This window comes from Gorilla gorilla, chromosome 5 (assembly GCF_029281585.2).
Source record: "Gorilla gorilla gorilla isolate KB3781 chromosome 5, NHGRI_mGorGor1-v2.1_pri, whole genome shotgun sequence".
Lineage (NCBI taxonomy): Eukaryota > Metazoa > Chordata > Mammalia > Primates > Hominidae > Gorilla > Gorilla gorilla.
In genome coordinates, this window is record NC_073229.2 from 115814123 (window position 1) to 115886211 (window position 72089).

Below are 72089 nucleotides of genomic sequence, written 5' to 3' on the forward strand. Positions count from 1 at the left end.
TTTTGTTAATTTCATTTTATAAACCAAGAAACTGAAATTTATGGTGATGAGGTAGTCTGCCCAAGGTTACAGAGATAGTAACCTGCAGAACCAAGATTCAACCTCAGATCCGGCTCACTGCAAAGTCCTAACTCAACCAAAGTATTAACTCTACCAAATTAACTCCACCAACTTTGTCCATCTGTATATGTTAATGTAATTGCTGGAGTCTTGGTCAGTTTCATCTTTATATTCACAGTTTTCAGCACAATCCTCACTATGAACTCTGATAAATTAGCAAATTTATATTGTGGCAGAAGGATTGAGAATCAAAATGCAAATTATACACTTACCGTCACAAATCTGATGCTGATTTGTTGGATCAATTTATAAAATATGGACCAAATTTGATTTGTTTTTTGATATGCCTGTAATCAAAAATATTTCTGTAAAGATATTTCTGTAATCAAACAAACCTGGTTCTATTCTCTAACAGACTGAGATCCTTGCTGTGTGGACACAATTCAGACCTGCCTAATAGTACCTTGGGTCAACAGAGGGAAGTCTGCAATGGTACTGACAAGTGTGTGTGTGTGAAGCAGAATGTGTTTTGCAGTGCAGAGCTGTCAGACTAGAAATAATGCATCAAGATGCACGTTCTGGGCAACTTTAATGATGCTCCCATGGGTATTCTTAGTGCTATGTTAAGCATGGCACTTATAAAAACCTCACATTGGCGCTTAGAGCTTCTGGAAAATAGTTCAATGTTTTGTTGTGTAGCTAGGCTTGCAGATCTTGGTTATGGCTTGAAGGTAAATAAGAGATTAAAACCTCCACTTCTAATTACTCAATTTTGACATTAAATTTCAATATTTATAGAAAAGCTAGAATTTCATAAATATCAGATTATGCCAATATCATCAATGAACTGTTTTCTTGGAATTACTTAGATCAAGCAACCAGTTCTGAAGGTTACTTTCACTATTTTAATTAGTAAAAATGCTTCTTACTTATTGAAAACTTGAAGCTCAAGCAATAATCTATTTATTGGTAATAGAGAAGCACTGCTGAATAATGTTCTGTGTCTTACAAACATATCTTATTGTTTTGAGCCATTAAATGCTGATATAGTAGTTGCCTGCAGCATGCTTAAGCAATAAGCCATGATGAGATACTGTACCACTACTTGATGCCTGGGGTACATCGTCCAGAAGAGTTTTCTAATCACGCAAAAAGGAGCAACTCCCAAATATATTACGCTAACTAACCGTTCCTTTCCTACATGATAATCGTCTAGGTTGTTTATTATATATCTGTTTAAAGAATTACTATGTATCTTAAGTCAAGCAAAACCACATCAAATATTTGCAGCCCTAAACAATTAGAAGAAAGAACAAGAATTCTGATGCACATATCCTGCTTTGGGTATTTCAAGTTTTGTTTCATTATTTCATGCCCTCAGCTCCCTCCGTCCAGGGATTTTGTCCCTCCTGTATCAAGGCTTCTTTCACCTCTGTCTGCAGTAACACTTTCTTCTTTTATTTTAGATTTTTAAAAAGCTATCTCAGGAATTTTGGTGTAGCTCCTGATTCAGCTGTATTGATGGTAATTGAGAGGGGAATACAAACTGAACTCAAGTGCAGCTCCACTTAAATTTACTTCCCCTGAGAGAAGAATTTCCAAAGCTGCCAGTCCAAGGGTTTCTATAAAATTTGTGTTTGTAAGAGCAGCACTTCATTATATTTTGTTCTTTTTGAAATCATCTAGAGTACTATGAAAATTATCACAGCTTCCAAAGGAGGTTGGTAAAGTTTGTCTGTCTTTAAGAGAAAACTAATGGGTCTTGAGAGCTTTCTCTTTTGTTTAAAAATAAACACTGATATTTCTGAATAAAATGTCGTGACTGCACTGTCATTCTGTTTATAGACCTCTCCACAGGGACATTCTTCTGCACTGAGAAAATCTGTGAAGATCATTGCTTTTGGATTTAAACATGATGGGTAGCCCCTGTCCCTTTTATATCTTTATTTCTGTATCTGTAGATATAGATGTACATATTACAGAGCTAGAGATAGTGATATTCACACTGATAGATGTAGATATAGATATGAATGAATTCAACAAAATGTCTGAGAGATGACTAGTGGCCCCTCACAAGGACGTCTGACTTTTGTATGGTATGTACTCTTTTGAATGAGATATGGTCACAATGACACTTAAAACAGATATCATTCTGAGTGACAAACTGTGCCATCCTTACCATTTTCTTATTCTGCAGTAGTCCATTGGCATTAAAGCTGCCTGCAAAGTTGTAGGCTTGGTGATCTGAATGAGAAGAACTAGGGAATAGATTTCTATACAAACCTGACTGCATAATTTAATCGGGCACACATTCAGGGTATATGAAATCAGAGCAGAGATAAGTAAGAGTGTCACTGCATTTGCATGTTGCGATTAGATAGAACAGCATAAAGAAAAAGATTTCTTATCAGAGAAGACTTCACGATGGAAGTTACATTTCAATAGTAATTTGAATGAAAGGAGAATTGATGAGTTGAAAATTGGTAGGATACCACATTATGTGATTTAAATAAAAGGCTAAATTTTAAAATGTTATCTGGAAATTTTGGAAGACTATGCTTTTTTAAAGTATTACATTTTTACTTAAAGTATTAGGATTGTACTTAATCACACTCCTGCGTTCCCTGACTGTGAGTTGCATTAATGTGAAATCATGTAAACCAGACGAGAAATGGGAACAGTCTTTAGGGTGAATGTTACCCATGATTTTTGCTTAGCCCTAGGGGTGACAGAAATTACTCTATCTGTCTTGTTGATCAGTCCAGGGTCTTCTTTTCTATTCTCTCTGTCTTCCAGAAATATTCTATCAAAATAAGCTAACATTTTCTTGAACACCTTTTTTCCCCATTAGAGCTTCCTTTCTTCACTTTGGTATAATTCTAACCTCCTGGTTGTTAGCTGATTTGACCACTTTTTCTCAGCACTTAGCTATTCTCTCACTTACTAAGTGACTTAGATTTTTGACTTACTCCTGTGCTTTGTATTTTAGCTTCTCCTACTCCACAGGGGTGTTTGGTTCCCTGTTCAAATTCTCTCTCTCTCTCTCTCTCTCTCTGTCTTTTCTTTTGTTTCTATCTTCATATTGGAGGAGGCAGAGATTATTATTTAAGAAGTACTATCTTTCTCTTCACTACCGTTTTTTCTCATACATCTTTTTGTAAGTGCTATAAGCAGTTTGGGCTGATGTTGAGCAGGAAAAGGAGACTCTACTCTTCTTTTGATGAGTGGTGTCCCTTCAGGATTCATGATATTTATAAGCAGAGGGAGAGGGAGAGGTGGGGAAATGCAGACCATTAGGCTAGCACTGGAGAAATCAAGGGAAAAACTGAGATTCAGTCAAGACCAAACCAGGAGGTACACGCAGGTAAAAGAAGGGACCTCATATTAGGAATAGTCCAAACCTGGGACTGAATCGAAGGTGATGGCTGTGATGTTCTGCCTCTGTTCCCATTCAGGACTTTGGTGCTTATTCTTCAAATTCCTGAGTTTGCTGCTAACAGTTCATAACGAAGTCTCTCTTTAGAAATTGTTCTTGGCTAGAAGAAGCTTCCTTGCCCAATATTATGCCCCCTTTATAGGAGCAGCTTATATCCAAATGACAGCTGATGCAAACTTCAGTGTCTCAGAATCTGGGGAACTTGGGCTCTGGCATGTATGATCCAAGATTAAGACAAGATAATGTGTTGTCCATATATGCAACAACATGTGGTACATCATTTCCACATAGTTTATGAAATAGAATTTAGAGAGTGTACATATGTAATGACTTAGCCTCCAACATATTGGGCAGGAATTCATAAAGCAGCGATGTCCCATATTTGGGTGGGTGAAGGGGAAAGAATAATAGTGCCAACACAGAGTGCTACCATCCCATACTGTTCAAATAAAGTAAAGGGATCTCTGTTTGAAATTCTTTCCCTAAGCAATAAGTGACTCTTCCATTGAAAACAGTTTAAATCCTCTCAAACAGCATGCAGATCTCATTGAGAGCTGACACAAATCATATGCTTTTTAACACAGAACACTTGGTCTAGAGTCAATGAACCATGGCTTCAGAGCCACTCAACACAGGGAAGGGCATATGGGAGGAAGGGAAGTCTTCCATGGAGACCGATGAGTAATTACTTCACAAAGACTGCAATTTGATCAAGGACACATTTGGAAAATCAAAATATTATAACACAAAATGACCTAAGAAAACTTAGTTATGCACACAACTCTTAGGGTATTTTTGGTGAGAGTGTAGCTGCTGATTCCCATACTTCCCAACCAGATAATAATAAAAGCATGGATCAAATTCTGCCACCTACACTGACATATATTAAACAGTCACTTATTAGCAAAAAGGCACAAAACATTTTAAACAATACCTAGTATTTGAGATGAACAAAACCCCAGTCTCTTATCTTTGTAGGTGCTACTATTATGCTTTGCACAAAAGAGGTACTTGAAGCCCCAGACATGACAATATTCCAGAGACCAATACTGGACACAAGACCCTTGATCAAACCTCAGTCACCATCCCTGAGGGTATGCCCTAAGGGGTTTGCTAGAGGTTCATAGGCTTCTCGTGAGAGAATAGAGATTGTCTTGGAAATAATTAAGCCAGTCCACATATCTGAATAGCACTACTTTTAACTGAGAAAGCTGATTTCTAAAATATATTAACATCTGCATCAAATCACCAATTTTACCAATGAAAGCACATTTTAAAAATATATTAACCTAAATAGCAAAGCTCTATGCTGATCAAAGTTATGAATTGCTGAAGTTATTACATTCATTTAACCATAGGAAATTGATAATATTCAACCATGTTTGATCAACAAAAATGGCATCTGGGAGTGTATTATTTTTTAATTAGATATTTGCTGACTTTTGGAGTGAATTTGTAATTGGGCAACTGACTACCTCTAAAGTGGCTGTCATCTACATGGCCTACAGTGAGATATATTTTAATGAATTCTAACTATAGTATGAAATGGTAATAAGGGAACTGAAAGACAGAGCAGATATTCTTAATAGTCCATTTCTTGTGGGAGAAAAAGAAAGTGGGAGAACAGAAGAGGGTAATACTGAACCACAGCCATTTGCCTTGCTGGCCATGCCACAGATGACTATCACCAATTTGTTAGCAAGAAGGCATGGCTCTCAGGAGAGCATGTGGGATAAATAAACTTCAGTGAATCCTTTGATTATTCCCATAAAATTCTGGGTAAAAAGAGCCCATCTAGGTACTACTCCATGTAGATAAGTGGACCTCTCTGACTACTACAATCAAAACCCTCCTCTGCAGCCCTTGTATTTCAGAGAAAGCTGTCTTATTGAAGCATATTTATTTATTTAGATGTGAAATAGGTTGAACTATAGAGTAATAGGAGCAAGGAAACAGTCAAGGCCCCTATAGGTTAAGAGAATTTAAGAGTTAATACTTTTTTAAAGATCATCAAATTGTACTTTTGAACTGTAATTACAGATATAATAAAAACTCAATCAATAAAACAGACATAACAAGACTCACAAGACTACCATTCATTGATTTTGTAAGCATTCCACTAGTACATTTGATGTGCATGGTGTCTCCAAGTATTACTGATTTAAGAATCTGTTGCAGGTTGAAGAAATGCTAAATCAATCTTGAGAATGGTGACATTTGTGCAGAGTGATTGGCCTTTGAACATCATTTATATCTCAGAGAGAAAACACATTTTAGTACTAATAGCTAAGAATCATGTACGTATGTATCTCTATAAAAACAATTCTCACAAAAAGTAATCTAAGGGAACATCAGAATCCTCTTAAATTTTGGAAGGAAGTAACTTCCAAAGGAATAGCACTGCTTTCAAATATCTTTTATCTTTAGTGTTTATTTTTGGTATTTCATAGGCCCAGTAAGAAATATGAGAACATTATAATAATCAAAGTACCTGGCTTTTCAACATTTTTTTCTCAAGCTCTATGAGTAATAATCTCTGAATAAAGATCATGTGAATCATAATTATTCTTATCTTTTGTTCTATAATTGCTTTTGGGGGATATAATTTTCTCTGAAAAATGTTGAAACTAAGACTAAGAGGTGTTAAATGAGTTGGTGAAGGACACATGGTTCCTTAGTGGTTTCTTTTTTTTTCAACATACTTCATTTAATAAGCAGGCTTTCATGGCTAAACTCTCTTTTGCTACAAGAAACTACTTAAAGAAGAAGAAAAAATAAAACAAATATATATTGAGCACCATCTATATGTTATACACAGTTTCATATGTTATAAACGACCTATTCTCCTTTTGTAAACATGAGATTTTGCAAATTAGCGTAATTAAATTAACCTGGCTAAGGTCACAGCATAGCTCAAAAGTCCTCATTGAAATCTAGTAGTCTGAATCCAAAGCCCATGCCTTTTCAGTTGACTAAAAGTTTCCCTTGTCAAAATGAAGACACCTGTCGTCAATCATCTAAAAATGTTAATAAGTCATTCCTGTTTTCCCTCTGCTGAGGCTGCCACCATCACCTAGCAAAATAATTATCTGCTATGAGTGCTATGAGACATTTGACTTTGCTGCTCTGATTCTTCAATAATGAAATATTTAAAAAATGGAAGCTAGGAGTAGCTTTAGATAGATGGCAAATAGCCAGGGAGTGTTTGTAGGACTATTGCCTTGTTTAAAGGCTGGTTCTAGAACTTCAATTACGCTGCACACTCTTTTTTTTTTTTTTTTTTTTTTTTTTTTGAGACAGAGTTTTGCTCTTGTTGCCCAGGCTGGAGGGCAATGGCACAATCTTGGCTCACTGCAACCTCCGCCTCCTGGGTTCGAGCGATTTTCCTGCCTCAGCCTCCCGAGTAGCTGGGATTATAGGCATGAGCCACCACAGCTGACTAATTTGGTAATTTTAGTAGAGACAGGGTTTCTCCATTTTGGTCAGGCTGGTCTCGAACACCCGACCTCAGGTGATCCGCCTGCCTCGGCCTCCCAAAGTGCTGGGATTACAGGTGTGAACCACCGTGTCCGGCCTGCTGCACACTCTTTAGGTGCCCAATGACACTGGAGGTGATGGAAGCCCCATCGGCACCTATGACCAGAGCATGCAGCCTTCATTCCCACCTTGTCAGGGATGTTCTCAAGACCAGAAGCACCATGACCAGTTTTGAAACACTTTAGAACATAAGCTGGCCTTTAGCTTCCACCCTAAGGGACTTCATTTTTGTTCCTGTTGTACATAAGCTCTATTTGGAAGCCATTCCAGGTGACTACACTGACAAGGCAGCCTAAGTTCAGGGAGGGAAGCATGACACTCATCTACTTTAAAGGCATTTTCTTGCCACCTGGTGCTGTCCATCCAGGGAGAACCAAATTAGACCAAACCACTTATTGATCTCCTTTTTCTTGTTATTAACGTTTTATTTTAATGTCAGGGAGATGTCTTTTCAATTCTCTTATTAATTTTTTTCTATACTTCTTATAATTGTATTTATTTGCTTATTTTTTGGACATGAAAATTTTAGGGATACATTTTTGTTTATTTAAGTGCTATAGAAACTAAGGGGAGAAATAAAAAGTGTCAAATTATTGAGTTTTGCAAACAAAACTATAACAAAAATCCAAATAAAACCTTCTTTGTTTGGGAAAAGTAATAAAAAGAAAATGGATTTTAAAATCAGGCAAGACTGAAGTTTGAATGCTGGCTTCACCACTTGAGATTCAACATCTGTTCAGACCCATAAAGTTTATCATTTTGAAAGTGGGAGAAACTATCTACATTGCAGAGTTGATAAGAGCACTAATGATGATAATGTATCTGATATGGCTTGGCTGTGTCCTCACCTAAATTGCGTCTTAAATTGTAACTCCCATAATTCCCACTTGTTGTGCGAGGAACCTGGTGGGAGATAATAGAATCATGGGGATTGTTTCTCCCATACTGCTCTCCTGGTAGTGAATAAGTCTCATGAGATCTGATGTTTTTATAAGTGGTTTTCCCTTTTGCTTGGCTCTCATTGTCTCTTGCCTGCCGCCATGTAAGATGTGCCTTTTGCCTTTCATCGTGATTGTGAGGCCTCCCCAGCCACATGGAACTGTGAGTACTTTAAACCTCTTTTTCTTTATAAATTACCCAGTTTTTAGTATGCCTTTACTAGCAGCATGAGAACAGACTAATACAGTGTCCATCACAAATACCTAGCCTGTGGGCAGCATTTAGTTAATTGTGGCTATTATTATTTACCTGTATTACTGGTATTGTTATTTTCTTCACTGGTCCATTGAGAAAGTTACTGGATCAGAGATTCATGAAACCTCAAGCAATAAGCCATGGTACATGGCTGAGGTGGAGCAGGCTGTCATGTCTATTACACTCCAGGAGCCTCCAAGGTGCAAAGCACATTCTGCAGGGTATATCAGAACTGTTCTCCCTTGGTTCCTCTCTCTCTTTCAGGTTCAAAGTCCCCAGTGAGTCACTTGGGTAGGTGAATGCTCTTGGACTTATGTCAGTCTCCTGGCCATAAATAGTCGTGATCAGGCAGGAATAAATAGAGAAGTACAGAGATCAGAGAGTGGTGTTTTTACTACCTTTCCAGATCTACCACATCGTCTACATTGTGGCTACTGTGAAATATTTAGAAAGTTTTTCATGTCACTTCCTGCTTAAATCTATCTGTACTTGGTATAAAATCTAAATTCTTCATCAGAGCCTAAAAGCCTTTATGTGACCTGAAACTCCCTGTGTCTCTAAGAACCTCCTATATGAGACCACTTGTTCATCCTAGTCTAGGCACCTCTTGCCTCATCTTAGATTCTTTCCTTTCTGTTTCCCCTATGTGAATCAACCTGTCCTTGGTGCTTCAAACGGCCGGCTCCTTCTCAAACTGCATATCTTGACTCAGATATCTCTCATTTGCAGAGACCTTACAAACTCCTTCTCTCTGAATGAATACTACCCAAGCCCCCTATTATGATTATTTCCTTTTGTTCTTTTTTTTTGGTCTCACTCTGTCACCCAGACTGGAGTGCAGTGGCACCATCTCTGCTCACTGCAACGTCTACCTCCCAGATTCAAGTGATTCTCGTGCTTCAGCCTCCCAAGTAGCTGGGACTACAAGCGCCCACCACCACACCTGCTAATTTTTGTATTTCTTTAGTAGAGACAGAGTTTTGCCATGTTGGCCAGGTTGATTCAAACTCATGACCTTAGATGATCTGCCCACCTTGGCCTCCCACAGTGCTGGAATTACAGGCATGAGCCACTGCACCTGGACCCTACTGATTATTTGTATTATATTGCCATTTATTTTTGCTGTGTAGCTTTCTTGAAAAGATACAATTATAATTTACTATCTTTTCTATGCTTTCTAGAAGAAATGAATTTGAGGACAAGAACCACCATATACTCAGCCTAGTACATAATAGGCATTCAATAAAGCAGTTGTTGAATAATTTTATGTTCCTGGAATGCAGGTGTGTAAGGTGAGAATGGCAAGAGGTGAGATGAGAGAGACACACCTAGGAGCTACAACATAACAGCTCTTATACTCCATACCAGGCTAAATATTTTTTTCCTTTTTATTTTCTTTTCCAAAAGGAATGGAAGTTTAAGGACTATGAACAGATAATAGCATAGTCAGGTTTATATAATATCTCAGGTATAATATAATTTGTATATGGACTGAACAGTGGTAGGTAGATAAAGCAGAGGTGAAGAAACCAAGACATTTTAAAAATATAGACCTGATAGGAGCTGGTGATTTATTTGAATAAGGGAAGAAGAATATTAGAAAATAATTTTTGATCATGAATTGTTGATTATTCACAGAATCTTATTTATTCCTGTAACTGATTTTACAATTAAGGTATAGTGACTGATAATCTCTGTAAAAAGAGTCATGGTTCTTCACCTATACAGACATAAACTTTTCCTATCTTATTGAATGTCAACTTTAGGGCTGATTTTAAGAATACATAGTAATTCACGTATGTATTTTCAGCTGGTATAATATAATATCATTTCAACAACCCCACAAACTCAGCTTGATCCATAGTTCAGATTCATATCTTTGTATTGATTAATAGTCTATTATTTTGTTTCCTTGAACTATTTTAATAAGTCATTAGTAAATCCTGTGGCCAATGGTACTCTTCAGAGATCTCTATGTACAATGGAACTTACTATGACAGAAATATTTTACAAATTGTCTGCTGCCTATTGCTTACATTTCAGTTTTTTATCTGGTTATTTCCTGAAAATTATAAGAAAACACTTCAGAAAAACAACGAAACACACACAATTATAAATGAGCTTATGAAAGAAAATTTCAGTTGGAAGAACTGCACCATCCCAATTGCCTTGATATTCTCGTTGACTCTTTTTCTTTTTCTGAATTTCCCCTCTCACAGGTTTTCTCCTAGAGGTGATTGTGGGCCAGATGAGTCTAGTAGGCAGTGTACTGTAATTCTATGGCATCGTGGAGTTCTTCTCCAGTAAAAAAGATTTTTAGACCCAAGCCCAGGGGCTTTGTTTGAGTTAACCTATCCATCAGTTACACGGATGCTCTTTGTAAAACTTGACCCTGAACAGGGACCAGTTTTATTTGAATATTGTTGAGCTTATTAGCATGACTCCTTTGAAATGCTGTCTTTTATGTTACATGTTTTCTCTTCTTTTGTTTCCATTCTTTCCATAGACTTTAAAAAAATCTGTTTCAGTGAATAGAAAACTCATTTTTTTTTTCTTAAATCAAAAGCTCTTGCTCCTAAAGAATATCCAGTGCATTCATATTTTGCGATTTAGGGCAGTGCTTGGTGTTACCTTTATAAATCAGATAAGTTTGGCCTACCTAGAGATGAGTGACATTCAGTGTGTTACTAACTCCTGCCAGTTTCCCAGTTAACCCCTAATGATCAAGCCAATCTCGTCACCCTCATATCCTCTATAAGGGGAAAGTCTAGATAGAAAATGGCTTTCAATTTAGGGTCATAATTTCACTTAATAAGAACGTTATAGTGACCTTGTTTTACAATGATTTATTTTTCTCCCTATTCTAAGTCTTACTTAAAACACATATGCACCAAGAAAATATTTTTCTTTGTATATTTTAAAATAAGATTTCTCATATTATAATAAAGGTGATAATAGATCTTTAAACTGACATATTTAGAAAATACAGGGAACAAAGAAATCACCCTATATGTCTTTCTGGCTTAACATCCTTCACTCATATAGCAAAACTGAACTTCTCATCAAGTCTTGTGACAGTCCTTTATATAACCTGCTGCCTCATTGGCCCACCTTTTGCAGTTTTCCAGGAATTGGGGCTTCTTTTCTGCTTTGAGTGCTCTTTCCTCAGAACTGCACATGCCTGGCTAATTCTCAAATTTCAAGTTTTAATTATAAAATAATTTCAACAGCAGGACGTTTCCACCTAACCCATTCGACTACCCTGAAGTTTTGTCAAATTTCTCAATCTTCTAGCAAAAGCCAGAAATTCGGATTTTTAGGTGAATATCTCCAAATTTTGAATGTTATCTAATTTAATTTAAAAACAAATACTATGCAAGCCAAACAAAACTGGCCATCTGCTAATCATATTTGACCTGTTGATGACCAGTTGGGAACTTCTGGCTTACCACAGTCAATGCCTAGTGTGCTTATTTGCTGTTTCTTTAAAAGTTACCTTCTATTGGAAAATAAGCTCCAGGAGAGCAGGAGCCTTATTTGTCTTCTCGGTGCTATTTCCTCAGCACCTGGCTCACAGCAGGAATTCAATTAATATTGGTTGTACAAAAGAATCTCAAAACCCGAAAACAACATTTTAGTATCTATGTATTACCTTTTCCTCCAAACAAACATTAGCAAGAACAACAACAATAAATAAGAAATTTTTACAGTATGCATTTTCTGGTAACTTGATCTCACAGTTTTTCAACTGCAATTCCATTATTACTGTATATTCTCCCACAGTGTGGATAGTAAAATATTAGATTTTAGCTGCTCTATAGAATTGCCAGAGGACTTTGTTGATTGCTTTCTACCCTCATTATTCTACACATTCTCAGCATTTATATGCACCATGAATATTGTCATTTGGTTAATGTTTAAATTGTAGCTCTTTTTGAATATTTTCCATGTGCACCTGCTTTTCTATTAGGTAAAGAATTCTTCAGGAGGCCAGAGACATAGTCTCAAAATATGTATTGTCCAGATAGGGTAAGTTAAAGTATAGTTTTAGTCTGGTTAGACACATTATACTGTGAATTACAAAACAAAATACAGCTGGTCCATTTTTGGAAGCCTGAGTTCAGGTTGTTGACCGAGAGACCTGGGTTCTTATTCCAGCTTCACTACTAATTATGCAGCCGAAGAATTTCTGTCCCAATATTTTTTCATGTGCAAAATAAAGAAGCTAAAGTTAATTGTATCTAAGTCATCTCACTCTAGAATGGCTACTACCAAAAAAGAAAAAAATAATAAACCCAGAAAATAACAAGTGGTGGCAAGAATGTAGAGAAATTGGAGCCCTTGTGCACTGCTGATGAAAGTGTAAAATGGTGAAGCCACTGTGGAAAACAGTTCCTCAAAAGTTAAAGAAAAGAATTACCATAAAACCCAGCAATTACGTTTCTAGGTAAGTACCTCAAATAAGTGAAATCAGGATCTCCAAAAGGTATTTGTACACCCATGGTCATAGCAGCATTATACACATTAGACAAAATGTGGAAGCAAATCAAGAGTTCATTGACAGGTGAAGAGATAGACTATATATGATATACACATACGATGAAATATTGGTCAACCTTTATAGAAAGGAAATTCCGACATATGCTACAACATGGATGAACCTTTAGGACATTATGCTAGGTGAAATAAGCCAGTCACAAAAAGGAAAATACCATATGATTCCACTTACGTAAGGTCGTCAGATTCATAGAGACAGAAAGTAGAATGGTGACTGCCAAGGGCTGAGGGAGGGAGATGGGGAGTTATTGTCTAACAGGTATTGAAGTTTCAGTTTTGCAAGGTAAAAAGCATCCTGAAGATGGATAGTAGGTTGTCATTATTGCACAAAAATGTGAGTGGACTTACTACTGTTGCACTGTATACTTAAAAATGGATAAGATAATTAATTTGAATTACGGGTATTTTACAAGTAAAAATAATTAAAAGTGTACCTGAGGACACTTCTTGGTAGAATGTTTTACAATTCTAGAAGTTCTCATGGAGACCATGCAAAGAGCAGCTTTCAGGCTCTTCCTCAGCCTGGTAATGTATTCCCTAAAGGGGAGTCAGGCTTTTGGCAGGTCCTCAACCTCCGTCATCTGTCCCCCTGTTCTGTGTCCCAGAAGACAGAATAGACACCTGATTCTCTCCACCCTGATTACACGTTTCCATGAAAACAAGCAAGTTCTTGTAAATGATCTTTTCTTCTATGTTTAAACTGAAGGTTTATTCTTCCTTTTCTACTTTGACTAACACATTTCCTGGCCCTTAGCCTAGTCAACCTCCAAGCAGAGTCATGGCTTTTTTTCATAGGCATTTTATCCTTGCGTCTCAAACAATCAATCCACCCTCTTCTTTCTGCTCCTCCTGCACATTCAGTTCCCCTGAGCTGTGTTCAGCTGTCAGCCTCTGCAATGAGCGGCACCGATTCCCCGAGTTATTAGGGAGCACTTGGAGCGTCTCTGCAGCACTGATACTGACAGTTGAACACACAGGAGCAGCTGGCTCAGTGGGGAAAGAGAGGGGAGGGAGTGAGAGCTATTCATTGCAGTGTATTTATAACTTGGCCCGGAAAGCAGGGATGGCGGTATTCAAATGGGAAAGGGTGAAAAGACATTTTATCCTAATTAAAAAGGTAATTAAGTAACACACCGAAGAATTTAAATCAGTGCTCTTGGTTTTTATGACAGGTCTGATGGTATAACTACCCAGAAATCTTTTTGGAACAACAAATGCTGCTTCTTAAGCTCTGCTGCTTGCTGAGTGGCCACCTATGGATGACAAATTACAGTAGGAATCCTAGGCAAGAGTGTCTGAGATAAGTAAAGATTTCTCTCAAAGGAAAACATTGTATACAGGCATGAAATCTCCAGCTCGCCCAGATTAAAACTCTGTGCCCACGTCATCACCACTGTCTCCTCTCTCCCTACCCACACTTCCCATCCAAACTGACCTGATCAATTTAATGATTACCTAGAAGATCTTCTAGTTTTCCCATACTCACTTCTTTTTCTTCAGCCTATTCTAATTTATGGCATTTCCTGTTACGGTCTTCAGTGGGTTTTTGTTTCCAAATATTTACAAATTAAATGTAGTTTTATGTATATATATGTGTTTCTTACCATTTGATGCTGCATCTGCTACTGAGGTATTTCTTAGAGAGTGAGGAAGTAGGCCATTGATTTCGATATCAAGTTCAAATGCGTGAAAATTCCTAAACAATTGCTAGTCAGCCTTTGAAAATTTCAGGAGTTTCTTTGCAACTAACAGTCCTGAAACAATAATTTAATTATCTCTTACAAATATTATTTTAACCAGGTGCTCTTATAAATTGCTGATTGTTTTGAAGTACCATAAGTTCATTATTTTTCATCCATTCAGTTTCTTACTTTGTGAGTACTAGTTTATTGTTTTCTTTGGATTACACCCGTAACAAGTTTATAATTATCTTCAAATTTATCTGAGTTTATTGTCCTACATATAAAATAGTCACGTGTGTGTATTTATATATAATAGTGTTTTGTTTCTACAGATGAAAATATAAGACATAAATGTAAGGCTACACACATGTACATACAGTGTGAGATTTAATATATATAACAAATATTTTATGCTATTTAACATGAGAAATATGGACTATCTCTTAGTAGGTCAAAATGATATGACAATTACCTTTTTCTTTTCTTTCTTTTTTTTTTTCTTTTGAGACAGAGTCTCACTTTATCACCCAGACTGGAGTGCAGCGGTGTGATCAGTGCTCACTGCAGCCTCGACCTCCCAGGTTTGAGCAATCCTTCCACCCCAGCCTCCTAAGTAGCTGGGACAACAGGTATGCACCACCATGCCTGGCCAATTTTTCTATTTTTCCTAGAGATGGGGTTTTGCCCTGTTTCCCAGGCTGGTCTTGAACTCCTAGGCTCAAGTGGACAATCACATCTTAATGTGACTTACCAAAACAAAATACAATAAAAAATATTTGGATGTGAGTTATCCCTATGAAATGATAGTCCTCATTAGTTTGCATATACATTCTTTGGACTACTCAGGTTATTAAAGAAAAGTGGAAAAGTTGTTTATAATACTGCATTTGTTTCCTGTATGAAATGCACCATATCATAGCAAACAGTCTTTGGGTTACGAAGAATATTGAATTTGCGCTTTGCCAAAGTAAAGAGCAATGTCAACAGTTTCAGTCTCACTTGAAAGGATTTATCAGAAAAAAATATATATATATACAGCACATTCATATTATTCATCGTAGTTATGTCCTGTAAAGTCTCTGCAAACACTGAATTAGTGAATACTGAACCATTGCTCCTAGAGGAAACACAGGGTTAAGTTCCTGGCAGCCTCTGGTCGCAATTTTATCAACTGTTCAATACATAACTTTCTTCTATGTGTGTTTTTTTGTTTAAAGACACCTTATTTAATATGTATTGTTGATACATTAGCTTTGAACTCACAGCCAAAATGCTATAGCTCATAAATGAGCAAAGCTTATCTAACACATGTATTTTCTCCATAAGTCATATCACAGTCTACTTTTGCCTAAGAACACTAGAGAGTGCTTCAGGATTATGCATGGGGACCATTTTAAATACTAAAATTATCAACAAAAGGTAAAAAAAAAAAAAGAAGAAGCATAAGACATGGCACTAAATAGACTGAAAAAAGGATACTTGTTTCCAGTATGAAAACTGAAATAGGAAGGCAGAGAATCGTCTTGTTCAACTAGGAATGTGAGCATTGAGTGACTCAAATTTTTCACTGTTGTGTACATAAACACAAATTACCACAAAAGTAACATGAATATTAATTCTGAGGATATGAGTGCATTTTAGAATTTGCAAATATAAAATCTGTAATGAGGACCAACTGTATCTTTAAGTTTTAGAAAACTATTAAATTATCATAAAAACAACTATTTTGTTAATATAGTAATTGTATCCACCCATTTACATTTATTTTGATTTTCTTATAAATGCCCACATTAAAAATGGAAGAAGATAAATAATTTTTGACAAATGAAGATTATTGATTCTAGTAAGAATCAAAGTTCTCTTGGATGTAGGTCTGCACCCTGAATTGGTTCCAACTTCTTTGTCAGTAACCACATTGTTTTTCCATTTTCATGGTAGTTAGAAATTCTTCTGGGGAATATAAACGGATTCCTATTTTTACAGCCTGCACCAAATGTCTGAATAACCTCAGTGGACACACTATTGGAATGTGTGGGTTTTGGGGGATTCAGGCGGTTGAATCTTCCTATATCCTTAAAATGAGCAACCTTACTGCATTTACATGTTTTAGGAACTTTTTATGATTTCAAAGAGAAATGTCCAATATTTTGTCAAGTGCTAGAAGAAATTAACATAAAAGAATTTAAAATGATAAAATATGGATAACTACAATGTTAAAGTTATTATTTGATAATTGGGTTTAAAATCTCTTAATTTCCGGGTAAAGACTATACAAAATATGATTATATATCCTACATCTACAAAATGACCTATATATTCAAATATTTTTGATCTGCAATTTGCTGGAAAGCTTATTTAATTTGAAGTGCCAAAGTTGTATACAATTGAAATCAGGTTAGTTTTAGGAACTTTGCTTTAATTCAGTTCTATTGAAAATTTTTATGGGCTGTATGGTGCATGGCTCATCTCTAAATGTGGGTCCATGGCTCCTGCTTTACAGACCACCATAAAGAAAGCGTCATTTTGGGGAAAATAATACTTATATTTTTACCGATTTTTCTCAATAATATTTGTTCCCTAAAAGATGTTCCTAATTCAAATCCAAGGAACTGATCAGAAGTTTTTTTTTATTCCTACCTTGTTTTTTCTTTTCTCTGAACTTAACACTGATATTTTCCAAAGGCAAACTATAGGAACTTCCACACAGCATTCTTTTCTCTCTCATCTACCAATCTCCATACCAAAAAACAAAATGACAAAAAAAGACATTAGACTCTAAATTCTAACTTACAAATATTGGCAGTTTTCAGTATTTTTTTTTTCTCTGCATCTCAAGCCTAATGAGGGTGAACAGTAGTGAGTTCATGAGCTTCTCCAAGTGAGCCTAGAGGGCCCAGCTTATCCCTGATGAGCTGTTCTCTGAAGCTCTGGTGTTTACCAAATGTGTCAGATGGATAATGTTCATTAATGAACCTGAATATCTTGAAGCAGAGTGATTCCTCCAAATATCATGATGCTTTAATGACACTTGTAATAAGACCGCTAAGGACTACCAGCAGCTAACAAATACACATTTCCAAATGTAACATTAGTAAATGTTTGAATGCAGCAAAACCTTAAAACTGGTATATGAAAGTCTGCTTATTCTGCCTCCTGAGGACCTCATAAATGAATAAGCGATGAGTGAGCCGGTGTCATAAGCAGAACTGGGGCTTCGGGGAAATGGGCAGCAATGGCATTTACAGCAATTTGTATTGAATATGTGGAAAGGGGAGAAAAACCAAACAGACATTTAAGTGTAGAAGGGAGCAGACACTAAAAAGGGTTATGAAATATAGCAAACTAAATGACTTCCTGTATATTCTCACAAGAATCACTGTGAGAATGTGACTGACGTGCCATTGTCTGGTCCAGCTTTCTATTGACCTCCTTATACCAAAGCATTGTCCTGGGACTGCCTGTCTGCTTGTGACATTGCTTTCTTCTTCCTACCCTACTCCAGGGTTCTGCTAAGCAACGAGTCTTAAGTCAGTCTCTTCCCAGCTTCGTGGAGAGAAAACAAGCGCATTCAACTTTTCAGTGCATCTCTGTGGAATTCTATAGGCAGCTTTCACATCCTTGAGCTTGTGTTTTCATACATGAGTTGAATACGGTGGTTGCTTTTACTATTAAGTAGTCAACAGGATATTATTTGGAATCTATGTCTGTTCTTATTTTTTTCTCCACAGCAATTCTTACTGAAAAAATACTGAAAACTAATAAATCTAATTTCTACTTCCCCACAGAAAGGTTAGTGAAATGTTTTCTGAAGGGTAAGAAAGGGCATGACTATTAATAAAGTGTCAGGTGGAGTTCACAGTCTTGCACTATTTTATATATCCTCTTTGAAATAAAACCTATATTTACCTATAATTCATTCATTCAATAAATATGTATCAAGTGCCTATTTGACATAGAGTGATACGTGGATGATTAGTAAATTATTTATAGGAAATATTTATTACATGATACAAAAGGCCATAAAAGAACATGGGACATTCAAAAATTTATCTTCTTTTGGAAAATCAAATTGCTATCCACCAAACTTAGTGCAGCTTTTACATATTTGTGTGCAAATATTGTGTAAAATGTGACAAACCTTATGTTTATTAGGAATGTAATGTCTTTCTTACCTCCTTCTCTGTCTCTTTCTTCTTTCTTTGTAATCTTTAATAATATTTCTTACTTGCAGATAACAGAAAATATTTATAAAAATGTTTCTCCTTTCTCCTTATGTCATGTAGATTTGAGTTCTAATTTTTGTTCCTACATACGTGTAGGTAGTTACTGATTGAAATACAATCATTGTATTTATACTGTGTATATATTCTGTGAGTATAAGTTGTATACTCACAGAATATAGTACACTCAGACTCTTCAAACTTTTCGACTCATTATTCTACTCCCACCAAACTTTATACGTATCGAGGACAGCCCCTCTGAGCCTTCTTCGTGCTATCACTAAAAGCTATAATTATACGTGTAAAGTTTACAGAAACAAAGATTAATTAGTCAAATACTTTATTATACTGCTTCAGACACTTATAGTCTTAAGGGTGACTAAAAATAAGTAATACAGCTGCTTTTATTATGCCTTTAGTAAATAAAAATAAGTTTATATTTTCCTGTCACCATTTTGTCATAACTAATCAGATTCAGTAAACACTATCTTAGCAAAGAATACTAACTAAGGTTATGATTTGGGAGTAGATTTAAAGACAAAAACATTGCTTATGGGTTTATATCTTGTTTTTCCTTGTTATCTTTCTCTTTTTTTTTTGGAGGTAGAGTCTCACTCTATCCCCCAGGCTGGAGTGCAGTGGCGTGATCTCGGCTCACTGCAACCTCTGTCTCCCGGGTTCAAGCGATTCTCCTTCCTCAGCCTCCCGACTAGCTGGGATTACAGACGTGATCCACAACGCCCGGCTAATTTTTGTATTTTTAGTAGAGACAGGGGTTTCATCATGTTGGCCTGGCTGGTCTTGAACTCCCGACCTCAAGTGATCAGCCTGCCTCATCCTCCCAATGTGCTGGGATTACAGGTGAGAGCCACCATGCCTGGCCATCTTCTTCTCTTAAGGCAATGCCATGCCTATTAGTAAGTTTCATTTTGTGAGTTCTTAGAGAAACGAGTTAAGACATGGTCTATTACATCTAACTTAAAATGTTTATCCTGCACTTACTGTTTTATTCACTACCTTCGTCAACAGAAATATGAAATGAGTCCTAAATTTCATTGTCATAGATTTTAAATTTCATTTCCAAATTCTGTTTTCAGTAATATGGCAAAAAAAAAAAATTGACCCTAACAAGCCTTCATTCCTCACAGCTATCTCCATTAGAGTATATTCTTTTAAACTCAAATATCCAAATGTGGGGTTGACTTTTTTCTTGCTCCCCACTGCCATATTTGTGGTAGCAGTCTCTCCTGGTGGATTCATTCTTTTATCACCATTAGGATTCTTCCATGTTTACATTTATGCCTCTCAGCATTCTGCCATTTCAAGTTTGTGGTGTTATCTCTTTCAGTGATTTCTGTCTCCACCTAGTTACTGACTGACAAAACCACATCTCATAATGACTATCAATAAAGATGACACATCTCATAATGACTATCAATAAAAATGACTTTCCAATATTTCTTCTTAAAATTACTTTTCTGTGGATGTGATGGTTAATTTTATTTGTCAACTCATACGAACTAAGGAATACCCAGATTGCTGGGAAAACATTGTTTCTGGGTTCACTGCGAGGGGGTTCCCAGGAGAAATTAGTATTTGAATTGGTAAACTGATAAAGTATATGGTCCTCCCTGATGTGGATAGGCGTAATCCACAGCTATCCACCAGCTTGAATAGCACAAAAGGAAAGGAAAGTTGAATTCACTCACTCTGCTAGAGCTGAGATGTCTATCTTCTCCTGCCTGTCCGCAGATATCAGTGTTCTGGGTTCTCAGGCTTTTGGATTCAGACTGGGATATATAACATCGGCCTCCCAATTCTCAGTCTCCTTCAGACTCAAACTGAGTTACACCATCAGCTGTCCTGGTTTTCCCTCTTTCAGACAACAAATAGTGGAACTTCATAGCCTCCATAACCACATTGAGCCAATTTCTGTAATAAATATCTTCTATATATATTAATATATGGAGAAGTCTGACTAACACAGGTTTTGGTAACAAGAGTGGGATGCTGCTAAAATAAATATCTAAAAATGTAGAAGTGACTTTGAAACTGGGGAATGAGTGGAGGGTGGAAGAGTTTAGAGGCACATGCTAAAAAAAGACGACATTGCTATGAATGAATTATTAAGGATGATTCTGGTGAGGGGCTACTTCTCAGTCATATTAATTATTTACTTGTGATCAATAGGGACCAAGTCCCTCACTGACAACACAACATTGTCATTCTGCCATTCATACCCAGACAACACAGTATTGAATGTTCCCCACTGTTTACTTCCTTTTTCTCCCTGATACTCACTTCCCAAGGTGTGTAATTAAATTTTGTATTCTACTTTATTTGTACTATTATACACTCAGATTTCAACTCCTGGTCTGCTATTCATGGAATTTCTCTTGTCTTCTCACTTTTAAAGAACTCTTAGTTTCCTATTTCAAGGAGTCCTATTTAGAGGGTTAATTAGAGGCGATCCAGCAGAGTTTTCTAGTTTTACAATATTTTAACCATAAATGGAAGCACTAACTGGCTCTTCACTAGAATTAATTTTCTTTTTTTTTCAGGTCACAACTAGGATCTATTTCCTGCCTTTTCTTACAGTTAGTTGTATCCTTGCTATTGAGTTCTAACCAATGGAATGTGAGTGAAAGTGATATGTGCTATTTCTGTTTCAAAGCTTTTAAGAAGCAGGCATGCAATATGCACCATCCCCTTCCCCTTTTGTAAAATAGATCCAGATGATGAGGTCTTAAGGGATGGTGGATCCATAAGATGAAAAATATCTTCATCTTGCATTCAGAGATCTTTGAATCTCTATATGCAGTATATTGACCTGCTTTGATTTCTTATGTAAATGAGAAATCATCTTCTATTATGCTTGTGTCATACTTTTCTGCCTATTCTCTGACTATTGGCAAGACCCTAAACAATACCTCATTTATTAACAAGACAATGAAAGGGGGATAAATGATGCCTCAGATTTTTTTGAGGTTTTAATTTTGTACTTTAGTCATCTGTGACTTGTAAAATTTTCTCGTACTGGATTTTAAGTTTCTAGAGAATAAGAATATCCATTTTATCCTAAATAAATGATGATATGTGTATAGTAGTCAAGTAGAAGGAAATAACATTATGTCTATAAAACTTGTATGTAAGTTCCTTAATATAAATGTTAAGCACTGGCATATAAAAACACTTGTTTTAAACATTCAATAATAAAGTGTGATAAATTATTTTAGTATAATGAAGTATTAACAAAAAGCATAAGACCAAGAAGTGTACACATAGAAAGTGCTGTATTGTGTCATTTATTATTTGCCACCCATTCTAATTATCATAGCTCTTATAGTTACCTACCATTCTTAAAAATCCTTAGAGAAAATGAATGTATAATCTGCTTTTGTTGAGTTCTTAATTATCCATAGCATCTATTCACTTCGAAATTATGAAAAACTCCAGCAGGCTGTTTCACTTCACAGAACTCCTGCAGCAAGGCACCTGGGTTTCTGGTTTATAAATAACCTTGCTCTGTACTTTATTTTTTTGGTAAATGAATTCACTTGAGCTATATATCATTAAGGATTTTGTTTATGAGAGGTTCAGAAAGAAATAGCCAACATAAAGTAGCAGTGGCAGATAATGAAGCAAGTCATGAAGCATATGACAACACAGGTTTGAGAATCAGCTTATGGATGATCTGCTGTCTGTGAACCCTCTCATCTAATATTTGTAAGCACACAGCTGGCAAAGCTTCCTGTATTTTTCAGAGCCTTTATTGATTTATGTAGGAATAACAAATAGACCCACAGATATTCTACTAAAATGGTGTTGATATCATAAGGGAATAAAAAGTATCTCTTGTTTTGTCTGATTTGGGGCACAATCCCCTTAGTGTGTGAAGCATTAAGTGCCTCTAAAACAAGCCTCTTATTGACCACACCAGAAACAGGAGGAAGCCTCCTGGTAACAAAATCATTCTGGAAAATTTGAGATTTAACAGCCCATTAACCTGCTATTAAAGACCACTGATGGGAATTTCTTAGAGAAATGAACTTGCATTGTGTGGGAAGTTAGCAATGACACCACAAAGGGAACTTGGCAATTGGAGGGGGAGGGAAAGGAAGATTCTTATCAAAACCCATGCTATTAAAGAAATGAAATTGGAGCTGCATAGAGCTGAAGACACAGATTATGGGTAATGGTGCAGAACCGGGTTACATCAGCATTGAGTTTCACGCAGTTCCCATTCTATTTTACCTGCACTGGCAGAAAGTTGAGCCAGTGTCAACTTCCACTTAGAATGCAGTTGATCACAGTGCTATGGAAAGCCAAATTGACAGTTAAGAGGAAGCAAGAGGTTTAGGGTCATGTCTCAGCTGGGTTTTAATTCATTCTCGTTAGGCACACTAATACAGCAGAGCATACAGGGGGTGGTGGATCTTTTTTTTCTTCTCCTTCTTCATTTTTCTTTCTTTCTTTGTTTTGTAGACCATGAATCATGAATAGTAATGCAATTCTATTAAGGTTGCCACGGAGTGTCCAGGATGCTGGTGGAGGGGGCCGTAGGCTGCCACATTATCATGTTACTGGATTTGTTTAAAGAAAGGTTCCTGACACGATTTTCCAAATGCAGCCTGGTGAGCAGTCCCGCTCTCTTTGTGTTACATAATGTCCCATCTGTGCTCACGGAGTGTGGCTTGATGAGGATGCCATCAGGTGATGTATCTGACTTAATGGTATTCTTTCAGAGCTGGAGCAATAAACATTAAGGGACCTTAATTGTATTCTTTGCAGTGGGAGCAATAAACATTAGGGGCCCTATTGTACCCTGTCCCAAAATGTCCCCCAAGCCCAATTTGGGAAGTGTCTTGAGAGCCAGCTCTAATTTCAAATCCTCTCTCCCATTCCATGTATTTTGAAATTGGGAGACTGAACAAAAACAATGAAACAAAATTAATAGGCATACTGCCACATAGCAGCCCCTCATATTATTTACCTGACACATCAGGGCCCTAATAGTGGGGGGTAAAAAGATGCTGAGTGATCTGACTTATTTTTCTATGATGACAACTTTTGATAAACTGCAGCTACTAGCCACAGAGTCGCAGGGGTAAAATTGTTCACCTGGTACATAGAGAAGATCCATGGGACAAAGGATTAAGTTGCCTTGAAGACTGAGAAGATCCTGGGATTTTAAGTTGAATCAAACATGAGGTGATAATTCATGATCATCTCTGACTCTATTTCATCTACATATTTCTGTTTTTGCTTTTTTTTTGGTGAAACTGTATGCTAAAATAACAAATTTCCCATGAAATTACAGGAGTCCCATTTTACCATTTGTAACATCAAATGTTCAACATGCTATCAAGGAAGAAAGACAGTTTTAAAATTATTTTCTTAAGATCTCCACTGGTCACATTCATTTCAGCGAGTCGTTAGACTGTATTGATTTTGCCTGAATTAATGGTACACTTGTTTTACTCATTTTGTTATTCTAATTTTGCTCTCCTCTCTTTTTCACAATTCTGTGAGTCTCAGGTATTGGCCTGTGAACTGGTGTATGATAGTATATCATTTAAACTGATAACCCCATCATTTCTTCCATAGCATATTTTGTCATAATTCCCAATACATGAGATATTTAGCTAAGGTAAAGTGCACATGGAAAATTTAGAGAGGAATTGTCATCAGGGTGAAATGCTGTGTACTATGCAGAAGGCTTCTGGTTTGGGGTTCTGAACAATCAAAATTAAATAGACATAAATGCAATTAATGATATTACGTGAAGAGTTTGATACTATGTCCGCTTAACTTCTAGCCTTTATTCTAGCTTGGGAAGTTTTGTTTCCTTTTATTTTAACATAATTTTAACTTCCTACCACAATAGGGAATGAGCCTGTGAGTAGATTTAGCAAAGAAAGTAGAAATAAATTCCTGTTGATTATTTTATTTAACACTGTGGTTTCTCTCACAAAGACATTTAATTTCAAAGTGTTTTGACTTGGCCACAGCCATAATTGTGCATAATATCCATTATCTTTTAATTGGAATTATCTTTTATCTTTGGCTACATTTATCTGAGGATCCCTTCAGAAAGCCCACCAGAAGCTCAAATTCCAATTTGTTCTCTCAGCTTGACTAATGAGGAAAAGTATCAAAAACGACTATTATGTGTTTATAAATCACCTCTTCTATTCTGATGCAGTTCTGGGATTTTATGCTGTTAAGTACCATTTCTCTGTGGAATGTAAATGCAAAAACAACAACAACAAATTCAGCATAAACAATGGCGCAAAATGAGAAAGAACAAAAAGTCTTTAAAGGAAGCATCACAAAAGCAAAGTTTGAACAGAGAACAGCAGAAAATATTGATGAGAAAATATATTTCCCACAGATTAAAAAAAAGTATGAGTCAAAAATAGTCCCCATTTGCTTAGCATCTAACAGTTCTATTTGGAAAAGCATAGAATCTGTGGCACAAAAGCAAATATATCTTAATTGGGCTCACTTGCATCCACCTGCTACAGTTCCTTTTTAGTCACATTGAATTTGTCTAACAACACTTGTTTACATTCCCTTGCTAGCACATTAGCATTTATTTCATTTCATAAAATAAGAAATATGGCCAGTTTAAAATGTTGAAGATACAGTGGCCAAGAAACTTAAGGTCAGCTTGTGGAACACAGCAATCAACTTGGACTTCTCATTGTGAAATATTACTCTTAGATCATCACATGCTACCAAACGTCCTCGATTAATTGAATCATTCATCCAATAATTATTTATTGAACAGCTGCTGTGTGCCAGACAATCTGCTAGGAACTCAGATGAAAAGTGCACCAGGCATTGTGGCAGCTCCCTTTACCGCAGCTTTTGTCTGTTTCAGCTCCTCACCACTACCTCCACTGACCCACCCCCCACCGCCCCATCCAGGTCTGCGCAAAACAGTTGCAAGTCCTCTTGACTGAGCTCTGAATCTACACAAGCAAAGATGATATGCCACCCCCACATGCCATCAATATTACGTCCCCCGCAGCCTCTAAGGCATGAACTTAGTGGCTCATTGATGTTCGTGGAGCTTCTGCATTGTTTCCTCTATCCCTTTTATTATCAAATGGACCCCATATCTACTGCTGCCAGTAAAGTATACAGGCACTTGCGAAACTGCTGTGACTTTTAGGGCAGTAACTGGGCTGAGCCTCCGGATCTCATAGAGAGCACTTGGATGGGACTATGAGGCTTGACATAGTTTTGCCTTATTGTGAGAATAGACATAACTTCCTCTGTTGCCAAGAGATGGACTCAGGTCCAGGATTGCTGTCTTTCTTTCAGTCTCTTCACTTCCTGACAGCCAGACACCTTCTGATGTATTCAGACATGATCAAAGAAGGCCCCATTACCCCATCCAGCCACATTTTTGAATACTGTGTCTATCATCCCCAGCACAGTATTGTACTACAAAGTCCATTTCCTAATCATAGCCCAGGTAAATGATATCTCCTCACTCATCTTGCGTATTGATCTTTATCCCTCATTCTTCAAAATGTGAGTGAACATCCCAGCATAACTGACCTTTCTCATAATATACCTATAATTTTCTGCTCATCTGTCCTATCACATTTCAAAGGAAGACATTTAACAACTTGCGTTGTCCCCAAATCAGAATTCATCCTTCTGTATTACCAAATTGACTGAGTATCTAAGCCTCACTTCCAACCCAGAGGTTTTACCTGTTTATCTAATCCCAGCGACCCCAGTATAGACTGCAAGACTGCCCGGAGCTCTGGTTGGATAATTGAGGACTTGCTTCTTGTGATCTGAGGTCTCAGATGGTAAGCATCTGCCTGCTTCCCCATGCAACTAAGTGTCACCTGCATATGAGAATATCTTAATATCTTCCTGTATCTTGGTACCTCATTATCTCACCTTGGCAGCCATGGTGCTTTACATGATCTCAAGTTTGGCAGACTAATGTCCTCTCTTGACACCGTGATTTTCTGCTCAGCTCTATCTCCCCATACGGATTCACTAACTGATCAGTCCACTTAGTCTTTTTTTGACATAACAAATAGGTTTTGTTTTCTTCCCAACTACTTCCTTTTTTCTACATGGTCTGCAGCAGATTACTTCACTATGTTTAAGTTCTAAGACATAAATTTTTGAGCTGCAAAATGTTTTTCACCTCCTTCACTTAGTTAGATCAGTTAAGGTACTTTTATAGCCAAACAACAAACCTTGACTCAGATGGCTTAAATAAGAAAAAATTATTATTTCACATTAATGATTCTGGAGGTAGGGTAATTCCAAGTTTGGTTATTTCAACAGTTCAGGGATGTCAAGAAACTGCATCCTTTCCATCTTCCTGTTCTGCTCTCTAAGCATGTGGACTTGCCCTCAGGGGTGTGTTCCTTATGGTTAGGAGTTGTCTGTCTCAGTTTCAGGTACCACAATGACATCCAAGACAGAAAAATAAGAATGTTACTTTCACTGCATATATTTCCTCCATGAGGAAAACCTTTCCCAGCAGTCCCTCAGAAGATATCTGTTACAGAATCAATTGATTATATTTTCTCCTTATGCCCTTGCCAAAATCAATTATTGGTAAAGGGAATGGGATTATAGTAATTGGCTTTAATTAATCATAATCCAGTCAGTAGGTCTAGGGAGGGAACTAGCTCTCCATAAAGCACATGGAGGTCCAATGCAGAACTAAACTTCTGTTATCAAGAAACAAGGAAAGTCATGCCTGTTGGTTAGTCAGCCAAGCACACCTGCCACATTAATTATCCACATACATGCTGTGGAGCAGAAACGAAAGGTCTGCCTGCCCACTTTTCAATGGCACAGGACTCTCAGTCCCTCCGGGGTTTGCTCACACAGTTGTTGGTTACACCCCATGCCACATGAAGAGTTCTTCCTTTTCAACCCTCTCTCAAAGCCTGAGGAGTAAGGCACATGCTGTAATTCTTGATGGAAGCAGCGAGTGTTACCCGTTTTCTTATCATTTTATTGTTAGATGCAGCAAAGGAAATTTTCCATTTATTTTATTTTATTTTATTTTATTTTATTTTATTTTATTTTAAGACAAACTCTTACTGTGTTTCCCAGGCTGGAGAGCAGTGGTATGATCTCAGCTTACCGCAACCTTTTCCTCCCAGGTTCAAGTGATTCTCCTGCGTGCCCAGGCCTCCAGAGTAGCTGGGATTACAGGGGCTGAGTCACCACACCAGGCTAATTTTTGTATTTTTAGCAGAGACATGGTTTCACCATGTTGGCTAGGCTGGTCTTGAACTCTTGACCTCAATTGATCTGCCCACCTTGGCCTCCCAAAGCTTCTGTTTCTTATTTTATTTCCATAACAGTAATAAAGGAAGGTGGTTACATAAAATTACGCTGGAGAGATATGTTACTTGAGCAGGTCAATGAATAGTCTGGAAAGAGGAGTAGAGAAGGAGGAGAAGGATGAGACAATAATCAATAAATAACTCAATATTTCAGTTTGATATCAGGCTCTTAATACCACGCCTGAGACATAGTACATGCTCAATAAATGCTTGGAGCAGAAAGGAAGAAAGGGGGAGTGTTTCACCAGAATTCCACAATAAGTTTTCAAATATAATCAATTTCATTAGGTAATCCAGATTTGATTGGGTTGTAAGGATTAAAGTGATCCAAAAGCACAACTAGTCTTATAAATAAAGTTTGTTGATTTCCAATAGGGGCACACTCCTTCTGAGTGATGTAGACAACTGTCTTAAATTCATAGCCATTGTTTTTCGTTTGGAAAAGAACCTAGAAATAGGGGTATTTTGAGGTAAGTATGAAATCAAATCATTCTGGAAGATTATTTGCTTCAATATACTATAGGAAATATTAATTAACTGTCCTATCAACATCCCAGAAGAAGGCAAAAGTAAGTGGATATATCTCAGCACAGAGAACAATGCCAACAGCAGAGTAAGGAGGAAAGTTAGAGACAGTGGAACTGGGATACTTAACAACATGGCTGTAGATTCAAGGCCAACACCTCACAGAATGTTATGCAGTTCCTTCATTATTTTTGCTTTGAAATAAGAATGGCATTATTTGTTTATTTAGCAATGTTTTTGAAATTAACATTCACTTACCTGTATATGTATACATATATGTGTGTGTGTATATCTATGTATATATAATACTTGTTTCTAAACATGTTTTATAAACATCTTCAAACAAAAGCAAAGCTGACAAAATGTTGCAACAAATACCTGTACATTCTCCATCTAGGTTCATCAGTAGTTAACATTTTGGAAAATATAAATGCATACTCATACACACACACACACACACACACACATGCACACATACTCTACATAAGTATGTTAAGACTTATACTACTCCTTGTCTTAGTCTGTTTCTGTTGCTACAGCAAAATGCATTCGACTGGGTAATGTATAAATAACACTAACTTATTTCTCACAATTTTGGAGGCTGGAAGTCCAAAATCCAAGTGCCACCAAGCTCAGTGTCTGGGGACGGCCTGGTCTCTGCTTGCAAGGTGAGGACATCGTGTGTTCTCCGGAGAAGATGAACGCTTTCATCTCGCCCAGCAGAAGAGCTAGAAGAACAAATAGGGCATAGCTACTTCCCTCAAGCCCTTTTTTATAAGGGTACTAATTCATTCATGAGGAGTAAAACCCTCCTGATTTAATCATTCTAAAGGCCACCTCTTTTAATACTGTAACTTGAGTCTCAAATTCTAGCCATGGCACTTTTGAATACTCCAGCATGCATCTCCAAAAAATACATTTTTCTAGAAAACCAAAATGCCATTATCCAATTTAGAAAAACTAACAGTGACTCCTTAATGTCCTTTATTATCCAAACCCATTTAGCCTACATATGTCACCCTAAACTTGGATAAGTTCACACACTGCATTAGATTGTCTTGTTCTTTAAATGTCTTTAAATTTCTCCTGCACAATCATCTTTTTATTTTTCTCATAATATTGTCCCTTGGACAGCCTAAAACTTTTTGTTTTGTGGAATGTGCTATGTTTTGGTTTTATCTGATTATTTTCTCATCGTGCTGTTTAATTTGTTTCTTTATCCCCTATATATCTTGTTAACCAGAAGTTAAGTCTGAGTGCTTAATTAGATTCAGATTAAACATCATTGTGTATACATTATATTGCATTGCTTTATGAGTTGCATAATTTCAAGTTGTCCCACTATTAGTTATGCTAACTTTGAACTTTTGGCTAAGGTCTGATTTTCAAATTTTCCTATTGCAAAAAAAATTTAAAAAATTATTTTATACAGAATATATATTGAATAATTTTGAACAGTTATTTTTTATTAGGCTTACTTTTTCAAAAAATTTACCCCTTTCAATTTATAATTCTTTATCATGAAGATTTTTTATATTTATAGGAAGAGTACATGATATTCACCATGAATATGGCTATTTTAAAAATGGTTTTAAATGTGGCTTGTATTTTTATTCTCTAACATATTTAGTGTGGTAATTTTATCTTTTGAAATAGGTCTCTTGCATTACGGAGATTGATTTTCTTGTTTGGGAGAAGACATTAGTAGTTTTAGCAGTTTCTCATTGACTCGTGGCTATTATTCTGCTAAAAAAGTGAACTGGCAAAGTGAGTGGTTGGTGTACTACCCGGCTCTTTCAGCAGGATCCTCATTTCAGCAGGAGGGCTGCATTGAGCAGTTACCACACCAATTGCTCAACCTGCCAAAATATAAATTATAAGGGGAAAAAGTAGAAAAGTGAGTCAGTATTTTAGTTGTGAAAATATAGGTAATTTGAATTCTGAGGGAAAATAATTTTAATCAAGAGAAAAATATAAATCTAAATTTCTGTATAAGGAGGTTGAAACCAAGACAATTGTGGGGTTCTTCCTGTGAGATTTCTCCATAATATGAACAATGTATACACTTCCATAGGAAAATGCTAACCAAATAAATAAATGCTCAAACATTTTTACTTATATAGATATTCACAATTTAGTTTAAATAATAGGATTGTATCTTTTATTATTATTATCTTACCATTTGGCAGTGTTTAGTTTTCTTCTTTGGAAAATGTATTACAAGTAATATAACTACAAAGTTTATTCAAAAACACAAAATTATGATGCTGATATCAAATATTCTTGATGTGCCTGGTAGACTTGATTTGAGGATGAAAATATCTTACTCAAAGATACCTGCTTCTTTTAACTTCCTGGCCTCATGATTCAGCCTTTAAATTAAGTTTTTATCAGCTGTGTTTGTCATCTCTAAGGGTGAACACTGTGTAAAATATAAAGTAAGAAAGTATGGGTGGGAATTCCTCTTCACACCTTTGTCTCTACATAGCTTTTTAACTTTTACTATTTTGAAGTGGTTGTTAAATTTGCTGAAGTCAAATTCTTCCTCTAGAAGTGGTTTATGTTTTGAGAAACAGTTCTAAAAGATCTTATCAAACTATATTATGCTAAGAACACAGATATGCTTCCAAGAGAAAACCACAAATTACTGGTCCTTCATATTCAGAAGATAGTGTTAAACATATTTACTATAGAGAAAGTATGTAAATAAAAGTAAGTTTATTTACATAAACTTACATAACTTTATTTTATTTATTTAAATAAACTTACATAAAAGTAAGTTTATTTGCATAAACATTATTATGAAGTTCTTAATGTAATTTATATTGTCAGATATGTGCAAAACATTATCACAAATGGATTTCAACTTCAGCAGCATAGTTGCTTAACACATCTGTATGTATAAATCATGTACACCTATATGTATAAATATACAAATAACATGTATTTATACATCAATATGTATGAAACACAACTATATTTATAAATCACATCTATAAGTACTGTTAGAAACAATCCCACTCATTTTGGTCTTAAGTTTTTAACAAATCCAATACCCTCCATCTGTGTACAATAATGAGGAAGACTGGCAGAGGCCTGGATTATATTGCTATGTTTGGTCCAACGTCATGATTAGATTAACGGTGTAAATTTCTTTATTGTTATAGTTCTAGTAACAGACTTCCCTCTACTTCCGATGCCAATACTGACTGACTTACTGTATAAGTGAAGCAGTACACTTTATTATTTTCTTTGTAATGGGATTTGCAATAATACCAATTTGTATCACTTGAGTATTGTTGAGATTCATAAAATAACTATTGAAAAACATTTTAATATACTTCATTGAAAAGAATAATAATTAGAATAACTGCTATGTGAATTCACACGTAATCTTTTTATATATTTTAGAAAATAAAATATGTTTATAAAAATTTTTAAATAATGTTACAAGTGTTAAAAAAGATTATTTTACAAACACTAAAGTTCTAAGCAATTGCAGCATTATTTTTGGGGGAGGTCACAATAATAAAGGGCAAAAAAACATGACGTGAAGCTTTAAAATTGAGATATTTCTATATCTTAGTCTGCAAGACAGGATAGTTAGAAAAGTAGATGATGTCCTGGCAATCAAGTAAAAGCATTGTGGCATGTTTTAAGCTATAACATCATCCACCAACTTGTGCTAATTAGGGAGACTGATGGCAAATAGGCAAACTGATGTAATTATATGTTATGTGACAAGTCCAGAGAAATAGATTGGATTCAGGCAGTGTTCTGTGTGAAACCTTACTTCTTAGATCTGCTAGTGTGAGCTTCAGAATTTTGACTGCAAATGCAATTTTGGTCCGCTTGGTTCACATTCATATGCTTAATAGTCCCTGAAGCTTTCCTCCTTCCCTCTCTTCATACCTCCTTCCTTCCTTCCTCTCTTCCTTCCTCCCTCTCTTTCTTCCTTCCTTCCTTCCTTCCTTCCTTCCTTCCTTCCTTCCCTCCCTCCCTCTCTTCCTTCCTTTCTTGCTTTCTTCCTTCCATCCATCCTTCCTTTGCTTTCTAACTTCTTCCCTTCCCCCTCCTTTCTTTCTACTTATGACTTTATGAATGCAAAAGTATTTGTAGAAGAACTAAACATTTATTACAGGATAAATAATATGCAGCTAACTAAAATAAACCCAAACATATAATGATACATTTAAAATAATATGCAGGCCTAATGGCAAGTTATATTTAATAGAACCAACCATTATATAACATGTAAATATTATCTATATAAGATCCATCAATATCTTGGGATGAGTATTTCAGCCTATTTTAATATATATTTTTCTTTGTAAAAAAGAAAAAAATAAGTGTTTGAAATTAAAAAGCCATCTATTAGTGTAACTGAGGACATAAATGTTGATCTACAATGAAGAAAGCCTTTTATCAATAGTTAAAAAAATATACTCAGTCTTGCAAAATTGCGGAGATTCATTTGGGAGTGGAAAGGTCAGAAGCCTATTTCTGTACACCTTGCCTAACATGGTCCCTAACAACATTTTTATGTAGGCAAATTAAGAATCAAACTGTATGCAAATATTTCAGGTTACATAGATTAGGTACCACTAAATTATATAAATCATAATTCTACTTAACATGAAAAAAATGTTTCTCTATCATTTTTCCTCTGCTCATTCTGACACACCCATCTTGCTAATTAAGTTCCTTAACCTTGAAGATAATGATATTGCAGATTTTTTTAGGAAGGAATAAATTTGAGGATAAATTTACATCATATTAAATGAAAACTGTACTTCTGAGAATAACCTTGAAAAGGACCATAATATTTGCTACTGCAGATGAATAAGGTTATTTGAAGAAAGAGTTGAGTGTAGTGGCAGGAAATAAAGTAAAAATATGATATGTGTCACTGTCCTTGGATTTTTGTCTAAGCCCCTAATTATAGATATAAAACCTGATAAAGATCATGTTTTAATGTTTTAAGGTTTTCCTGTGAGAAACAATATACAACTTTATTCTTACATAATAGAATATATCTATAATTTTGTAGAATACTGCCCTTATCTGAAGATTAAATAAGCTTTTTTGAAAACAAAACAAAGCAAACCTTATAACTTATAGAAGAGTCTGCTTTATTTCTCACGTAGATAAATATTCCGACTCAAGTACAGCAGTCTGCATTAAGGAGAAATTTTAAAATCTACACAAATTGTAGGACTCTGGGTTATTATCATATTAAATCAACAAAAAACATGCTGTATTTGGCTATTCTTATTACTAGATGTTCATTGCTAGACATGCAAGTTTTAACTTAAAATGACTTGATGTTGAGGTATAATGAGTGAATGAAATGTCACAAATACAAAATAAGTATTTCGGTATAAAAAATTATACATTTGAAATGCATCTGTTCCCTTTAACATCTATCATTGTTTCTCCAATGTTTAATAAAATAATAATCTTTAGGTCTCTGTCTCACATTTACACAGGACTTTGCAATGATCTTAATCTTCTCAGTAGTAACAGATCAACTATCAGCCCCTAATATTTACACCCCTCTGGAGACCCACCAGCAATGACAGAAGGCAGACTAATGCTATGCAGCCAGGAGCACAACATAAGCAAACAAAATAATTAGATCTGTGAAATATAAAGTTGATCCTAGAAAACGATTGTAAAAGTGCCCCTTCTAGCTTGGAGCAAAGGGCAACTGTGTCACTGCCTCTTATCTTCCCAGCCTGCCCACATTTCCATCTTCCACCTTTCACCAAAATCCACATTCTGGTGTTTTTGGAGATCCTGAGACTTACCAAGGCTTGATGATTTCTGCAATTAAGGATTTCTTCAAATCAGTTGCAGCCTTATCTGATTACGTGTCCTGGAGGATTATGAAGGCTTAATAATTTGGACTGGATTAACCGAGAACACTCAGCAGACACCACAGAACTTTTTCATGCCTCTTCAGGTGGCAGCTTATCAGAAGTATGATGAGTGATTTCATGGCCGCTAATCAATAAAAATTCTCCCCCAAAACGTTGAGCACTTGTTTTCAAAATGGCTTTGAAGACAGTTTTAAAAATCATAGAGTACATGGACAATTCTTTAGAAACAAAAAAACCAGAAGTGTAAATATCCTATGTCTAAATAGTGACAATTTATAAATCAGAGTGCTTTATCTTTCTACTTTGACAAATATATCTTCATAATGACAATATCAGAAGAATTTGATTTAGCTGTAGTATTTACATAACGTTGTCAGCAAATTTTCTTGTCTTTATCTCAGCAAAATAATAATCTTGATATAATAAAGGCTTTAGTAAATTAGCGTTCTATTGGTACTAATGGTCTAAGAAATTAACAAGAAAATATAATTTTATTCCAAATGCATACATTTTGAATATATTTATCAATAATGTAAATTAAAGTAAATGTAATAAATCAAAAACTATTTTCAATAAGTTTTCTTTTAAATATTCAGAATTTATCTATGCAAAATATAAATTATAATTATTGAATACCAAATTTGTGGGGGCTCATGCCTGTAATCCCAACACTTTGGGAGGTCGAGGCGGGCAGATCACGAGGTCAGGAGTTCGAGACCAGCCTGGCCAATATGGTGAAACCTTGTCTCTACTAAAAATACAAAAAAACGTGGTGGTGGCAGGTGCTTGTAATCCCAGCTCCTAGAGAGGCTGAGGCAGGAGAATGGCTTGAACCCAGGAGGCAGAGGTTGCAGTGAGCCAAGATTGTGCCACTGCACTCCAGCCTGGGCGACAGAGCGAGACTCTGTCTCAAAAAAAAAAAAAAAAGAAAAAGAAAAAGAAAAACTTTAATTTTTATTAAATTAATTAAATTGATATAATATATTCATAAAACATAAAACTATTCACAGTTGTAGCACATTCCACTAGTTGACATTGTAAGAAAGTGGTCTCACAATTCATGCTTGTTAAATCGACACCAACATGCATACAAATTCAAGACTCATAAGAATTGTTTAACATTGCAAAATGTTTCTCAGCTGCCATGTGCATGATGTGCTAATTGTTTAGTGTTCTGGAACCATGAATTGGAATGTGAACAGAAGCAAGAAAATGGACACTCAGCACCACTGGGAAACAATACCTTGTCATGATAAAATCTCTTGCATTCCTGCTATCTGAGAGAAGGATTTGACAAGTTAATTTGAATTTCCTTAGGTAAGCACATCTGCAGCTCCAATTCTCCCTGCCATTTGAAATATTGTCCATCTCTAAATTGGGCAGCAATAGAAGCCACGAGCCTTCATGACATTCCGACATCGTCACCTTTTGTTTGAAAGAAATAGGGCAAAAGAAGTACGACAGTGTATCCTTGGATTCGGAAAGCCCTTAGTCATGAGTCACAGGTTATGCTGTTGCCAGTGCCGACTGTTTGATCCTGAGTAGTAGGGGCATCTGTAGTCTTTAATACATTTATTTCCTATAGATATGGGACACTTGAAACCCTATAAAACAGGATTTGACAAGGGCTTCCCTTGCCGGTGTCTATAGTGGTCCTGCTTCAGTACAAATCTCCGTGATAATTTAAATGGCTTCCTAAGGCACGTACAGAAGAACAGTGTCATGTATATGAATATGGATCTATATGAAGCTATATGTATATACATGAACACATATATCTGTACATATGAAATGTATTTATACCTACTACGAAATGGGTTTTTCATTGTTTTAGGAGTAAGAGAAAATACTACTTGGAGAATCAGAAAGTGTTGAACATCTTTCCTAGGAATTAAGAGTAAGAATAGGGAAGGGGAAAGGGAATAAGAGAAGAATATGCTTCTGGTTGAGTTTTTGTTTTAGCACAAAGATACAATAATAGAGAATTTGAGTCATGAGTTTAGAGACAATATAATCAATGACACTAAAGTTATATCCGTTTACCTTCTTGAGATTTGTACAGGTATAACTGTCTAATTATACAATTGCTACACAAGAAGTCACTATGATTGGAAAGATGGGAAAGACGATCAGAAGCATTTCTCTTTGAAATCTATATAATAGAAAAACAGAGGTCTCAGTCTCTAATGCTTATGGTACTTATCACATTTATACCAACTGTGTATGTGTGTGTATAGGAAATACTTGAAGAGAAAGGCTCAAGAATGTTTCAGCTCCCGACTCAGCAGGACCATGGTGGTCATTTATTACTATTGCCGGTCCTGGTCACAGCAGACAGAGGGTGGCATTCTTGTGGGGGTTTTGCTGGACCGTTGTATTTTAGCAGAAAAATTAGATGCACAGGTCCTGCTGTGGAAGAAACCAAATGGCAGCAGGCCGTATAAGGGAATGTACAGATGGGGGTCATGAAAAATTGGAGAGTGTTTCTCAGAACCTGCTGCTGCAGCTTTGGTTGGGAAAAGGATGTGAAAGAAATTATGAGATGGAAGTTGAAGGTAGATGGCAGGGTAGCTGGTATAAATGAGTGAATGAATTTAAAGTAGAATGAACCTTTTAAAAAATTATCCAATCCAAGCTGCATTTTTTACCTCTAGGTTTATTAAATCTGAAAACATCCCAAGATCTTTGGGGGATGGCATTTTTGCCAATATTTGCATGTTCATGAAACATCGCAAGTAAAAGCCAATAGTTTAATATTATATTGGGGAGGCTAAGCATTCAAATAGGTGAACAGGGATTAGCTACCTTCTGATTATAAAGGGGGCTCTTACAGCTTAATCCCCAAGAGCTATTTGCTCCAGTGTTTTTAATGGCCCTTAATAGCTCAAGCCTGAATAGAACACATATGCATGTATTTATATTTGTATTGATACATATTTCATGTATCAATTTCTATTCCCTAGCTGGAATTTGTACTGTGAATTACTATAATACTCTTTTGTCTAAAATGTAATTATCTAATTATGTGTTGTGGGAGATGGCATAGCTAGACTCATAGAGCACCAATTCACAAGCATTTAATTTTTGTTTTTAATAGGAGACTATGAGAAAAAGGATCTCTCTCCCTCTGGAAGAGGGACGCAGTACTCACGCGTAAGTGGTACTTTCAGAATTGGAATATTTTTGCCAGCTCCTTTGGGCACCTCATTAAGTATTTCTAGTACTACAGGGTAGTTTTGCCCTCCAATATGACCCTTAAATATATCCTATTAGTAAATCACAGGCTAAGAAGTCATGCAATTTGAACCTAAAGTGACTATGCAACGTTAAATAATGCCACCAAGACGCAGTCTTAATTTTTGCAAAGACGTTGAAAACCTCTGTGAAGTATCCTCTTTTTTTTTTTTTTTTTTTTTTGATGGAGTCTGGCTCTGTCGCCCAGGCTGGAGTGTAGTGGCGCTATCTCAGCTCACTGCAAACTCCACCTCCTGGGTTCACGCCGTTCTCCTGCCTCAGCCTCCCGAGTAGCTGGGACTACAGGAGCCCGCCACCACGCCTGGCTACTTTTTTTGTATTTTTAGTAGAGACGAAGTTTCACCGTGTTAGCCAGGATGGTCTCTATCTCCTGACCTCGTGATCCACCTGCCTCGGCCTCCCAAAGTGCTGGGATTACAGGCGTGAGCCACTACGCCTGGCCAGAAGTATCCTCTCTTTAAGATTCACTAAATTAGTAATATTATGAGCCAACCATGAGTCTTTCAAATAATTCGATTGAATCAAAGGAGCATGTGGAAGCTTATAGTGATTGACCAATAATCATAAAAAACGGGTTAGATGGAAGCAAGTCAGCTCCCCACCCACATGCACAGGCTGTGGAAGTTTCGAACTACATAGTCATCAGTACTTAGCTAAATGTTATACGCTTCCTTTGATAATGGAGGTTCAGTTAAAACTATGTTTTGGCATACTGGTAGATGAATTTAAAAAGTTGGTATATCCAGTACTAAATGTCACATTTTACTGGTTGGCACGCATTTATCACTTCATTTTCCAGTACAGTAAACAACTTGTAACTCACCAGTTTATTTGATTGACAGCAGCCTTGGGCATTTCTTAGCACTCACGCACTGTATTGCATGGAGTCAAACTTCCATGGTAATTGGCTTCAACAGCAACAATAATAATAGAAATAATAATTCCAGAGTTAATTTAAAGGAGCAAAAAGAAGTAAGTCAAATATAAGAACAATAAATTATGGGAATCCCTCATTTGAGTAAGTAACAGGTTTAATAGCTTTTCCTAAGTACTGAGATCATTCAATTGAACATCTGCTTTCCAGCTGTGCATATTGATATATTACTAGGTTTTTATTCCCTTCTACTCTAAATGTATCCATAAGTTTTTAGGAGTTTCACTACCTGACTTTTTGACAATGCCTTGATTGTGAAAGATATAAAAATGTCAAAAATTCTGTAGGCCATATTATGCCCAGGATATTATTTTTCAATAGACTCCAAAGACAGATGTCTATGAACAATTAAACCATGCTTCAACCACACCTTGTTCCAGCTGGGATCAGAGAATTAAAAGGAAATAAGCCCTCATAATTTACTTATTGCTGAAGTTCCTATAGTTTCCTGACTGTTAATGGATTCTTATTAAATAATTCTATCAATGAAAAACATTTCATTATATTGTATGTATACTATACATTGTTTGAAATTCTGAATTTGGCTCTTTGATATTAAATTGAGTATTTCTTCTCTTATATATGCTGAACAACTATATTCAGAAAGATCCCATTTGATGGAGATTGGGTTACTTCAAGCTGGTGAAATCCCAAGTCAAGTTTTAGAGAGTTTAGTCATAAAGTACGATACTGAAACAATCTGTACTGAAAAGAAAAGTGAGACCTGCTAATCAACATGGATGTAACCCAATATTTTGTCTAATAGGAAAGCGTGGAATGTACTCTCTCCTTTCAACTGAAAATGTCCCAAATAAGATGTTATCTTCTTCCAATCAGCTTTCATCGTTACTGTCACCATAGCAACTAAATATCTCTGAGATGCAACCTAAACAAGGGACCAAATAAGATGAGCTGATGAGCCACTGCATTATCAGTGTTCATAAGACAGTAATTCAAAAATGCTCATCATACCCACAAAGGAAAAGCATTTATTCTCTCTTTTCCTAACGAAAAGTATGGTTAATAAAAGTATTTCACCATATTCTAGGCTTTATGGATTAAATAGCTTAAGAAGTGGGATGATGTAATCTGAAGGGACCATGTACTCAGCACAGTCCCAGGACTCACTTCACAACGGCAATCTGCTGGCTTGCAAAGTAATATGCAACTGAAGATGAGACTTATTGATTGATTGGTTTAATTTTATTAAATGACACTAAAGAAATGTGGGTTGCTTTTCTGTTGTTCACAACATATGTAATTAGGAGAATACCATATATGAAAGTGTAAAGTAGGACAGATTTGGAGTACTCAGGAAAATGAGTTCTATAAATAATAAACCCTTGAGCCACTGAAGATTTTCACATTCTTTAAAGAACACCATATTCAGTAAGATGTTTTCAAAATTTTCTAATTTATTCTTATTTAGAGAGCAGTACTGTTCTGGGTATCTATATACTTTAGGTGTATATCTAAGGAGAAAGATCAGTAATAAGAACAAAATTAAGTTAATAGGCCTTTCACACCTTATAATGTGTGACTTTACATGTACTATGCCATTTAATTCATACTACAGTTATCTCCAGTTTAGAGATGAGCAGGTCAATTCATTGAGACGATAAGTAACTTTCCCAGTTTAGAAAGGGGCAGAGCTAGGATTTGAACATCGGCACTCTTAACTCTGAAGCCTGCTCTCAACCAATAAGTACTATGCAAACATTTTTTGTGCCAGGCTCAGAAGACCCAATAGCATGGCCAAAAATACACATTAATGTACAGTCGTCTACTGCATAAGGACATTTCAGTCAATGACAGGTGACATATACAACTGTGATCCCCATTAGATTGTAATGGAGCTGAAGATTTCCTATTGTCCAGTGTTGTCACAGCAGTCCTAATGTCGTAGTACAATGCATCATTCACATGATTGTGGTGATGCTCTTGTAAACAAACCTACTGCACTGCCAGTCATATAATAGTATAGCACATACAATTATATATAGTGCATACTATTTGATATTAATAATGAATGACTGTTATTAGTTTATCTGTCTACTATATTATACTTTTAGTATTATTTTAGAATATACTCCATCTACTCATTACAAATAAGTTAACTGTAAAACATCCTCAGGCAGATTCTTCGGGAGGTGTTCCAGAAGAGGTCATTGTTATCATAGGAGATGACAGCTCCATGCATGTTACTGCCCTTGAAAACTTTCCAGTGGGACAAGACGTGGAGGTTGTAAACAGAGATATTGATGATTCTGATTCTGGTAGGCTTGGAATAATGTGTATGTTTGTGTGTTAGTTTTTAACAAAAAAGTTTAAAAAGTGAAAGGATATTTTTAAAAAATTAAATAGTAAAAAGCTTATAGAATAAGGACATAAAGAAAATACTTTTGTACAGTTGTGCAATGTATTTGTGTTTTAATTTAAATGTTATTACAAAAGAGTCAAAAAGTTTATAAAATGAAAGTTTATAAAGTGAAAAAGTTAAATTAACATAAGTTTAATATATTATTAAAGAAAGATTTTTAAAATAAATTCACTGTAGTTTAAGTGTATGATGTTTATAAAGTCTGCAGTAGTGTACAGTAATGTCCTAGGCCTTCACATTTACTCACTACTCACTCAGTCATGCAGAGCAACTTCCAGTCCTACAAGCTCCATTCATTGTAAGTGCTCTATACAGGTGTTCCATTTTTGAATGTTTTAATTATATTTCTGCTGTGCTTTTTCAAAGTTTAATGTGTTTAGATACACAAATACTTACTACTGTGTTACAGTTGCCTACAGTATTTATTGCAGTCACATGCTGTACAGATTTGTAGCGTAGAAGCAATAGGCTATACTATATGGCCTAGGTGTATAGGCTATACCATCTAGGTTTAAGTACACTCTAAGGTGTTTGCACAATGACAGATTACCTAATGACTCATTTCTCAGAATGTATCATTGTCTTTAAGCAATGCATGACTATTTCTCGATGTCCTTTCATCACTATATTGAGTGTTCTGTCTTTTCAATTATGACTGCACCTGCTTCATGTCAAACATATACAGATATACCTCAAAGATATTGTGAATTCAGTTCCAAACTACCACAATAAAGTGAATATTGCAATAAAGTGAGTCACATTTTTTGGTTTCCCAATGTATAGAAAAGTTATGTTTACACTATCCTGTAGTCTATTCCATGTGCAATAGCATTATGTCTAAAAAATGTAAATACCTTAATTAAAAATGCTTTATTGCTACGAAATGCTAACAATCATCTGAACCTTCAGCAAGTCATAATCTTTTTGCTGATGAAGGGTCTTACTTTGATATTGATGACTGCTGACTGATCAAGGCGGTGGTTGTTAAATGTTGGTGTGGCTGTGATAATTTCTTAAAATAAGACAACAATAGAGTTTGCTGCATTGATTGACTTCCTTTCAAGAAAGATTTATTTGTAGCATGTAATGCTGTTTGATATAGCATTTTACCCACAGTAGAACATTTTCAAAATTGGAGTCAATCCTTTGAAACCCTGCCACTGCTTTATCAAATAAATGTATGCAATATTCTAAATTGTTTCATGTCATTTCAACAATATTCACAATATCTCCTCCAGGAGAGTAGATTTCATCTCAAGAAACCACTTTGTCCATCCATTAGAAGCAACTCCTCATGCAATAAAGTTTGATAATATGATTATGGCAATTCAGTCACATCTTCAGGCTCCATTTTTAATTCTAGTTCTTTTGCTATTTCCACCACATATGCAGTTAATTTCTCCACTGACATCTTGAAAACCACAAAGTCATCCATGACAGTTGAAATCAACTTCTTCCAAACTTCTGTTACTGTTGATATTTTCACCTCCTTCTATGAATTATGCACGTTCTTAATGGCATCTAGAATGGTTAATTCTTTTCAGAAGTTTTCAATGTACTTTGTCCAGATTCTTTAGAGGAATCACTGTCTATGGCAGCTATGGCCTAACAAGATGTATTTCTTAAACAATAACAATTGAAAATCAAAATTACTCCTTGATCTCTGGGATGCAGAATAGATATTGCGTTAGCAGGCACTAAAATGATATAAATCTCTTGGTACATCTTTATCAGAGTTCTAGAATGAGCAGGTCCGTTGTCACTGAGAAATAATATTTTGAAAGACTTCTATTTTTCCTGAGCAGTAGGGCCCAACAGTGGGCTTCAAACATTTGGTAAACCATACTGTAAACATACGCTGCCATCCAGGCTTTGTCATTGCCTTTATAGAACAAGGCAGAATAAATTTAGCATAGTTCTTAAAGACTGCAGGATTTTCTGGATGTTAATGAGCATTGGCTTCAACTTCAAGTCACCAGCTGCATTAACCCCTAGTCGGGGAATCAGCCTGTCCTTTGAAGCCTTGAAGCCAGCCATTGACTTCTCCTTTTGATTATGAAAGTTCTAAATGGCATCTTCTTTCAGTATTAGGCTATTTTGCTACCTTGAAAATTTGTTGCTTAGTCTAGCCACCTTCATCAATTACATCAGCTAGGTCCACTGAGTAACTTGTTACAACTTCTCCATCAGCAGGTGCTGCATCACCTTACACTTTTATGTTACGGAGTTGACTTCTTTTCTTAAAAGTCATGAACCAAGCTCTGTTAGCTTCCAACTTTTCTTCTACAGGTTCTTCATCTCGCTCAGCCTTAAAGTATTGAAGAGAGTTAGGACCTTGGATCAGGCTTTTGCTTAAGGAAGGACACATCTGGTTTGATTTTTTATCTAGGCCACTCAAACTTTCTCCATATCAGTAGTAAGACTGTTTCACTTTCTATCATTTTTTTCTGTTCACTGGAGGGGCACTTTTAATTTCCTTCAACAAATTTTGTTTACATTCACAACTTAGCTAACATGTGCAAGAGGCCTAGTCTTCAGCCTGTCTCAGCTTTTTACATGCCTTCCTCACTAAGCTTAATCATTTCTAGCTTTTGACTTAAAGTGAGACATATGTGACTCTTCCTTTCACTTGAACCCTTAGAGGTCATTAAAGGGTTTTAAACTCACTTAATTTTAATATTATTTTGTCTCATGTACTAGGGAAGCCTGAGGAGGGTGGAGGGAATGGTTGGGTGGTGGAATGGTTAGAATGCACACAATATTTATCAATTAAGTTTATCATCTTATATAAGCACAGTTGGTGGTTTCCCAAAACAATTACAATAGTAACATCAGTGATTACTGATCACAGACCAATATAACACATATAATAATAACAATAAATATTGATATATTATTAAAAAGTACCAAAATATGACAGAGACCTGAAGTGAGCATACACTGTTGCAAAAATGTCACTGACAGAATTGCTTGATGCATCATTGCCATAAGCTTTCAATTTGTAAAAAATGCAATATCTGTGAAGTGCAGTAAAGTGAAGCTCAATAAAGCGAGGTATGCCAGTATTTAATTTAAGTTCTGTGTCTTTATATCAACCCTGGAAAGATTAATTTTGGTCACTTTTTATAAACTTACATTTTTAAAGTGGTAGACTTTGAACTCCTCTAGATTATATTGTCTACACCATATATTCAATATTTAACATATGCAATCTTATATCATACCTTAGATCTTTAAAGACAGCCAAGGTTTCTCTCTCCCTCTGCCTCTCGGAAAACCTACTGATGGAGCGAAGATTGCAGGCTGGATCATTTCGAAGTGCCTTGGTCAAAGGACTTGCCCAGGAGGCAACTTAAAGCCACTGAATTTTGGTGATGAGCACCAGCCATAAATCAAAGAAGTAGATCCCCAGGGTAAGTCTTAGGATGAGTGGCAGAGAAGCAAACAGGCTGACAGCAGCTTCATGCCAGCTTTGCACACCGTGTGGCAAGAAGAAAAAACCTTCAGAGTCAGGGATCTGTCACAGGGCCATCTCCAACAGGCAGATAACAAGTCATTCGCTGTGGATGACTGGGGACAAGTGGTATTAGAAGCACTACAGACCCTATAAAAACAAGAGATTCCAAGTCTGGTGGAAAATTAGAGAAATAGAAATGGTGATTCTAGTTATATGTTGTATTTATGTTACTATGAAATTATAAAGGGAAATTATGTAGAAAGTTGAATTGCTTCTCTACAAAATTACACAAAATTCGAAACACACTCCCTAGCACTTAACAACCAACACTTTTTTCTCTCTTTACAATCAACCAGCATGCATTTTTTTAAATAATAAATTATATGACGAAAGTTTTTGTGTTTTTTACCTGAATAGACTGACGAAATAATTATGGGGACATGCTAAGGTATTCTACTCAAGGTAATACTAATTCTACTATTGAGTAATTCTACTCAAGGTAATAATAATTTTTAAGACCTAAGAGGGTTATTGTAGGGAAAGAGGATCAGCCATTTCCAGGATCAACATCAGCAGCTTAGATACAGATAGATGGTGAGAATTTACAGTTTATGAGTCCTGAAGATTTTGCAACTTAAATAAGAAATGACGTATGAACAGTCCATATAATTACAACACAGGTACAGTGTGTTAAAAATATAAGTGCAGGAAGCATAGATAATCCATGTTTTAAATAGAATGGAGGGAGGAGGTCTAAGAAGGCAGAAGGCAAAGTATATCGGTAACGGCTTCTTCGTGAATGTGACATCTCAGTCGAGCTTTGAATAATGAGGAAAAATTTGCCAGGAATGGGCTGGGTGGAAGAGATAGTATTCTGCACAAAAAGTCCAGCATGGCTTTTTCAAGGATCCTTATAGTTAAACATGGTTGGATGATAAAAGTCCATTAGTCAGAAAAGTGAAACCTGCAGACTTTTCGTAGATACCAGATTATGAGCAGATTTGGCTATGCTTTGGAGTTTGAACTTTATCCTGGAGGTATTGATGAGCCATGAAGGGGTTGTAAACAATAGAATAATAACTCTTCAGGTTTTTCAGAGGTTTTACTTAAAAAATATATTTTTTTAAGATGAGGTCTTGCTCTGTTGTCCAGGCTAGAGTGCAGTAGAACTATCATGTCTCACTGCAACCTTGAGCTTCTGGGATCAAGCAATCCTACCACCTTAGCCTCCTGCATAGCTAGGACTACAGGTATGTGCCACCATACCTGGCTGATTATTTCTTTTTTTGTAGAGATAGGGTCTTGCTAGGTTGGTCATGAACTGGCCTCAAGCAATCCCCTCATCTCAGCCTCCTGAAGTGTTAGGATTAGAGGCATGAACCACTGTGCCCTGCCTTGAAATTTCTTTCATCTTTCAGCAAATAAAATATAGAAAGAATCAGAGGCCAAGCCAGGCAAAGACCTAGAAGATCAGTCACAACAATTCAGATGAGAAATGATGCAGCTGACGGAAGAGAGAGGCTGTGGGAGCCAACAGGCAGGTATGAAGACGAGCATGATAAAAAGTCAAAATTGATGGGACTTGGTCACCACTGAGTCAGGAGAGAGGAAATAAAAGCAGCAGCGTGAGGTATAGCAGCAGTGCGAGTCCCATTCATCCTGGGACACAATGTGTTTCCAGATCCTCAAGTCCTGAACTGTTAACCTATTGTACAAAGTGTCTAGAAGTGGAAAAATCTAGCTGTGGCCAAATTAAGGCACTGGTGCTAGCAATGGCTGGTGTATTCTAAGGAATTCTATGTTGGTAGGCCAGGAGGAGTAGCAGTTTCTTGGAAAAAAAAAAAAAAAAGAAGAGAAAGATGACATTTCTTGACATCGTTTTACCTTTTGAGTCAGAAAGAAGAAATAGAAAAGGCTGAGCTAACAGTCAGTTTTCAAATAGAAGCTTATACCCTGCATTAGTCCTGGCCTTGTGGCTTTCCAAAAATAAATATTATAATTTTAAACATCTTTTCTTCTCAGCTTGATTTTTCAAGGTTTGAATTGTGACATATACCATAATAGTTCTAGAAGTGAGTAAAAAAATTATGTTGTGAGGTTAATTTACAGATAATCTTCTCTAAAGCTTGTGCACTCAGCATACAGTAATGTTAATGCAGCATTTCTAAGTTGTCATTATTCACAGAACGGGATTTATTGAAAATCTACAATGTGCTCACTGTTCAAGGGGCTGATGATATAGGAATGAACAAAATAGATACAAACCTCCGCCTTCATGGAGCTTACATTTCAGGGAAAGGACAGGTAATAGATAAGATAAATGAGTAAAATGTATAGAATGTTAGATCATGGTAAGTAAGTGCTGAAGGAAGAAAAAATAAAGGAGGGAAAGGGAATAGGAAGTTTCCAGAGGTGGACACGATTTTAGAGAAAGTAGTCAAACCTGGTCACACTAAAAAGGTGATTATTTGAATAAAGATACAAAAGAAGCTAAGGAGCAAGGCATAAAGATACCCAGAGAGAAAAATTAAAAGTTTCCAAGCAGAGAGAGAAAAGATGCAAAGGCCAAGAGATTTAAGGGACAGTGGCGACAGAAGAAGACTAGACAGAGAGAATTAGAGGAGGAAAAGTTGGGTATGAGATCAGAGAGATAATGAATGATCACGTCTGGTAGATATAAGCCCTGCTAAAGTAAGGGCTGGCTGCTGTTCTCAGTGGGATTGGAGCCATTGGTGGCTCCTTAGCTGAGAAAGTGTCTTAGTATATTTTGTTCTGCTATAAAAGAATGGGTATTCTGTTAATACCTATTAACACACTGGGTAATTTCTAACAAATAGAAATTTATTGGCTCACAGTTCTGGAGGCTGGAAGTTTAAGATCAAGGCATCTACATCAGGTGAGGGTCTCCTTGCTGCTTCATTCATCATATGGTGGAAGGTAAGACAGCGTGAGAGAGAAAGAGGGAGTTGAACTCATCTTTTTGACACAAATCTCACCATGAAGTTGGAGCCTTCATGGCCTAATCACCTTGTAAAGGTCCCACCTCTTAATGCAGTTACAACAGCAATGAAATTCCAACATAAGTTTTGGATGATACAAAAATTCAAACCATAGCAGGAATGACATTATCTGACTCATGTTTTAATAGGATCATTCTGGCTACTGTGTTTAGAATAGACTGTAGTTAGGGATGAAATGGGACAAAGCAAGAAAGAATTAGGAATATTGTGCAATTATACATGAAAGAGATGATGACACCCCCAAAAATTGCACCAAGATAGTCCAATGTAGAAGATTAGAAGTGATCAGTTTCTAAATATACCATATACCATTAAACTTCCCATATTAAGGGATGGAAAGCCAATTGAGAGAACAGCATGTGGTGACTGGGTTTGAAACTGCTTTAGTCACCTAAATCAGGAGTATTAGCCAATATATATATGGAACCAAAAATGAGCCCAAATAGCCAAAGCAATCCTAAGCAAAAAGAACATAGCCAGAGGCATCACACCACCTGACTTCACTACATTATAAGGCTACAGTAACCAAAACATCATGGTACTTGTACAAAAACAGACACATAGGCCAATGGAACAGAACACAGAACACATAAATAAAGCCACAAATCTATGACCATCTGGTCTTCCACAAGGTTGACAAAAATAAGCAATGGGAAAAGAACTCCCTCTTCAATAAGTAGTGCTGTGATAGCTGGCTAGCCGTATACAGAAGAATTAAACTGGACCTCTAACTTTCACTATATACAAAAACTAACTCAAGATGGATTAAAGATTAAATGTAATAATTCAAACTATAAAAATCCTAAAAGAAAACTTAGCAAACACCATTCTGGACATTGGCCTTGGCAAATAATTTATAACTGAGTCCTCAAATTGCAACAACAACAACAACAACAAAAAATCGACAAGTGGGACCTAATTAAAGTAAGGAGTTTCTGCACAGCAAAAAAAAAAAAAATCAACAGAGTAAACAGATAACCTACATAGTGGGAAAAATATTTGCAAACTATGCATCCGTCACAGTTCTAATATCCAGAACTATAAGGAAGTTAAAGAATTAATCTAGCAAAAAACAAATAACCCCATTAAATATTGGGCAAATGACATAAACAGACTTTTTTCAAAAGAAGGCATACAAGTGTCCAACAAACATAGAAGAAATACTCAACATCACTAGTCATCAGGGAAATGCAAATCAAAACCACAATGACATACCATCTGATACCAATCAGATGGCTGTTTTTAAAAAGTCAAAAAAACAATAAATGCTGGTGAAGCTGAAGAAAAAAGCAAATGTTTTAACACTTTTGATGGGAATGTAAATTAGTTCAGCTATTGTGGAAAGTAGTTTGGAGATTTCTCAAAGAACTTAAAACAGAACTATCACTTAACCCAGCAATCCCATTACTGGGTATACATCAAAAAGGAAATATATTCTTTTACCAAAATGACAGATGCACTCTTACGTTCATTGTAGCACTATTCATCATAGCGAAGACATGAAGTCAACCTAACTACCCATCAGTGGCAGACTGGATAATGAAAATGTTGTATGTATACACCACAGAATAATACACAGCCATATACAAGAATGAAAGTATGTCCTTTCAGCAACATGGATGCAGTTGGAGGCCATTATCCTAAGCAAGTTAATGCAGGAAGCAAAAACCAAATATCACATGTTGTCACTTATAAATTGGAGCTACACACTGGGTACTCATGGACATAAAGATAGAACCATTAGGCACTGGGGATTACTAGAGGTGGGAGGGAGAAAAGCAAGTGTTGAAAAACTATTGCACACTATGCTCATTACCTGGGTTATGGAATCAGTCATAGCCTAAACCTCAGCATCACCCTAAATACCCACGTAACAAACCTGCACATGTACCACCTGAATCTAAAATAAAAGTTGAAATTATAAAAAATTAACTAAAGCCAGGAGGCTTAAGACTTAAGGACAGTCAGTGTTCGAGTCTGATCCAAAGGCCAAAAAAGACCAATATCCCAGCAATTGGGGAGGAGGAGTTCCCTCTTACTCAGTCTTTTTGTTCTATTCAAGTTGTAATTGATCATGAGATCCACTCACAGTAGAGAGGGTAACCTGCTTTACTTAGTCTACAGATTCACATGTTAGTCTCAACCAGAGACACTCTCGTAGACACACACAAAACAATATTTGGCCGAATGCCTGGACATCAAATTGTCAGATGAAATTAGCCATCATACCAGGCTTTTTTCTAGCCTAGCCTCAAGAACAGATGTGCTTCTAAATCAAGCCTGTCTTACCAGTGCTAATATTTAGTAGTGGTCAAGTTTGTTGGAGAGCTCATCTGTAACTTGAGCCAACCATTTATTACCTTAAGGCCACAGTATGGACTAGATTAATAAATTAGAGAGAGGATCTCGACATTTGGTATATCCTGTTCTGTAACCACAACCCCAGATGGGACAGGATGAAGGAAGTAGGAGATCAAGAAGATGCTGTAAGCTTGCTCTATGGAAGGCAATAGTAATGAACTGTTTAATATATTACCTAGTAGAGAAAACTAATTTCTTTTTAGATTTGATACTAAGTACAATATGCAAAGGTCAGCTAAAAAAAAAAAAACCCTTGATTTTATCACAGGAAGTATGTCTAAGTGTGACCCCTCATAATGGTTCTTGAGGTTCTTGAAAATATGGTACTACAACCTTTGAGATGCTGACCTTGATGTTACATTGACTGCCTTATTGGCACCAACCTCCGTTTGATAATCTACCAACAGATGGTCAGGGTATCTTGATATGCTTTCTAGTCCCTTCCCTATTCGTGCATCATTTGACAGGATACTTCTGAGACAGCAAAATTTAGCTGAAGATGTTCTGGTTCATTGTTTCCAGCAATGGTTTCGGCTTTATCTAGAATTCCTTGATTCAAATTTATATGTGACTCCAATCTTATTCAACCTTACTGTGACGTAACAAAGATGTGACAGTTCTGTAGAGTTTCATGATCTATTGTCGTCTTCTATAGTGTGCATTTCCAGGGTGCTGTCTTGCTGTCACTTGTAAACAGAAATATGTTAAGAGTCGATTTTAAAATGTTTTAAAGTTTAGCTACCTTTTGAATTGAACGTATACAATTAAATAGTTCTTTAATACTAGAACAATGAATTTCTGGCTGATATAAAGTTATTACCAAGTTCCCCACTATTTATTTATAGATAAATGTTGGCATATGGATTTTTATTACACTTTTAATGGTAGTAAATTATTCTCCTCATACTTGGAGTAGTTCCACAGTAACATGTAAGAATAATGGAGAGTTCAAAGCCAAAAACCATTTGGCGTTAACATTTATAATGAACCATTTGGCAGAATTCTGTATGTACATGATTTCAGAGCCCTTGTAAAAATATCAAAAAAATAATTTGACAATACAGATTATAAGGGATGGAATTTCACATCATTTGTTCTGAGAATTCTATTATTTTTTACCTTGATGAAATATCAGAAATTTGAACTCAATTATTTGTACAGAGATGATTGCCACAAAAGTATATCTAAAGACTGAAGTGGAAATTATTTTGATTATGGAGCATTTAAATAAACGATGACATAATAACATGATGAATATTATGTCAGATATATAATGTTCCTAAGATATTAATAAATAAAATAGTATGTATAAATTCAAGTATGTATATGTGATTGTATGTGTGGGAAAATATAACAAATTGTCAACAATGTGTCTTTGATTAGAGAATACAGGTGACTTTTTGTTGTTGTTATTGTTGTTAGATTTTTGCCGGTTTTCTACAGTGACGTATAAAATGTAATGAGAAAAAAAAATTCATGGGGTTTTAGAAAATAAAGCATAAAAATATTTTAGTTGGCTATTCTGCACTATTAATAGTGTGGTAAATACAAGATTTTGAGTCTAAATGATAGTTAGATTGATGTACCTAGAAAAATCTTGAGTTTTACTTGCTTATCGACAAGCTTTATTATGATATTCTGAAAACCCAGAAAGACATCTTCACTTATGTGATATTTAGGAATTTAAAAATTGAAAGAGTAAATATTTCTTGTTTTTGAAGATCCCATAAGAATTAGGCAATACTCCCAGTGATTGAATCAACCTATTATCTCTATATCTTCTGAATTTGAATGGCACCTGTGCCAGAATAACAAAAATGAAATTAAACAAACATACAACATTGACTAAATCAATAAAAGCCACACAGAGGAAATTACTATTTCCCATTAAGTATTAGATATGATAACAACAGCAGGCATGATAGCAACTTATATAAAGATTTACATTTTGTAAAACATCTACAAACAGAGGACAGTTGAATGACAAATTTATTCTAATCACATTTGCTTCAAAGAGGATTTTGCTCCATGTAAGATACTGATGCATGCTGAGAAATGTTTATTAACATTATGTTTCTTTATTTTACAGGTCAGGCAATCATTTCATTTCTATATTTTTGTATAAGGTATGGAAGTACTTCATTTTTATTATTTAATTGTTTACTAAGATCTATTGTGTCCATGTCTTGTTTTAACCTCTTTATTGCTTTGTCCGATTTTCACTTCAGCGAATTCCTCAGTGAAACCCAAAAGCTTAAGTAACACTAGGGAAGAATAATTTATAACTCTGATGGCGGATAAGTCTTAAGTCTTTGTTCCTTATGAAATTATTTTTAAAAACTAAGAAAAAAATAAGCCAAAGTGTCAACGTCATTTCTGTTTTTAGGTATTTTCAATACTAAACCTTAGTACTTAAGTTGTTAAAGAAAAAAAATCCTAGAAGTTTTTAAAAGTAAAATAAATAAATTGTGTTGCACTTGAAAGTTTGACCTAAAATAATTTTTCTAGTTAAAAACTAATTTTGTAACTGAACACTATTTGCAGTTTATACTTTGGGGGCCTGCCATGGCGGCTCACCACCTGTAATTCCAAAGCTTTGGGAGGCTGTGGTGAGAGGATTACTTGAAGCCAGAAGTCTAAGACCAGCCTGGGTAACATGGCAAGACCACATCTCTACAAAACAAAAACAAAAACAAAAACAAAAAAAATTAGCCAGGCATGGTAGTATACCTGTAGTTCCAGCTACTCTGGAGGATCTCTTGAGGCCAGGTGGTGAAGGCTACAGTGAGTCATGATCATGCCACTGTACTCCAGCCTGGGTGACAGAGCAAGATTCCATCTCATAAATAAACAAAAACAAAAAACAAGAACCAAACACTGTACTTGTACTTGTACAAAACAAAACACAATAATTTAGGGTTTACTCTGATTCATTAGTCAATAGAATTTCAATGTCATTGACACCATCAAAGAGGTTTATGACACAATAATGATTCACCCAAAAATCCAATAACAGAAACACTTTTTCTCTGATGAAGTATTTTTTTCTATTATAGATTTCTGAAGTTATTTCTTTCTAAGTTATACAATTGTAGCAATTTATAGCCTAAACCAATTAAATTTAATAAAAATAAAGCCAACAAGTTAATTAAAAGATTTTTATCAGTGGAAGTGATACAGTGGTAAAAGCATTCATATACTGAAGCCCTAACCTCCTATGACTGTGTTTGGAAGTGGAAGGTCTGTGAGGAGGTGATAAAGGTTAAATGAGATTATGAGGATGGGGCCTAATTTAGTAGGTCTGGGACACTTATAAAAGAGGAAGAGACACCCCCCTCTCTATGTCATGTGTGGACGCAGCAAGAAAGTGACCATCTGTAAGCCAGGAAGACAGTCCACATTAGAAATTGCATCAGCAAGAACCTTGATCTTGGACTTACAGAGTTCAGAATTGTGAGAAAATAAATGTCTGTTGTTTAAGCCACCCAGTCTATGGTGTTTTGCTATGGTCGTTTGTGTAAACTAAAACCTCCATTTTCCAAATCTATACATGTGGTGAATAGAATACGGTAGTTTTGATCTAAGTGGGGGAAATGATACATGCTTTATGTTTTTTTAATTTTTCTTATGTGAGGAATTTACAGGCTACTCCAGAATTGTCTTACTCTCACTGTCACTGTCTAGTTCATTGTAGTGGATTTATCCCTTGCTGTCTTTTCTCGATTTGCCTATTTTTAAAAATGTTTTTAGGACCAACTTTAGCTTAATTACCTTTTAAATCCAACTTTACGTTTCAAATATTTATCCCAGCTCACAAACTTTTGAATAATTCAGATTTTTACCTCTGTGATGAGACACAAAACTGTCTAATCTAAGCTGCTGAAACCGTAACAATTCACATTAAATTGTATTTCATGAATACTACATTGTAGATTGGAAACCTACAGAGAGTTCCTGACTTCCAAGTGTCATCCAAGTGTCTGTTTTCACTAAAAGGAACCTCTCCAGTAACTACTAATTAATGATACAGACACGTATTAAGTAACTTTATGTGTTAGATCCTCTCACAGGTAAAAGCATCATAGAGGATACCTTCCACACCCCTCACCCCCACTCCACCATGAACTAGCGGTCTAAGTGGAGGATATCAACAACTAGACTATTACAGTTCAGTGGGATAAATAAATCATAGAGGTATAAAATTTTTGCTATTTTAAGTGAAATGCATCTGGGTAGCAATAAATCTCTTTGGGGCAGAGTCTGCAAAGTGTGGCGCTGGCTTTATTTTCTCACACTGGACACCAGAATCTTGATATTAAGTAGTCTGAGAGAGTGAACCCTGATTATAGAGGTTAGGGGGTTTTTGTTTGCTTATGTGAACATTTGTCTTTTTCCTTAGGGCTTTGTAAAGATGACAAAATGATTTGTTGGCAATAAGTGAGCACACACTATGTAATGACAACTATTTTCCAGTCTCCTATATGTGTAAAGTATATATCCACAGACAACAAACTGTGAAGGATATACAGTGGGTTCTGATATCAGTGTCTTCTCTCTCACTAAGGAACAGACAATGACTCTTAACCAATGCAGCTACAAAGACAAAAGATGCCCTTCAATGCATCCCACATGGTCCCTCCCCATGCCATCTGCCTTGTCATGTGCATACCAGTGCTGAGATAAGACCTCTATAGGCCTAAGGCACAGATAAATTGTTGACAGCCACCCCCTTGTCTATTCAAACACTATGTCATTCAAAATCCAAATAATGATAATTTCTAAAAGCAGAGTTAAGGAAAGTTCAACATGACCTCATTTTTTTTTCTCCTGATCACTACAGCAATGTGTTTTTTAACAGCATTGTTGAGGTAAGATGAACATACCGTAAAATATATCCATTGGGATTGTACAATTCAATGGTTTTTAGTAAATTCATGCAGCTATGAAGCCATCACTACAATCCAGTTGCAGAAAATACCATCTTCTCTGAAAGCTCCCTCAGGCCCGTTTGCAACAATCCCCTCTGCCATTCCACCAATCCCATCCCTGGTCAATTACTGATCAGTTTTCTGTCTCTAAAGATTTACCTTTTTCAGAATTTTATATAAATAGAATCATGAAGTGTATGGCTATTAGTGTCTGTTAATGTAGTTTTTGCCTTTGTGTTTTGAAATAATTACAGATTCACAGAAAGTTGCACAAGCGTAACAATGAGGTCTCATTTATACTTCACCCTATCTCTCCTAATGGCGACATCTTATGTAACTATAGTAACAATATCAAAATCAGATATTTGCATTGGTACAATGTGTGTATATAGTTCTATGTCATTTTATTACATGTGTTGGATAACATGCATAGATTTGTATTACATGTGTAGATTTTGTCATTTTGAGAATGTTATGTGAATGAAATCATGCAATAAATGACTTTTTAAATTTAATTATTTGCAGTTTGTTGTACATCAATTATACCTCAAAATATATTAAAATAGTGGTAGGCAGTGCACTTATTGACTCAAATCAAAGGAACCTTTCTCTACTCCTTTGAGGCAAGAGTGATCATCTAGACATAAAATCTCTTTCATCCCAGATCTTTTTAAAACAAAGTTGATACCTTCTGCTAATGTCAATAGAATCCATAAGCAAATCAAGGAAAGAAAATAACTTTTTATAAAAATTGTGATGATAACCCTGTAAGTCAGCTTGAGAGTGAATGCATTCCTATTTGCTGGAATGCAACATTTCAGCTCCTCGTGGGGGCTGCCCAGTCCATGGGAAAACTGTCAGGTGAACAAAGCTGATGGCACACAAAATTTCATTCCCACTTTTCCCTCTTGTCAATGGGGAAAAGGGCAGTTATAATAATGACACAATAGCAGATCATTCCATTACCTTTTCCAGCAGAGCTAGTTGTTTTGATTTCTCTAAAGTGTTTATGGAAGTGTGTTTCTTTGTATAGACATTTAGTGATTGCTCTAGATATTACATTAGAGACACACGACTTATCACGGTTAACTAGTGTCATCATTTTACCAGTTTAAATAAAGTGTAAAAACCATGCATTCCTTTCAATCCCTTTACTCCTCCTCATTTAGAAAACAGTTCTCTTACATATTAGCTCTAAACACACTGAGAAAAACATCAAACAATGATATAATTTTCAGGATTGTTAGCCTCTTCAGTACCCAGTCAGGGATATAAGAAACAACTAAAACCCGCAGAACTTACTGCTTGGTACTTCTTTGGATCCAGAAGTCTCTAGCCAGTCTTCCTTCTTCCTAAAGCCTTTCAAAGTGTCTCTGTCTCTCTGTCTGTTTCTCTCTCTATATATATAATGATATATATCTATAACTATAGCTATATCTGTTATAATAATATATAATACATACTATATATAGTATATATAATTCTTTATATAGGTATATATAAAATTTTATGTATAAAATTATATATTATATATAATTCTTTATATAGGTATATATAAAATTTTATGTATAAAATTATATATTAAATATAATTCTTTATATACATATATACAATTTATATGTATGTCTATATAAAATATATATGTATATATATAATTTTATATATGTGTGTGTATATATGCATATTCATCTCATCCCCTCATTCCTTTTTAATTGTTTTATGTGTTTTTATTTTCTCTTTATCACTAGATTGCTACAGAATCATGGGATTTGCAGGCAGGGGGGTAAAATTCTGCCAGTGCCTTTTAAAAATACCGCAGAATCTTTAAAAATATAGTTGTTTGTTGGTATCCAAGAAGGTGTCCAGTCTATTGTTTAACTTTACACTGGGCTTCCCCGTGTATATGACTCTTGCTTATGACTATAGGGCTTAGTGTTTGTTCATGTGTTCTTTGTTCATTTGCTTAACATACAGCCTTTACATACTGAGACTACAGTGCTTTATTACTGTGGAAATCTTTACTCCTGTGGAATAGACGCTTCAAAATGTTGTGAGTCATTGTGTGAAGCTACACCTTTATGACTTTCTAATCTTCTTCCTCTCTCTTTGTGTGTTCACTTTGGCACTTTGGAACTTCCCCAGGAAAAGTGTTATCTTGGACTGTATCTGCATAAATACACCTTATTTTTTTCTCCCTCAGCTGCTGCCCTTGGAGGTTCATCAAACACATAGCCAACTCCACCTGTCAGTCCCTCAACCTTTCATCTTTTTCCCCAGAATCAACTCCTTTCCAACATCTGCCATTTGCCAAGAACACCACTGGACCAGCTCCAATTTGGAATTCATTCCCTCCTCATGCCCCCTGCCTTCCACGTGATGACTTTCCACTGAAACCTCTCCCAGTCCTCCCCTCTCCTTTTCCTACCTCATATTCTTTATGCCAGTAAAGAGAAAACTGTTAGGAAGTTTTTCATCCTTGAGGAAGTTAAACTTTCCTGATGCTGCATTTTGTATATGCCTTTTCCCACAGAAGAACTCATCAGAAGCAATGATCTTGTTATTCCAACCCAAATTCCTAAGTGGATTTTATAGGGACATTGATAAATACCCAGCTTATGATATATAATACTCTTCATATTATATCTGGAACAACTCTTTCTTCCTTTTTTCTTTTTTCATTAGGCTTATGTGAACTAGTTTCAAATTTAATGGCTATTGATGTCAATTGTATTAAAATACACTCTGAATTTTGAAAAACTGACTTTAAAAGAACTACCAGAGCCTAACTAATTTGTAAGTTTTAGACAATTTAATTAATAATATGGTTGATTATTTGGTTATTAAGTTGAAATGTTGAGGTTAGTAAAGCACAACTTTTCTAAAAATAATGACATACAATTTAGAGATGAGCAAATGCAATTGCATATTCTAAAAAGAGGATTTCAAGGCGCCAGCTGCTTGCCCACACCACTCCAGTAGGAATACACTAATATTTGACTATCTTAAGTGGGCTAGTGATCAGCTTATTGAAAAATTCTAATTAATTCTAAGTTTTCATTTCTTATTCATACAATCATAGCAAATAAACTCTAACTGCAGTTATTAACATAGATTATTAAAAAGCATTTAAAAGAATATATCTAAATCTCATAAAACATATGGCTTATTATTACGTGCAATCAATTATATTTAAAATAAATACTTGTCTCCTACAAGCAACTATTTAAACAAAAGCTGCTATGACTAAGTTGGCCAACAGGGTAGTTATTCATCCTGCCTTGCAACATCCATGTTACAAAAAGTCTCCACTGTGGTTTTATTTAAAGATCACCTTTCAAAAGCCTATCACAAAATAAAATAGTTTAAGGTAACTTTGGCTTCAGTTTTTGTTTTATATTTGTGTTTTGTATATAATGCTCATGTTCTTCTCCTCAGTGATAGAATTGTAATTTTCTTATTTGACATGCACTATCTCACCTGCTGCTTCAGGTAATTACATAGTAGAACTCCTGAAATCCCTTGACCCCTTATTAGGATGTACATTCTCTTCCACCCATCAGTCACCAAGTGTTCGCTACCTGTGGAGTCTTGATGACATAGCTCAGTTCTGCATGTCAAATAGTCACTTTAGTCCAATTAAATTCTCATTGCATGGCATTTTGGATTGCTGATGAAAGCTAGAAGAAGTGATGCTTCTACTCTGGGGTTTAATAGTGTGGCTTTTTGACACAAAGTAAAGATAAGTATTCCAAAGTTGTGCTGCATGCCTATTTTCTCTCTTAAAAAATAATCATCTGACAGTGCAATATTTTCTTGTCTCAAACACCGTAATAAATAGGAATTTGACCACCGTGTTAATATAGTAGCTCCATGGACTGAGATACTGAGGTTTTATTATTGACTTCTCACCAGGAATTAGACCTGCCAGGCTATTTCACTGATTAAAATCTTGATTAATCACCTGTCAACGTGTCAGATTTTACTCACTATGACAAGGGGCACTATCCTTGAAGAATAGGTGAACAAAACGTTAAAGAAAATGCCATTTATAGCCAATCAGATTTTTATCTAACTCCCCTTCCAAGGATTAAATTATTTTTCATCAAAATTTTTTGGGAAAATAATTCCATAGGCACTATGAAAGAAAAAAATGACCTTTTATATTTAAATTTAATGGATTTACCCAATCAGTTGGTAATTTTACGTTGTGATATCAAGTAATGAAATGGCATATATTATGGCGGAGAGCAGTGTCTTTTTTTTTTTTTTTTTGAGACAGAGTCTTACTGTGTCACCCCAGCTAGAGTGCAGTGGCCTGATCTCGGCTCACTGCAACTTCCGCCTCCTGGGTTCAAGCAATTCTCCTGGCTCAGCCTCCTGAGTAGCTGGGATTACAGGCACATACCACCATGCCTGGCTAATTTTTGTATTTTTAGTAGAGACGGGGCTTCACCATATTGGCCAGGCTGCTCTCAAACTCCTGACCTCAGGTGATCCATCCGCCTCGGCTTCCCAAAGTGCTGGGACTACGGGCATGAGCCACCATGCCAGGCCGGAGCAGTGTCTTGATATAGGAAGGAAATAGACTTAACCAATAAATTATTTCAAGTAAAGATAGTCAAGATACAGTTAATGATTAAACAGCAGCTACAAATGGTGGGAAAACAGCTATTTCTTATTGGTTATCGTTATTAGAGTGGCAGTACTGTTTGCTTGTGAATGAGCAAGTTAAGGAGAGTCCTTGGGTGATTCAGCACTGTGCTGTGAGGCTCAGGAGTGACCTACAGAGACGGAAGGTTTCACAACCTTAAATTCACACCTTATTTCTCAAATCAAGCCTCAGCTCTTTTATTCTCAGCTTTGTGCCTCCCTCAAACCCCAACCTGACATTGTTTCTAAGAGACATTCACACAATCATATCAAGCACTATCACTTTGTCCTTCGTCTTCAAGGAACTCATCTTTTTTCCTGCTAAGTAGCTTCCTGTTGGGCATACTCTTACCCCCTGTACAATATCTGCTTTACAGATGTCACATCTATCACTAGTAACAGTGGCCCTTTCTGAATCTAAATGTCATTCTGGATTGTCTAGATCCTTATCTATTTGAGTTATGTTATTGTAGAAATCATACAAATCACAAATCATTCAAAATATGTAATATTTATGGACAATTTATACACAGATATTTACAAAATCACTTGCAATATTGTATATCACAGTCAATCTTAAGAACATACAATATTTTTTCCAATATTGTTTTCTGTGTATTATATTGGCAGTCATGGCCAAAGGCTGTTATTAAGGTTACAATTCCAGCTCTGTCTCTGGATTCTTAACTCTTGGTTGTGCGAACGAATATACACTTGAACTTATTTTATATTGTCTTTTATAATCCCTTCTCCCAAAAAGGGGTGGAAATTAGGGTGGAATGGAGACTTCCCAGGTGGAAGTTGTGCCTGTCACATAGTCAACCAGAAGGGAATCACTTCAGAGTGATAAAGAGGAGAAGATATGTGCTTGGCTCAACAGGAACCCAGGGACAGGGGAGGAACAGGTCTTTCTTTAGCAGTTCCGAAAAGGAGTAGCAGCAGAGTTCTGCCTCAGAGAAAGGACTCACCATTTCCTCTTATGACGCTGGTCAGTTGTCACTAGATTTACCTGGTTGTTTCACTCTTTACTCCATACCAACCACTGGAATTCAAACCAAGGATTAGATCATCAAAGCAACATTATTTATATTCCTTAGGCACTCAGGCTTCACTAATTTGTTCAAGGGATCTTATAAAGGAATCTCATTAAACAGTTCAAAATATGCTGCGTCAAACACCCACCAACCAAGAAAGATTTTCCTAGTATTTCATGCCCATTCTTTTGGACCATCAAAGACCATTAATATATAAAGAATATTAAGACAATCAGTCCATGCTCTAGTTACTTCTCTATGGCAAAGGATTCATATTGTAATGGTTTTACTGAAAAGAGTAGGTCTTCAAGTTTTTCTGAATATTAAGGGAAAGGGAACTTGTAGTAACAGGGAAATCATATTCTATCCAGGCAACTTCAGCCTTCTATTGATACCCAAAATGTGGTTCACAGATAGTCCTAGGTGCTGCTCTGTTATCACAACAAGGGAGGAAAGAAAGGACAGAACCATGCAAGCAGAGGAAAAGTAAGGAAATGAGAATGAAAACCTCTACTGTAGCTAGGCTTGGTGGTACATGCCTATAGTCCCAGCTACTTGGGAGGCTGAGGTGGGAGGATAGCTTGAGTCCTGGAGGTTGAGGCTGCAGTGAACTGATAGGGCTACTACACTCCAGCCTGTGTGATGGGATGAGACTATATCTCAGAAAAGAAAGGGGAAGGAAGGAAGAAAAGAAGGAAGGAAGGGAAAGAAGGAAAGAAAGAAAGAGAACGAAAGAAAGAAAGAAAGAAAAAGAAAAGAAAGAAAGAGAAAGAAAGGAGAAAAAGGAAGGAAAGAAAGGAAAGGAAGCAGAAGAAGCAGAAGAAGAGGAAGAAGAAGAAGAAGAAGAAGAACAAGAACAAGAACAAGAAGAAGAGGAAGAGGAAGAGGAAGAAAATGATGGAGGGAAGGAAGGAAGGAAGGTAGGAAAAATAAGCAAAGCTCAGCTCTACTGGCTATATGTTTTGTGACAATCATATGTTTATTCTTCTTTTATTTACCTGGCTGATAAGCCAGCACAAAAAGAGATTTCAAATTAGGAGTTCTTTCGGTTTTGAGGCTGTGGGCATCACAGAAGTTATTATATATTGTAATATGAATTATTTTGAAGAAGAATACTCATTTAGATGCATTAGTTATACTGTGCTTGATAAGAAAATTTGTTTCATTGTGTTGTAATAACAAATAGTACATCATTAAAATTAACTTTAAAACAAAAACACATACACAAAATCAGTAAGAGTTTCAATACACTCTATTCAATCAATAGTTTTAATAGAGATGAAAAAACTTAACTTTTAGAAATGCAAGATGAGCACATTCAATAAACAATACCAAGTAGAAAGCACATATTTGGCAAAGTGAAAGATTTCAAGAATGTTGCACTCAATACAGGGTCCTGGGGTTATGGCATAGCAGCATGCACTCTGGTTTAGAAGGACAGGTCTAGGACAGATTCCTATTCTGCTTAGATATATAATACCTAATTCTCTTTTCTGAATCCAACTGCCCTGTCACCCCTTTAGAAATATTAATGTGAACCATATTTCAGCTTACAACACATACAAATCTTACCCTTCATGTTAATAACATACGGGAAAAAAGAGAATATTAAAGACAGGTCATGCACTAGAAAGGTGTGTGAAACAGTCTGGCTGCTTATTCAGTAATTGAAAACTTGAAAACTGTAACAATAGGGAATTTTTTGGCCTTTAACATCATTGAAAATGTCACAATAAGTCCTCATGATGCAATTTAAAAATAGAAGTTCATGTGTGTTTTCAGTCTCTGTCTGATGGACTCCAACCATTCTATAGAACAAGACAACCCATTGGGGAAAATCCATTCGGTGCCTTTCACATAATACATAGAAGTGTGGGTCCAAAAATACCTTGTCTTAACCATTTCCTATTGCTGACACAATGGTTTCTAGTGGAGAGGCAAGGTGATCATAGATTCTGTCATAAAACTTAAATGAAACAATTCATAAATTGTTACTTTCAGCACCCCAAACTGAACGTACTATGCAATTTCAGTTGGTTAACCAGGCACTCTATATATACTGTATGTAAAAGTAGATGCAAAGGATGCTGTCCTATCGGTGCTAATATTTACAATCAATTGAGAGGACTTAGTACCTTAGTAAACGAGAGTTTAGGAATAAAAGCTATTGTCAATTTGATTTTCCTTTGATTGAGTACATGGATAGGCGAGTTGGATGGCCAGGGTCTAAAATGAATGCCATTTTTTAATATCTTTACTAAAAATTTACTTTGGAAAGTGTATGTTTATGTACTTAGTTATTTAAAACGCTATCGTGTAGAAAAGGGAAGCTTTAGTTCTATCCTGCTCCTACTTCAAAATTTACAGCAAAAAAAATTAACTTATAAAGTGTTAGATCCAGGAATAACTAAAGATGCAACTTCCTCACAAGTCAAACTATTAATATTAACAATAGGAATGTGAATTCATATTAATGTTTGTAATTTATATTATCAAGCATTTTCCAGTAGAAAAATTATTGCATACTTAGGAGTCAGAGAACCCTGTGTTCTAATTCTAGTTCTCCTACTTATCATCTGAACTTCTTAACTCTTAAAATGGGGATAATGATTATTTTTACCTTGAAGTGTTTTGTAAAAAAGTGTATGAGCTATCCATAAAGCATTTAACATTCTGCCTGGGTCTCAGTGCTTGCTACCTCCACACGAACATAGCACTTATACTATATTATCATCTACTTGGGAGACACAGCTGATACTAATAACATCAAAGATTTTAGTTTAAATAAAATAGGGATTAGGACTGGCCATAAAAATGGAGTGATACCATTAAGGGATTTCCTGATTAACTTCTATTAAGATAGATAGGGATTCCAATATGGCATGGTGTAAAATATACTAAAGCAATGGCTAATCAGTGAAGAGAAGGTATACCTCTCTACTTTCCCATCAGAATGGAAACGAAAAATTGGTACTATTTTTCCCTATGTCTCTATGTCTGTCTTATTAACATCAAAGAGTGCAATGAAATTGAAACATTATTGTGACTTCACCCTGGGTGGACAATTAACTCCACTGGCAACTTGAAAAGAAAAACATTACCAAATATATCATGGTTTCAGTGTCATGGTCTTGCCTCCAGAATTGAAGAAATCGTTTAGTACAAACACCTCGTTTGAGAGATGAGGAACCTAAGGTCCTTAGAGAGCATGTAACTGGCCCAGAATGATACAGCTGGCTCATGGCAGACCTGGTGCCCAAGCCAATGCTTTGTCTTACAACCTAACACCTCGGTGTTTCTCAAATGTGCTGCTTTAATGATTTTTTACTAAATGTGTTCCCTTTCTTTCGATAAAACTTCATTGTTTTATGTTTATGTCTAGATTACCATATAGTTTTTCCCAGAAAAAGGTAAGTAAAAGTTTCTCTTCCAAATACATTAGCTCTTCCCTAAAACTTGGAAAATGAAAATTATTTTCTGTTATTTCACTGTGAGAACTAGTCTAAAAATTCAGTGTCTGAGAAAAACTAATGAGGAAAAAAACCTTTCCCAAAGAATAAAACAACATTCTCTCATCCTAGAGCTGATTTGGCTAAAAGAAAAAAAAAAAGCCGTATCTTCCTTTTTGTTATTTCAGGATTCAAATTAAGGCAGAAAATAATATTGGTCACAATATGCTGGTTTTGATATGATACTTCTGTGGGATTATTTTAAAGACAATTCTGGGGATATCAGGCATGACAGAAAAAAGGAAAGAGAAATTAATGAAGCATAAACATAGTCAACAATATTTTTATATTTTAGAACCAGAGAAAGGGCTGAGCAATATTTTATGGGGCTCACTATCAGCCCTAAGATAAAGGCAGAAGGAATGGAAAGGGAGAGTAGCATACAAGGAAACAGAAGCAGTATAATGCAATAGAGTGGGAGGGAGAGAAAGTGGAGCAGAGAGAAAAGAATTGCATATGGGGGGGAGGGGAAGACTGACATAGAAAATGACTTCAGCTGTCACTCAGGGTTACCACTGCCATAACTGCCTACGTTGATCTAGCTTAATCCCCTGCAGTATCACTCCCTTTTCTTTTGCTGTCAGGGCAAAAATATAAGGGGAGGATATTTTTTTCTAGATAGATTCCATTCTTACAGAATAGTTAATCTTTAACTGGATTCAAATGGGGTGTTTAATGTCTCAGATAACATGTATTCTAAAGCCAATCCAAATTTTAGAGTGCAGAATTTGCAGTTAAAATACTTCATTGAAACCCCTTTTGACTTATTTTCTTTCTATTGATTTTAAAACTTCAACTAAAGAAAAGATTTTAAAATGCCATCTGCAATATATTTTAAATCTTGCTACAAAAAGCATTGAATCTGTTCATTTCCTAATTGCACAGTCATAATTTCATAGAATTTACTTATCCTTTCTGTTAGGCTTTGTTTATGAATATGTGCAGCATTGATTTATTCAACTTATGGTTTTTAACTGATGAGATCACTAATATAGTTCAACTGGTAAAACATATCGGCAGCCTGCCTGGTATCATGGGTTTGTAATAAAGGTAGGTCTAGATTTCTAGAAGGTGACTCTCAGTCCTCAGTCTTTATGAATTGGGGGGACGAATGATCCAGGCGGTTTTTTGTCTCAATAAAAAAGAATAAGGTACAAGAATAAGTAAGGAGTCTCCATTCATTGTGAAAATATACATAAAACAAACAATTTTTGGCCGGGCGCGGTGGCTCACGCCTGTAATCCCAGCACTTTGGGAGGCCGAGGCGGGTGGATCACGAGGTCAGGAGATCGAGACCATCCTGGCTAACACGGTGAAACCCCGTCTCTACTAAAAATACTAAAAATTAGCCGGGCGTGGTGGCGGGCGCCTGTAGTCCCAGCTACTCGGGAGGCTGAGGCAGGAGAATGGCGTGAACCCAGGAGGCGGAGCTTGCAGTGAGCCGAGATCGCGCCACTGCACTCCAGCCTGGGCGACAGAGCGAGACTCCATCTCAAAAAAAAAAAAAAAAAAAAAAAAAAAAACAATTTTTATTCACACAACACTGAGAACTGAAATGGAAATCCAGTGTAGTGGATCCCTCTATTTTGTTTTTGAACTAGATACACTTAACTCTCTTGCTTCCAGTTATATCCAAACATTCTCGGGGAATCTCCCTTGTTTCTGTAAATAATTAGGACTGTCCCTTTTGCTAGTAAACAACATTAATTTCATTGCATTTTTATAATATAGTCCTTAAGAAAAAGGTGTGTCTAATAGCTTCTGGTATAGACATGAGCTAAGGCCGATATTTTTACTCAGCTCAGTCAAAGAAGAGGTCTTTCTCTCTATTATCTTAGAGACCACATACTACTACTTCTTTCATTCTTTTAAAACATCAGATAAGAAATTGGAATTTCATGCTACCCTTCTGCTCTCCTTGAACGTATAGCCAAGCTGCAATGTCCATTGAGCAATTTGGCATGATTTGGACTCTCTCCTCAAACAGGATAAGACTGGAGTAATAAGGAGGGAGCAGGTCAAGATGAAGGAGGATTTGCAGTGCTGTGCTTAGATACATGAACACTGGCCTGCATTATACCTGGCTCTAGTGGAGAGTGTTATTAATCCTCCACTTTAAGGAGCACCAAGCTTTCTCACAAGACTTAAAATAAATCTCCTACCAGTGTCCCTTCACAGTGATACTGCAATTTCATATGCTTCCATTAGACCTTGCAACTGGTAAAGAAAATGAGACATTTCAAGGCTATTGAACACAGTGAATCAGGGCAAGTTAGTTAATATGGATTTTTTCCATAATTTTGTCAGAGAAGAAAATCGTTTGTGTGTGTGCTTTATATTCTCACTGGTGCTGTGGATCTACCTAATATTAATATCATCTAGTTGCTTATTTTGTTTATGAGAATATCATTATAATAATTTTTCTCTCATGATACCCAATCTAGATTAGATTCTCAACACTCTGCTCTTGGCCTTTATAGAAATTAATAAATATTTGATGGACAAATTAATATATTTCAGGTCTTTATCCAGACTCTTGGGAAAAAATAAACATATATTTCAAGAGAAAAAAATTAAGTGTTTTTCTATGGATACAAATATGTAGCAAATATGAGCTTAAGGGGAATCAGAAAAAATATCCCTCACTTAATAAAATTGTGGTAAAATCAAAATAGGTGAATAAAATAAAATGGTTACATTTCAAATGAATGAAGATGATTGAAATTTTATCATCTATTAAATTGGTAATAGCCACTGACTCAGAAATAGGCAATGCATTCCCTCAACAAGGTGACCTGATCTTAAACCTCATGCAGTAGAGGCCTGAAGTTATGGACTGGAAGGAACTTGTGAAGCCTGGGAAGACACTGAGTTTTTAGGAATTACAGAGCCTACATTCATGCTACAAAATTGACTCATTCTCTGGCAACTGGTCTTCTTGCAAAAGCCGAAAACAAATTTTAAAGCTGTAAATTAAGCAATAGAAAAAGTCAGAAGAAATATGTAGCCATATATTCTAACTTCTAGCCAATTCAGACCAAACATTACAGGTGCCTTTCCTTCATTATGTTAGATTTTCATGTGTTCATTAATTCATTCGTTCATTTCACTGACCTCTTGCTCTTCACTAAAGATCTATGGGGGCCAGGCACAGTCCCAGCACTTTGGGAGGCCAAGGTAGGAGGATTGCTGGAGCCCAGAAGTTTGAAACCAGCCTGGGTAACATAATGAGACCCTGTCTCTACAAAACATAAAAAAATTAGCAGGCATAGGGGCTCCTGCCTGTAGCTCCAGCTACTCTGAAGGTTGAGGTAGGAGGATTGCTTGAGCCCAGGAGAGGTAGGTTACAGTGAGCCATGATCTTGCCACTGCACTCCAGCCTGGGTGACAGAGTGAGACCTGTCTCAAAAAAATAAAATCTTCTCCCATGGAGTTTACACTAAATAAGAGGAGAAACAATGCATGTTTGGCTAAGGGAACTTGCTTTTCAGCTGAGAGGAAAGGAGACAGTATTCAGGAAATTGAAATTTATTCAAAAAGTGAAAAATATAATCCATAGTTAAAACAATATCAAACATCTATTTTCTTTGGATTTTCATAGAACTACCTTAACAATATCATTTTGGGGAAAACTGAGGGCTACAAAGAAGATGAGAAGAAGAATAGGAAAGGGTAGCTACTGTAAAAGACTTAGCTGCATGCTTAGGGAGGAAGGTGTTGGTAAATAAACTCCCTCAATTAATGGGTTGAATTGAGAGTCCATGGACACAATTTCTGTTCATTGGGAAAGGAATGATTTCAGTGACTAAAATTGTAGACTAAAATTATGTTTGATTATGATTCATGCTGTTTAGAAATAAAAATGTCTATAAAGTTATTTAAATGAGTCAAAGCCAAATAACCCTGCCTGCCATGTTTTTGAATAATGAAATAGCAAGCAGTCTTCTTTCCCGATGAGTGATATAACTGTACATGTTGTCTTTCATAAGTACCATGACAACCACTAGCTAATCTTTCATATCAGCTTTCAATATAAATTCCAACACAAATATACTAGCTTACCAACAAGTCTTTTGAGAGTTTTAATAGCACAATTTGAAAGGACAGAAACAAATTTTTGCTTTACTGCATTTTTTAGTTTATTTTTTTAAAAATTAGAGATAATATAAAATCAAAATTTAAAAAATCAAAAAATAAAAGAATGCAAAAACAAACAAATGGAAGTTCTCTTTCTATAATATTCTTTTTTTAATTATACTTTAAGTTCTGGGGTACATGTACAAAACGTGCAGGTTTATTACATAGGTATTCATGTGCCATGTTGGTTTACTGCACCCATCAACTCATCATTTACATTAGTATTTCTCCTAATGCTATCCCTCCCCCAGCCCCCCAGCCCCCAACAGGCCCCATTATATGATGTTCCCCTCCCTGTGTCCATGTGGTCTCATTGTTCAACTCCCACTTATTAGTGAGAACACGCAGTGCCTGGTTTTCTCTTCTTGTGTGACTTTGCTGAGAATGATGGTTTCTAGTTTCATCCATGTCCCTGCAAAGGACAAGAACTCATTCCTTTTATGGCTGCATAGTATTTCATGGTGTATATGTGTCACATTTTCTTTATCTAGTCTATCATTGATGGGCATTTGGATTGGTTCCAAGACTTTGCTATTGTGAACATTACTGTGATAAACATACATGTGCATGTGTCTTTATAGTAGAATGATTTATAATCCTTTGGGCATATACCCAGTAATGGGATTGCTGAGTCAAATGATACTTCTGGTGCTAGATCCTTGAGGAATCGCCACACTGTCTTCCACAATGGCTGAACCAGTTTACACTCCCACCAACAATGTAAAAGAATTTCTATTTCTCCGCATTCTCTCCAGCATGTGTTGTTTACTGTCTTTTTTAATGATTGCCATTCTAACTGGCGTGAGATGGTATCTCATTGTGATTTGGATTTTCATTTCTCTAATCACCAATGATGAGCATTTTTTCATAAGTTTGTTGGCTGCATAAATGTCTTCTTTTGAGAAGTGTCTATTCATATCCTTTGCCCATTTTTTGATGGGGTTGTGTGTTTATTTCTTGTAAATTTATCTAAGTTATTTGTAGATTCTGGATATTAGCCCTTTGTCAGATGGATAGAATGCAAAAATTTTCTCCCTTTCTGTAAGTTGCCTGTTCACTCTGCTGATAGTTTCTTTTGCTGTGCAGAAACTCTTTAGTTTAATTACATGCCATTTGTCTATTCTGGGTTTTGTTGTCACTGCTTTTGGTGTTTTAGACATGAAGTCTTCGCCCATGCCTATGTTCTCAATAGTATTGCCTAGGTTTTCTTCTAGAGTTTTTACGGTTTTAGGTCTTATATTTAAGTGTTTAATCCATCTTGAGTTAATTTTTGTGTTAGGTGTAAGGAAGGGATCCAGTTTCAGCTTTCTGTATATGGCTAGCCAGTTTTCCCAACACCATTTATTAAATAGGGAATCCTTTCCCCATTGCTTGTTTTTGTCAGATTTGCCAAAGATCAGATGGTTGTAGATGTGTGTTGTTATTTCTGAGGCCTCTGTTCTGCTCCATTGGTCTATATATCTGTTTTGGTAACAGTACCATGCTGTTTTGGTTACTGTAGCCTTGTAGTATAGTTTGAAGTCAGGTAGCATGATGCTTCCAGCTTTGTTTTTTGCTGAGGATTGTCTTGGCTATGTGGGCTTTTTTGGTTCCATATGAAATTTAAAGTAATTTTTTCCAATTCTGTGAAGAAAGTCAGTGGTAGCTTGATGGGGATAGCATTGAATCTATAAATTTCTTTAGGCATTATGGCCATTTTCACAGTATTGATTCTTCCTAACAATGAGCATGGAATGTTGTTCCATTTGTTTGTGTCCTCTCTTATTTCCTTGAGCAGTGGTTTGTAGTTCTCCTTGAAGAGGTCCTTCACATCCCTTGTAAGTTGGATTCCTAGGTATTTTATTCTCTTTGTAGCAATTGTGAATAGAAGTTCACTCATGATTTGGCTCTCTGTTTGTCTATTATTGGTGTATAGGAATGCTTGTGATTTTTGCACATTGATTTTGTATCCTGAGGCTTTGCTGAAGTTACATATCAGCTTAAGGAGATTTGGGGCTGAGACGATGGGTTTTTCTAAATATACATTCATGTCCTCTGCAAACAGAGACAATCTGACTTCCTCTTTTCCTAATTGAATACCCTTTATTTCTTTCTCTTGCCTGATTGCTCTGGCCGGAACATCCAATACTATGTTGAATAGGAGTGGTGAGAGAGGGCATCCTTGTCTTGTGCTGGTTTTCAAAGGGATTGCTTCCAGTTTTTGTCCATTCAGTATGATATTGGCTGTCGGTTTGTCATAAATAGCTCTTATTATTTTGAGATACGTTCCATCAATACCTAGTTTATTGAGAGTTTTTAGCATGAAGGGCTGTTGAATTTTGTCGAAGGCCTTTTCTGCATCTATTGAGATATTCACGTGGTTTTTGTCGTTGGTTCTGTTTATGTTATGGATTATGTTTATTGATTTACATATCTTGAACCAGGCTTGCATCCCAGGGATGAAGCCGACTTGATCATTGTGGATAAGCTTTTTGATGTGCTGCTGGATTCAGTTTGCCAGTATTTTATTGAGGATTTTTGCATCGATGTTCATCAGGGGTATTGGTCTAAAATTCTCTTTTTTTGTTTTTGTGTCTCTGCCAGGCTTTGGTATCAGGATGATGCTGGCCTCATAAAATGAGTTAGGGTGGATTCCCTCTTTTTCTATTGATTGGAATAGTTTCAGAAGAAATGATACCAGGTCCTCTTTGTACCTCTGGTAGAATTCGGCTGTGAATTCGTCTGGTCCTGGACTTTTTTTAGTTGGTAGGCTATTGATTATTGCCTCAACTTCAGAACCTGTTATTGGTCTATTCAGAGATTTGACTTCTTCCTGGTTTAGTCTTGGGAGGGCCAACTAAAAATACTAAACACACACTATCACCTACCTGCCTCACCAAAATTTATTAACATGAAAAATCACAATAAACCCTGAGAGCCAAAATGAACAAAAATTTATTCACTTCATTCATTACCCCCACAATTCTAGGCCTACCTGCTGCAGTACCAATCATCCTATTTCCCCCCTTACTGGTTCCAACTTCCAAATACCTCATCAACAACAGACTAATCACTACCCAACAATGACTAATCCAACCCATCTTAAAACAAATAATAATGATACATAACATTAAGGGACGAACCTGGTCGCTTATACTAATCTCCCTAATTATTTTTATTGCCACAACTAATTGTGTTCAGTTGATGCAAAGTAGGGTTTTGCAGTCCTTAGATTTTGCAGAAATTAAGTATTATTAACTTACTAAGGGCTTTGAAGGCTCTTGGTCTATGTTTAACCCTCATTTACATAAACATTACACTAGCATTTACTATCTCACTTTTGGGAATACTAATCTACTGCTCACACCTAATATCCTCCCTTCTATGCCTAGAAGGGATAATGCTATCACTATTCATCATAACTACCCTCACAACTCTTAACACCAATTGACATCATGGCTCAGACGATGCCCATGTATCCAAACGGTTCTTTTTTTCCAGAGTAATATGTTACAATGTGGGAAATTATTCCGAAGCCTGGTAGGATTAGGATATAGACTTCGTGGTGACCAAAGAATCAAAATAGGTGTTGGTACAGGATAGGGTCTCCCCCTCCGGCTGGGTCAAAGAAGGTGCTATTAAGGTTACGGTCTGTTAATAATATGGTAATGTCCAGGAATTTATCCATTTCTTCTAGATTTTCTAGTTTATTTGCATAGAGGTGTTTATAGTATTCTCTGATGGTAGTTTGTATTTCTGTGGGACGGGTGGTGATATCCCCTTTATCATATTTTATTGTGTCTATTTCATTCTTCTCTCTTTTCTTCATTATTAGTCTGGCTAGCGGTCTATTTTGTTGATCTTTTCAAAAAACCAGTTCCTGGGTTCATTAATTTTTTGAAGGATTCTTTGTGTCTCTATCTCCTTCAGTTCTACTCCGATCTTAGTTATTTCTTGTCTTCTGCTAGTTTTTGAATTTGTTTCCTCTTGCTTCTCTAGTTCTTTTAA

The 72089-nt window shown here is 36.0% G+C and overlaps 1 long non-coding RNA gene across 2 annotated transcripts; it reads right to left on the reverse strand.

Annotated features, from left to right (window-relative positions):
* Positions 1-27795: 27795 nt before the first annotated feature.
* On the reverse strand, positions 27796-52694 carry LOC129534380 (uncharacterized). Of its 2 annotated transcripts, none has more exons than XR_010134118.1 (5): positions 52575-52694; positions 38516-38600; positions 34366-34655; positions 29146-29283; positions 27796-28117 (listed from the first exon to the last, which is right to left on the reverse strand). It is a non-coding gene; the product is annotated as an uncharacterized lncRNA (long non-coding RNA). The 2 variants fall into 2 exon arrangements; XR_008680964.2 differs by lacking the exon at positions 52575-52694 and adding an exon at positions 44231-44565.
* Positions 52695-72089: the final 19395 nt, after the last annotated feature.